The following is a 72089-nucleotide window of genomic DNA, read 5'->3' as shown; positions in this document are numbered from 1 at the left end:
TAATGTAAATACATTTTTGTATACACTGTTTTTACAAATTGAGGTATAAATTGAAATTACTATTATTTATATGCTGTTAATAGAGATTGTATTTAACCTGGAATATTACTTAAAGGATTGCTTTAGAAACTAAATTAGTGGTGACTGTATTTTCTTTGAAATCCCTCAAACACAATAAGCAAAGGCTGGGTTTGCCATAGTCAGAAAAGTCTTCTTAATTAACTTAAGACAACAAGAGACATCATGAACCTAATTTGTTTGAAGAGTCACCAGTCACAGTCGTCACAGACTTCTTTCAGTAAGTATCATCACAGGAAAGAAAAAAAAGAAACTTGTTAACAAAAATTTAATCTGAACTCAACAACCGTTTATCATCATGCATTTTTTTGTATGATAAAGCTTTGATAGTTTAGTAAATATATCAAATATTTAGCTCACAAATGTATATATATATATGTATACACTGCTGCTCAAAAGTGTGGGATTAGTAAGATTTTTAATGGTTTTAAAAGTCGTTTCTTATGCACATCAATGCATTTAATATTGTGAAATATTATTTTAATTTAAAATAACTGTTTTCTATGTGAATATATTATTTTAAAATGTAATTTATTCCTGTGATACAAAGCTGAATTCTCATCATAATTACTTAGTCTTCAGTGTCACAAGATTCTTCAGAAATGATTCTAATATGTTGATTTATTATCAGTGTTGAAAACAGGTGTGCTGCCTAATATTTTGTTGGAAGATATATATATATATACACATACATATATATATACATACATATATATACATATATATACAGTTGCAATCAAAATTAAAGCTGCGAGCAGCGATGAACGGGCCCTCGCACCCGGGCTCACCGCCGACCGGTGGCTTCATGAAAACAGCAAACGGTGGGCAGTATGCTTTTAATACAGTAAATGTAGGAGAAATATGTCAAAGTCACTTAAATGTGCCAAACTTGCCGCTGCCAGCTGGTGGCGCTATGCCTATAACTGATTATTGGCATGTAGATGTGTTCAGGCCAGCACTATTATCAAACATATGAAGTTTGGTGCAGATTGACCTTGGTATGTTTGAGTTAGTGAAATATATGAGATATCCTGCTGCCAACAGGTGGCGCTATGATAATATCTGAATATTGGTCTTTAGGTGTCTTCAGGCCAGGACTCTTACCAAACCTGTGAATTTTGTGGCAGATCAGACATTTTCAGGCTAAGTTATAACCACTTCTATGTCTATGCAGAAACATCAAACTTTGTCAGGCCACCACGGACATGCCCTTTAATGAAAACTCAAGATCTTCTCAATTTAACATCTCTAAGGCTTCAAGATCAGACTGACCAAATATAATGTTGATTTAACTAAATGCAATCAATGCAAGGACTTCAGATAAATGCCAACTGTGAACCAGTATGCTACAAATGATGATAAGAACATGATTCATGATGATAGCAAAATGTTATTATTGCTTCCTTTACATCCACCACTTCTGCTTAAATGTCATTGTTACCTATCTGTACAATTTTTGTGTGGATATTGCTTTGCTGGTGACTCCTGTTATAAGACATCACTCTTAAGTGCTACATAACTAATAATCAATAAGGAAGATGGTGCCCAGTTGGCACATGCATTCACAGTAATCCTCTGCTAGTTTGGATTTTAAGTTTACAGAATTGAAAGGGTTACACTTTAAAATCAACACACAGACACATACACACAAAATATAAAATGTTGCCATCCAGTTTCATTTGTTAAAATTAACTATATTAGTTAACATGACCAATAAATAAATAGCATTTATTAATGTTAATTAATATTAAGCTAAAAAAAGTATTCATATAAAGTTTATGTACTGTGAATTAACATGAACATGAACACAGTTCATGTGGGTGTACAGCAATACACAATAAAGTGCTCTATAAACTCTTCATTCTTTCAAAATATCTTTAAAAATCAAGTTGAGTATTTTAACGGGGTAATATATATATATTTATAACTGATCTTAAAATTATGGTTTTCAGATGTTTTGAAGAGATAACAATAACGTTTGTTTTGTTGTCAAAGTTTGTCATATTTTTTTATTATTATTATTTTATATTCAATAAATAACACTATGTAAATATTGTCTATCAATGAAGATAAATTGATCATGCTAAAAAGTTGTATTTTTTTAAATCTTTTGCTATGTGACTGAATAGGACAAGTTCATGGTACAGTTAAGTAAAAAATAAATAAAAAACAACAACTGCAAAATACGAACAATGAAAGACAAAGTGACCTTTTATATTTTCTCAAAATATCAGACTCAAAGATCAGACATATTTATGTAATTAAAATACATATGTGCATTTTTTGTTCAAAGATGGTCTGTAGGATGGCTCTCTACTCTGTCACCCTCTCTGCCTCTCACCCCTCCCCCTGCAATAATGAGCTTCTCTGTGCCTGACTGAACGCACACACATACTGTAGAGACATTCACCAGAGTGACAGCAGGATTCTGAGTTATTTTTTTAATTTTCTTTAATTCATTGAAGCTTGTATAAAATTAATATTTCCAGCACTTGCTCAGAATGATTAGATCTCTGTGTGAAAAAAGTTTTAAAGAGTTTGGATGCTGCACTTTAAAGATATAAAAAATTAGGGTTATGTTTTTTACTATATCTTTAAAAAATCACCACGTCAACACCGTTCGAGATATCCAAAATCCGCTCGCAATTTAACATCTTCAGAATCTTCTCTTCATATTAAAAAAGTTTGGTGTGAACAGCTGGTTGTTCTTAGGAGTAGTGTGAATTTGTTTACTACCTGATTTTTCAAAAAATCCACCTTCAAATCAAAATAGCCGGCTTTCTGTTGGTCTTAGCTAATGAGTTTGATTTAGAAAGTTGTCCAGATTGATGAGAACAATATATGTACAGAGTTTGGTGACTGTAGGAAAAACTAACCCCCCAACTTTTGTCAAAAGATGGCGCTATAGAGTGCCTGCTCCACGCCCATTTATGACCTTTTGCCAGTGTCTAACTATCATTAATATTGATGTGTGTGTTGAGTTTCATGAAATTCTAAGCATGTTATCTGCCTCGAAAAGACAGGAATGTAATTTTAAAGTTTGACACGTTGCCATGGCAACAGCATTTGATTTATCATCGACCCCTTTACATATTCTTATCGGCCGTGTTTTGACATGATTTTGATGAAGTTTAAAGAAAATCGAGTAAAATTAAGAGGCTGATTTCAAAGCATTTTGAAAATGACACGTTTCCTGCTGCCAGTTGGTGGCGCTATAACTTTGACTCATAATAGTCACATTTATGGAATCGGCATCATACAAGGAACAAACTGGTGAAGTTTCATCAGAATCAGGCAATGTGTGCAACAGTTATTAGACACTTCCTGTTTCTCATTTCTCGCCATAACTTTGTCGCCTTGCCACGGCCAAACCGTTCGAGATATCAAAAATCTCCTCGCAATTTAGCGTCCCCAATGCCTTGAGATCATGCTGACCGAGTTTGGTGACAATCCCATGGAATTCCTGGGAGGAGTACGTTAAATTCCAGAGCATGCGCTTTTTAAACAGCCCTAAATATCTCACTTCCTGTTGCGTGGAGCCCATGACATAAAAGTGACAATGTCAATATATAATGTAATGTGTTTGAGTTATAGGATTTTTTAATAACACAGCTATGTCAGAATTATTCAACCCCTATTCAACATTGCCATTTTAAGTCATTTATTTTTGTGGTAGGGAACAAAATTATCCTAAAACACAACACAAAGGCTTTATAAACTATTAAAAAAACTGAATCAGCTTGAGATGTTACACATCTATACATTTATCCCATGCATGTGCTGAAGTTGAGCAGCAAAATATGGTAAAGTCAACAGAGCTTTCACAAAAGCTATAGAGAAGAAATAGTTTTATTGTATTAGAAAGTCTAAGGCTACGTGAAGATTTCTAAGACATTAAAAGCCTTATTCCTTAGTTTAAAGTGTGTTGTACCAGAAAACCTTTGAGGGTGTTGAACCAAAAATGCACAATTTCATAAAATGTTCTATCAGAGCAACTGAGAAAAACCTGCAATGTACAGCCAAAGACTTGCGAGATGACCAGACTAAAGGAGGAAAAATATTTAATTCCAGAGTAGAAGATGGACATTTAAGACAAGCATGGCTTCATGTTGGGGCAACTTGGCGAATACCATTCTTGATCAAGAAGAACAAAAAGGTCAGCTTGAATATGCTAAAATTAATTTGGATAGACCTGTGGAGTTCTGGAAGAATGTTTAATGGAGTGATGTGGCCAAACTAGAACTTTTTGAACGTATAGATTAGCGGTATGTCTGGTGCAAAAAAGGGAAAACTAATGAGCAGAAGAACACTATCTCCATGATCAAACATGGAGGTGGGCTGATCCAATTATGGGGTTGTTTTACTGTAGCATGAAGTGGAAAACATGAGCGTATGAAGGAAACCATGGATTCTTTGAAGTATCAGGCTATTTTGCCAAGAATTGTGATGCCTTTGGTGCAAAGACCGAAGATGATGATCAATGGACTTTCCTGCAGGACAATCATCCCAAAGTAAACATCCAAATCTACTTATGCTTGGTTCAGGGATCAGTCACAGAATGTTCTTGAGTTGCCTGTTCAGTCTCCAGATTAATTCTCATTGAAAATATTTGGTCGAATTTGAAGAAAGCAGTGGCAAAGTGAAAACCAAAGATTGTCCATGATCTAAAACAGGGGTGCCCACACTTTTTTGGCTTGTGAGCTACTTATAAAATGACGAAGTCAAAATGATCTACCTACTATAAAAAAACATATATTTATTTATGAATATATTGTGAATTCTTTATATGTTGGTGTAGCTTGCTTAACTACATGAATCCATTTTGCACAATACAACTACATACAAGCACATTTTTTTGTAATTACTTTACTCTGATGACTTGCACTGAATGGAATCAGCCACTTGGCGCCGCTGTATGCACGTTCATGCGCGGTGATTCGTGTCATAAAAGGACAGATGTCAGACTGGCTGCCTTGTACGTCAATCAAGTGACAAAATTAATAGTGAGGACGGATGATTGGCTGACTACATTGGCTGATCGTCTACTTTATTTGACGTCTAATTAATGCCGTGCGATCTACCCACACCACCTTTGCGATCGACCGGTAGATCGCGATCGACGTATTGGGCACCCCTGATCTAAAAGCTTTTTCAGCTGAGGTCCAAGATTGCAGTAGAGAGGTGATCAACGCTTCTAAAAACTTTCAAACAGTGTTTATAGGTGGTTTTAAATGATAAAAGATTCTGCACCAAATTTTACTTTTGGGGGTTGAATAATTTTGAACATGAACGTTTAGAGCCAATTTGTTTTTTTCCCCATTATTTATCAATTTATGTTCTCAGAATAACTCAAATGTGTATTAAAATACTTTATCTAATAGTGTACTAATGGCTTTGCAGATTTGTTTTTAGAAAAACAAATTATCTGGAACAAAATGTCTTGCATGTCAAGGGGGTTGAATAATTTCGATTGCAATTGTATGTATGTATATATATATATATATATATATATTGTGACGAGTGTCTCCGGACTCATCAGCGTCGCCCTGGCAGCAAACGATCTACACCTGCACGTCCTCATCACCGCTGATCGGTCACCGCTGCTTCCTAATCAGCAGCCTGGCTTTATAAGCCACCGTCTCGCTCTCTCTCACTTTCTAAAGTATTTTTTCTGTTAATAAATCCACCCTCTGGGGTTGTTCACTCAGCTAACCTTGTCGTGTGATTCTTCACCCGTGACACCTGGTGGAGAATGCGGGCATTGCATGAAGAATCACCGGCAAGCGTTTTTTTTACAACACCCCACTAAAATCGTTTTTTTTCTGTCTTCACCTATACAGCAAAAATCGGCCGGCGCTCTTCTCCCATGGAGGTGCACGATCTGCTTCAGCGCCTCACCGAGGTAAGCGTCCGTCAGCAACAGATAGTTAGACAGATAGACAGATAGACATCTGGCCACCCGGCAGGGCAGAGCTGAAGAAGAGCTCGCTGCCATCCGGATTCGCACTGCCCAGCGTGTTCCATTACCTGACGCTCGAGAACAAGCCACCCGCCTCCTACCCAAGATGACCGCGTACGATGACGTAGAAGCTTTCCTCCGAGTCTTTGAAACTACCGCCACTCGTGAAGGATGGGCCGTAGAAGACTGGGCGCAGGCACTGGCACCCCTCCTAACTGGTAAAGCGCAACGCGCTTATTTTTCCCTGCCACCGGCCGCCGCAGAAAACTATACTGAAGTGAAGCGTGAAATTTTAGCCCGGCTGGGTTTATCGCCTATTTGTGCTGCCCAACAGTTTCATGACTGGGAGTATAAAGCTCGGGTGCCTGCCCGCGCCCAGGCGGCTGAACTCGCACGCCTTGCACAACATTGGTTGCTCGAAGGAGAGCCCACCGTCGCTCAGGTAGTGGAACGGGTGGTCATCGATCATCTCCTCCGCGCCCTCCCACGGTCCCACCGACAGGCGGTGGGTATGCGGAACCCTGCAACCATTCTGGAGCTTGTGGAGACAATCGAGCTGGCGGACGCCGTCCAACACTGGGAGGCTGGGGATAGAGCGCCGCCGTTTCCCCGGAGGGTGGTCCAGGAGCGACGCGCGCCGGAGGGCACCCAGCGCACAGTCAGCAGGCCGGCGGTTCCCTCGCCACAGGATGAGCTGATGCCCACCGCGGATCTCTCAACCCCTCCACGGACCTGGCTGGCGGGCTGCATCGTACATCAGAGCCCTCCACCGGCGGCCCCCGAAGCAGATATCATTCTCAACGGAAAGCCAATGAGAGCGGTACTCGATTCCGGCAGTGCGGTCACGCTCATCCAGTCTCGGCTGTGTCCGCCCCATCCCGGACAGAAAAGCCTGCTTCCCATCACATGTGTTCACGGGGACACCCGACAAGTCCCAGCACGCCGAGTAACCATTTCCACCGCCCATGGCGCCTGGCCCGTCGAGGCTGGATTAGTAAAGTACCTCCCTGTGGCCGTACTGCTGGGCAGGGATTGGCCTGGCTTCGACCGCCTGCTGGCCACCGCCACTCAGCCCGCCAGCCCGCGGGGGAACCGTCGACGCCGCAAGCGGCCCCAAGGACCTCGCCGCCGGCCGGCCCTGCTAGCCTCGGACAGCGGGAGAGATGGTGAGTCCCCTCCTCAAAATTCTAACCTTTTTTTTGATGTGTTCCAGCAGGCCTCCGGAGGGGGCTCATTTGCCAAGGAACAACGGGAGGATAACTGTCTTAAGCACTGTTGGACCCAGGTCAGAGTTATCGACGATAAAGATGTCCTCCCACAGCCCCATCCTCTCCCGCACTTCATTGTCCGAAAGGGCCTGCTGTACTGCGTCGCCCACCGAAGGGGGGGAGGAGAAAGAGCTTCTAGTTGTTCCCCGGAGCAAGACAGAGACCATCCTGGAGCTGGCCCACTCCCATCCCATGGCAGGTCATTTGGGAGTCACGAACACCATCCAACGAATCTGCGACCGATTTCATTGGCCTGGATTGGACACTGATGTCAAGGCCTTCTGCCAAGCCTGCCCGACTTGCCAGATCACGGCGCCCAGGACTCCTCCCCCCAGCCCTCTTATTCCCCTACCCATTATTGAGGTGCCCTTCGAGCGCATCGGATTGGATCTGGTGGGGCCGTTGCCTAAGTCTGCCCGGGGACATGAGCACATCCTGGTCATCGTGGACTACGCCACCCGCTACCCAGAAGCAGTCCCCCTGAGGAAAGCCACAGCGAAATCCATCGCCCAGGAACTGTTTCTGTTGGCTAGCCGCGTTGGAATACCAACAGAAATCCTGACCGACCAGGGAACACCGTTCATGTCCCGGCTAATGGCTGATCTCTGCAGGCTGCTGCGGGTGAAGCAGCTCAAGACCACGGTCTACCATCCGCAAACCGACGGGCTTGTGGAATGCTTCAACCAGACCCTGAAGCAAATGCTCCGGAGGGTAGCAGCGGAGGATAAACAGGACTGGGACCTCATGATCCCCTACGTGTTATTCGGCATCAGGGAAGTTCCACAAGCCTCGACCGGCTTCACCCCCTTCGAGCTTCTCTTTGGCCGTCAACCTCGGGGCCTCCTGGACGTCGCCAGAGAAGCTTGGGAGCAGCAGCCTGCCCCCCACCGCACGGTCGTGGAGCACGTAAAGCAGATGAGGGAGCGAATAGACCGGGTCATGCCATTAGTCCGGGAACACCTCAGCAAAGCTCAACAGGCCCAACAACGCCACTACAACAGGGCAGCCCAACCATGGGAATTTCAGCCGGGAGACCGCGTCATGGTCCTGGTCCCCACATCGGCCTGTAAGTTTCTTGCTTCGTGGCAGGGCCCCTACACTGTGGTTGAAAAGGTCGGGCCGGTAACGTACCGTCTACGCCAGCCCGGTAGAAGACGAAATGAACAATTATACCACATCAACTTGCTGAAAAAGTGGAGTGGGACCAGGACCCAGGTGGCCGCCCTCAGTCTCACCGACCCCGTGGTTGTTGACATCAACCCCCATCTGTCGGCTGCCCAGAAAGCTGAACTGCAACACCTGGTCGGTCAGTTCCCGGATGTGTTTTCCTCCCAGCCCGGGCAGACCAACGTCATCCAGCACGACATCAGGACGCCCCCTGGAGTGATCATCAGGCAACGGCCCTACCGAGTCCCGGAAGCTTGTCGGCAGGCCATTGAGGAAGAAGTCCAAGAAATGCTGAAGTTAGGGGTAATCGAACCATCACGCAGCCCTTGGTCCAGCCCCATCATGATGTCCCGAAGCCGGATGGCACCCTCCGCTTCTGCAACGACTTCCGCCGCCTGAATGAGGTCTCCTAATTCGACGGCTACCCCATGCCTCGGGTGGATGAGCTATTAGATCGCTTGGGGAGAGCCCGGTACATTTCCACGCTAGACCTCACCAAAGGATATTGGCAAGTTCCTCTTACCCCGGCTGCCAAAGAGAAGACCACCTTCTCCACCCCCGGTGGACACTGGCAGTACCGGATGCTCCTCTTCAGCCTGCATGGCGCCCCCGCAACGTTCCAGAGAATGATGGACATCCTACTGCGGCCGCATCAAGCGTACGCGGCCGCCTACCTGGACGATGTGGTGGTGCACTCCGAGGCATGGGAGGACCATCTGGATCGTCTGCGGAGGGTGCTCTCCGAACTCCGACGGGCTGGACTAACCGCCAACCCCCGTAAGTGTCATCTGGCCCTCTCCGAAGCCAAGTACCTGGGTTTTCAAGTCGGTCGGGGTCTAATCCGGCCCCAAGAAAAAAAGGTGGAAGCTGTCCTCACCGCTCCTAAACCGAAAACCAAAACCCAGGTACGAGCCTTTTTGGGGTTGGCGGGGTACTATCGCTGCTTTATCCCTAACTTCTCCTCCTTAGCCGCCCCCCCTGACAGACCTGACCAGGAAGGGGCAGCCTGAGAAGATATGCTGGACTACAGCCGCGGAAGAAGCCCTGGCCAAAATCAAGACCGCCCTCACATCTTCGCCTGTCCTGCGGGCCCCGGACTTCAGCTGCCCCTTCCTGCTGCAGACGGATGCCTCCGACACCGGATTGGGAGCAGTTCTTTCACAAGTTCAAGAAGGTGAGGAGCATCCGATCATTTATATCAGCAGGAAGCTGTCTCCCGCCGAGAGAAACTACGCCACCGTCGAAAGGGAAGCCCTGGCCATCAAGTGGGCAGTCCTGGAGCTGCGGTACTACCTCTTGGGCCGCAAGTTCACCCTGGTAACCGACCACGCTCCCCTACAGTGGATGGCCCGAGCTAAGGACACCAACGCCAGGGTGACTCGCTGGTTCCTCGCGCTCCAGGACTTCCACTTTGAAGTCCGTCATCGCGCCGGGGTCACCAACACCAACGCGGATGGACTGTCTCGGATCTGGACAGCTTTTGCAGGTCTGTCAGGGGTCATTCCCCACCCACCCCTTATTTCACCCCTACTGTCTTCCTTCGTTTCCAGGACCAGAACGACGCTTGGGGGGGTAAAGTCTAGAAGGGATACAGCTATGGCTACTGGGCATGCGCACATCAGTCTAACGTTATTTTTGTCACACTGTACAACAATAATACTTTTTTTGTATTATAGTAAGGGCTAAGTTTAGGGTTGGGGTAGGTGTAGACGTTAATAAAACACAATCTAATTGGTAGAACAATTAATTTCATTGTTAGTTTCCGGTCTGAGCTGTATACCCTCTAGCCACAACCGCTTGGGGGGGGGGATGTGACGAGTGTCTCCGGACTCATCAGCGTCGCCCTGGCAGCAAAAGATCTACACCTGCACGTCCTGATCACCGTTGATCAGTCACCGCTGCTTCCTAATCAGCAGCCTGGCTTTATAAGCCACCGTCTCGCTCAGTCAGACAGACTTGAGTCTCAAGCTGGATCAAACGGCGACTAATCTATGTTCTCTTTCATAATTTCACTTCTAGCGAGTGACCGGCAGCCCTCACTGGAGCACCCCCTGGCCACCCACTTTCAACAAAGAGCACATCACAGTCAAGCCGCACCAGCCTCACGTCACGCCGCACCTGCACTTTCTGAAGTATTTTTTCTGTTAATAAATCCACCCTCCGGGGTTGTTCACTCAGCTAACCTTGTCGTGTGATTCTTCACCCGTGACAATATATATATATATATATACACACACACACAAATAAATACATATTATCCGTAATCCGAGGGGCATATGCCTTCCATTTGTATGGTCATGATGCTTCTGAACACGACGGTCTTAACGTCTGTTCACACCTGAATGAAACCAAACACTGAGGCTTGGGCACAGAAGAACACTTTATTCCCTTCATGTGCCATAGAACAGCGGAGGTCTGTAAAGTTCAGGAAGAACATTGGGCTTTTACTTGAAAATCTATAAATTGTGAAAATGAATGCCTCTGTGTTTATTTATGCATGGGGTTCCAGGCTCTGAGAGACTGCGGCCCAGTTGCCAGCTGTGCTCTTATTAGTGTCTCTCCGTCCACTCCACATGGTTGTGTCAGCACCTCATTCAAATGGGTTCCTGAGGTCTGTTTATAGATTGAGAGAAAAGAGGCGCAGGTAGAGTAATCAATCTCACCTGGAGACTGCAGTTCTCTGTTCTCTTCAGTTCTTTTTCTTAATCAAATTTTTTTACCTCTTAAATTCTCTTAAAATTCTTCTTCTCTTAAAAATGTCACAATTACATGAAACAAAGTCACAGTTTTAAAAAGCAAATCTGTAATTTTGAGATATAAAGTCAGATTGTGAGATATAAATTCACAATTTTGAGAAATAATATGAAGACAAATTTATTTAAAAAGCAAATTGCATAAGATATTAAGTGATAAATATAAACTTTTTACATGTTATTACCTTTCTCTAACTATCGTCCAACTTGCGCACAAGTTTACACTTGGAACTTGGCATTGTGTAATTTGGCACTTGCAAATGTTGTTACCTCCTATGATAAATTGTTTACATTATCAAACTGTACTCTCTGGAGTATATAAAAATGAGTTATTATTATAGTTCAATAGTGCATTTAAAAGTGGATTTCACAGATTATTTAGACATTTTAAGTGAGATTTCAAATTGTCGGAGGTGCTACAGGAAGTAGGCTTAAATAAACAATGAAAAGAAGTTGGAGAACTTTCTATGCTGTTGTTCTCAGATAAAATGCAATTATCATAACCACGTAAGCTGTCATGTAACAAGCTGAACAGCTGAACAAGACACTTAAAATATAACCAAATCCTATTTATTTTCATATTACAGGTTTTTTATTCACTTTGGTACTATTTTCACAAGTAAGGTGTATATTTTCAAAACTCTTAGTACAAAAATCCAAACTGATCACACTTGTAACACCACTAGTCATTCTTTCAAAATCTGATCTTATGCTTTCATTACAATTAAGCATATTTTTATCCACTCAATCATTGTTTCAAAACATAGGATTATTGTAATATATATTGAAAACATTTGATTTAATCACCGAAACACAACAGTATGATCTTCTTTCAGTTTACACTTAAAAATAAAGGTGGTTCAAAAGGTTCTTCAAGCAATGCCACAGAAAAACCATTTTTAGTTCCACAAAGAGCCATTCAGTCAAAGGTTTTTTTAAAGAACCATCTTGCTTACCTTTTTGTAATCTGAAGAACCTTATTTGCCACAAAGAACCTTTTGTGAAACAGAAAGGTTCTTCAGATGTTAAAGGGTCTTTATGGAACCATATAGACAAAAAGCTTCTTCAGTGGCATCGTGAAGCACCTTTATTTTTAAGTGTGATACTTTTAACAATCAGTTCATTCAAGAGCGAAAATGCAAGATACATGTTTCAAACCTTACTTGCTGAAATAATTACAGTAATACAGGCAATAATTGTCATATTAGAAAATACACTAACGTTACCTACAATGCATATCTCACATAAAATCCATAATGTTTGTGCTTATCAAAAGGTGTGATGACGGCATGACATGACCATATGTTTTGTGCTAGAACAGTTTACTGTCAATGCAGTAAATGTCCTCACTGTATCATGTGACTAAATCTATACTCTAGATGAACTTTTCAGATGAAGGGTGAGTTATAGTAATGTGCAGTCTTTATGCCATGTGATACAGTATATAGAAGCATTACCATGGTAATGTAAAATCCTGTATTTGATGCCATCTGTCGCCCTTCTTCTGATACATCTCTGATCTGAACATTCCTCTTTCTTGTGTCCTGTATGTTCAAAAATAGCAAAACACACGGTTTTACAAATGAGGACATCCTCAAAGAGAGGTTTTATGTTCAGTTGCAATCAAGTTGTATATAAACTACATATCTATTAAATCTATATCTATAGATGCACCAAATGATTCACTGATTAACTATTAAGATGAGTTAGATTAAATAATAGACACATGTATTAAACTGAATGATAAGTCATGCAGTTGAAAAGTTTGATAGCTTTATGAAAGGCAGTTACTGTGAATGAAACATTTATATAGATAAAACAATTATTTTGTGTAGTGAAAAAGATATTTTGTGATTGTGTGTATTGCACTAAAACAAAAATAGCACCAAACCAATTTAAAAAACTGTACATTGCAACAGACTGTATTATTAAATTTAGAACTCTTGAGTATAAAAAATTATATTAGTCAAAACATATAATAATAATATTTATACAACTGGGCTCTTCTCTTGAATGCTTGATTCTGATTGGTTGACGGAAGTTCCAAGGGTGTGCAATTTTTTTTTTTCAATAAACATACAACTATATAGTACTTCTAGGTCTGTCGACTGCATTGCAGATCCACATCACTTGAGCAAATAATTTCAGTTATTTTGAAGTCCTTACACCAGCAAATGAACCATTGCAAGAAAAAAAATATGACTAACAATAGGATAAAAATGTTTACCGTTTATTTCTCTCCAGTATGCATTAGTCTGCATATCAGTGACTCAGACCTCCATTATTCACTCTAGAATTATGTTATTTGCAGAATTAGCAAGGGAGGCTTGGGAGACAAGAGCATTTTAAGGACAAAAACTAGACAAATATCTTGAAATAAAAATAAAACATCATATAATCAATGGTTTTGAGGTGTGGCAATTGTGCTATCAGCCACACTTTATGGCCACAACACCAGCTCAAGTATGCATTACTTTTCAGCACAAAACAGATAATTCCGGCCCTTGACTGATTGAGCCGTGTTCAAAGCCGTTCTGCCATCAGAATTACACTACTTGGCAGAAGAATAATATATATATATTTTTTGCTGTGTGCCTACTTTATAAATGAAATAAACATTTTTTACTAATTTAAACATTTTTATAAAAACAAAAAGCCCTGCAAAGCTGTGGTTTACAATTAATTTAGAACAGCTAAAGGAGCTTTATCCTAATGACTCCCCTTTGCTGTTATAAATTTCCCATAACCCATGGTTTTGGGTTATTGCTTTATTGATTGAACGTCCCATCATCAGTTTTTCCTTTCATATATATATTTTTTAATCACAGGTCAAAGGGTCAGGATAGGACCTGAGCCAGATTCAAACACGGGCCAGACTCATCAGCTCATAAATGCTATTATATGTACATGATGGAGTGTGCACATTAACTGCCAGGCCTTGTGTGACAAAATTGATCAGTTTTATATAGTTTATTCTGTATCCTTGTTTTATGATGGCAAAGGTTAAGGATTTGGTTAGTTCCTTTGCAAAAATGTTGATCCAGGACCAACAAGAAAGAAACATTTCGCATTTGGCAATATTACTATCCATTGTTATATAAGTCTATTTTGGGCATTAATAATGATAAAGATCTGATTTTCAGGGATTTCAGGGTCAAATGAATTTGTAAAGCAGAGTGCTTGTGTGCATTTCCTTTATATGATACATTTTGCTTTGGGAACGTTTGTGACAGTGTAATGCAGACAAACAATGGTGTACAATAAAACATCCATTTTCGTGGTGGAGCTAAATTGTTGAACTGCTGCCCTATGGCTCTTCTTTTCACGAGGAATCTGTCTTGTAAACTGATCTCACTGGCCAGTCATGACCTCAGCGTGCAAGTATGAGTTCTCAGCCCAGACCTGCATTTACCAGCGCAGCCTGCCAGAGAAACTGAGACTCATTATCACCGGTCCCTGAGGAGCACAACCGCAAAGGGTGGAGCAAAGGAGATAAACCCTTCCTTCTTAAAGAGCGAAGCCTTCATAGTCAATATGGGAAGCAGCAGCTGTGTGCACATCCTAGTGCCCGAATAGGGGAGATTTTGATGAGGTGCCATATGGTCACAAGTAATATTGTATCTCAGTACATATGTGGTTTTAAGCCAAAAATCCAAGTCAACTACATAAAGAAGGCATATTTTATTTGAAATTTTTTGGAACAAGGGTATTTTTCAGAGCAATTTTTACAACAATTGATTTATTACAATATCTATTGGTCAAATTAATGGTTAGATTTATTTTGTCACATTTTTGCAGCTGGCAACTAGCAATAGCCTTTCCTATAGGTTTGGTAAAAAGTTATTATATCAGTAAAATGGTCAGTGGCATCAAAATGAAGAGATTTTTTTTGTGCTAGCCCTACTTGCCAAAATGTTTAGATGTTTTCACCATGGCAGAATATTTGTCATATACAAATATACATAAACTTATATATTGACACTAACTGCTTACTATACTATACACGAATGGCATTTTTTGTGTAGTGTACTGCTGTGTACCACACTGAGATTTAAATACAGTTTTCAACAGTAATCTTCAATGTTTACTAGGAAAATTCGACACTGTTCAACAGAAAAACGAATATGCATATTTGTATGTAGTACATGTGAAGGTTATAGAGAACAGAAATTGTTTGGTTGGTGAGACTGTGATTGCTATTTTATTACTATTGCAGATCATTCTCCAGTTAACAGACATCACAAACATTTCATAAATGTCACAGATATTTATGGAATATATTTGTATGCCTGACAGATTTTGACAAAAGAATGAATCATTTTGCATGCGATGACACAATGAAAGAATGTTTAGAAGTTGTGAACAGTTTGACAGTTTCAATAGGAATCAACTCATCAGTTTTGATCAGCAGGCCACGTGCGTGTATTGTGCAAATTGTAGACAGTTGTACCTTTTGTACACATTTGCCAAAACGCATGCAATTTACTTAAGTGAGTCATTCAAATCTGAAGTGATCAAATTTGTTGTTCAGAAATTTTAATGTAACGTTTACGGGACAAAAAGCTAATGTGAGAATTGAGCCAACTATAAATAATGGTTAAGCTGTTGGAAATATAGCCAGCTCAGAGAGATAGTCACCTTAAACCCTACAATTCATTCATATTTACTGTGATGTTCTTTTAAGGTCTTGGATTAAACGGCTCCATACCACAGTAAGCATCTTAGGGCTTCCAATAAATGAATTGATCTTGGAATAAAATGTGTCCTTCAGGCTGACGCTGAATATATTCAGTGCGGGGCGTATCATATCGCCCATACAGCACTCCACCTACAACCGTTTGAGGGGCAATCGGTGTTGTCACAATGTGTGGGTTGAATTAAATAATTTTTTAAATAACAAAAATAAACAGTAAGGGGACTTGAGTATAAGAAAGACCTATAGGCAATAACATTAAAAAGCAACCGTTATATCAAAGGGTTCACTCAGTCATACATAAAATTGCCGAAAAGTCCCTTATTTACGTCTGCGAAACGCATCTCACATGATTAAAAGTGAACGATCACCGCCTACAGGGCAATAAATGCACTACATTTCACCGAAGAGCTCCGCTTTAGCGGTTAAAGTCGAAATCCAATAGTTTTGTTTTAAAACATTTTATTCTTGCCGAGCACCTTTTCATTTTCAAGAAACATCCTTTGCCTTGAGCACTTCGGTTAATTAACATTAACGTAAAAGAAACTACCCGAAAACGACGTTTGCATTAACTGCATTTCACTTCTTACAATAAATTGTATTGTTGCATTCCTCATTTGCAAAAGCCTAAATCAAATGCAAATTTGTCTGCGCCAGAAACTGCATGTTGTTACGAAATTACTATAGCCAGCCCAGCTTGCTTTCTATGCACTTATGAAATTTGTACCTCCAAGTCTGCAGTTGGCATTGTGCTTATCGACCCTAACAAGCTGTTGAATTTGGCTAGTTGAAAAGCATGGCCCCAACAAGAGTCAACAAAAACAAGGACTATAAAATTCTAAGGGAGGAAATCCAATGTGTAACAAAAGACATGCAGGCTAACAAAAGTGAAAGACATAGAAAAGTGAAATAGACTAGGGGTTCTGAACTCTGGCCCACAAGATCCATTTACCTTCAACTTTGACCAAACTGGACTAGGGAATATGGTGAAGCATCAAAATAGAAAAAGCAGTTTGCCTGTACAAAGCGAGATCAGTGTTGGTGACAAGATCCACAAAAAAAAAAAAAAAAAAAAACTAAAGAGGAAGTCAGAGTGGATGAAATAAGTTTGCACAAGACAAAAAAAAAAACCTTGTCTGGTAGCAACTAAAGCAAACTTCCCTACATTCATTTGTATGAGCGTTTAAAGTGCAGTGTTACACTTTCAATACTGTGTGGTGGCTGTTAAAGTAATAGCAGTCTTAATCAATAAAGTTAAGATTTTCAGGACAAAAGGATCTTGCAGCAAGAACACAAATGCCACTCAAGTAGAGTCTGATTTGGTTCCCTTGAAAAAGCAAACAAAAACACCATGACTGCCTATAAACGACACACTGCTTAAGTATTAAAATGTTAAAATGTTTATTTGAATTAAGTACAAGATTTGCATAAACAATTTGAAAAGTCACCCATCAACAATAAAAGATGACCTTTACTCAGGACATGGCAGTGTAGATGAAAAAAATCTGTAAAACATCTCAAACAATAAAAGTTGCAACAGTAAAAGCATGCATAAGTTACAATTTTTACAAGGCAGCACACAGTGCTTGAGTCTCTTCAACAATCCCACACTATGAGATTTGCTTGGCCAGGTCCTTGATCAAGGATGACTTGAGCTGAGAAATTGAGGCAATTCTCATCTGCTTCTGACTGGAGTACTTGTTCTTCACAGCCTGGAGAAGAAAGAGCAGAAGCTTTTCAGTGGATCACATTAACAAACCCTCATTCTAGAGGCCAAACAGCTACTTGAATCAAAGAGACCAGCTTTGTGTCAGGCTGAATATACTCACCAGATGCTTTGAAAGCCCCTCATTGACTCTCACAACATTTTTGGCAATATGCTGCATAACAGGAACTAGTGAATCTTCTGTGTAGCCCATATAGTGTTGAAGAGTAGGGGTCTGTAAGAGTTTAAATGGAAAGTTCAGAATTACACAACCTCAAAGCCATAAGAAAAAAAAAAAAAAAAAACCCACACAGCCCAATAACTCACCCAGTCACCACAGCTGAAGACCTTCAGAGTTAGGGCATAAGCTGCACTAGCCACCTGGGAGGGAGGAAAGTGGACCATATCGTAATCAACCATGGTGAGCTCCAGGAAGTACTTGGCCAATGTGTGATGCTCTGCTGTAACCTGCAAAACAAAACTAGTTATTAATATGCTAGGAGAACATGCATTTTGCAGAAGACAGGTAAACAAGCTTACATCTCCAATCTTGGAGGCTCTCCTAAGGAACTGTAGTGGCAGAGGCCTCCCAAAACCAAAGTTGAGGACTCTGAGGATTTTCATCTCCATCTCCCGGATCTGACCAGTAGTATAGGCACGGTCAGTCACAAAGGCAAAGTCTGCAATCTCTGGTGGGTACATCTCTTCATACTTTGAGGCAATGAACATGGCCGTTACACCAACAAGCTGCAGCTGCTTCTTTGGAACTGGATGATCCTGATTGAGGGACAAGTGGAAGGCATTGAAACATGCTCAACATGTCACAATGAACCAAAACTTAGAAGGCGACCAACCTGAAGGAAGCGGTCGATGATTGCAACAGTCATGTACATGGTCTCCTGAAGCAGCCTAAACTTAATTTGGACTTGCACAAGCCAGTCAATAAGAATTGCACGCATATTTCCAGTAACCTCCTTTCCTTCCAGATATTTAGGCCTAACAGCTTGCTCAGTCTACAAGAGAAGTGGAAAAACTTAACACCGAGCCAAACACAAGATTAATATATTCTAAAGCAGCAGCACATGCTTTGCAAACCTCAAGCTGACGGAGATACAAATAGATGTCCTTGACGTATTCACTGCAAAGCATGGGATTATCATAGTCATCTGCATCCACATCCTTGATATTAAGCAGAACATCAGAGAACGCCTGACACAGATCATCTGAAGCACAGCCAGAGGTCTCCATGGGAACAGGAGAGGGGGGCTCAGACAAGATCTGCAATGGAAAACTCAGATGAATTTGTGCATCAAGGTAGCAGAAATGGGGAAAGGACACTAAGAATTCAGAACATAGACAAACATGAACACCTCAGGGCCAGAAGCAGTGGGCATTGACCCCTGCTGGTTGACACTAGAAATACACAGGAGCATTACAGCCACACAGATAATGTTTTCACCAATAACAAGCCGCAAATTGCAATCTGGAGTATTTACCAGTGAACATTTACTTTTAGATTGACATTTCGCATTTTAAAATATGGCAGCTGGTCTCATGTACATCAAGGGTGTCCAGAACTTAAATAGTGAATGGAAGTGCAAATGGCAAAATTTAAAAATACAATCTTTAAACCAAAAGGTGCACTAGCCCCATCCTTTAAGATAAGCTAGATAGAAAACTGATACGCCATTTAGAAACATCCAAGACACCCTTGTCTATACAAAATGGAGTCACAAAGTGGATATTACAGAAGCTCCAGTGGATCTCACTTTGGTGTTATTTAGTTGCTTACTCCCATACTGATTTTATCTACTGCTCACCTGAACGTCATGCTGAACTTTAGGAGACTCCTTTTTGGGCTGTTGAACCACAGGTGCCTTCTCAGTCACAACCTCCACCTTAGGTGCAACCTTCACCTCCTGTTTTAAATTGTACAACATGGATTAGACAAATACAGATATATAACAACAAAAAAAAAAAAAACCTAAAGACGGAAGGTAGTTACCCTCTTTCTCAAAGCCTGTCGTGTCTGCGGATTGTTGCCAATCTCCCCCAGCGCGGCCCTGGGTCTCAGTCCGGGCTTGTTCGCTACAGCTGCTTTTCCGGGCAGAGCGCTCTGATTCTCGCTGCTGGCCAGGCGAGTGTTCTACAAGAAGTCACAAATCAGTCTACCATAAAGAGTGGATTGGTCTTTAAATTCGAATTCTAAGGAGTGCTGAACAAATTTGAACTCGCACGTACTGGTTACACGAGGATGGGAAGTACACTAGCACAAACCAAATTACAAGGGCACCAACCTAAGCCAAACATGCCCTTTAAAAACGTAACCCGTTCAAATATTACGTCTACGAAGAGCTTGTAGAGGAAGACTTTTCGAATATCATACACTGAACTATTACCACAAGAACTCATAGATTAACGTGCGAAATGGGAGACACATTTCCGGGATTATCACACCAACTCGAAAACAACAAAAAAGGATGAACTTTATCGTCACGCATTAAATGAATAGTGATTTAAAAACAACAAAAAAAAAAACATTTCAAATACAACTTACCCTTGTGACACGGACAGCCATTGTTATTTTGTAGAAGCTAGTTGCTGCAACTCGATAACCAAACTGATTGCATGTACTCAAGCGAGCTCGATATAACACTGCTTCTCCACTGTGGTTTAAATCGTCGCTCTTTCGAATGTGATTCGCTGGGTTCGAAAATCATTGAGATGTGATTGGCTCAGTCGCAGCTGCTTTCAATGCGTTACCAGGACAACTAATAACCACGTGACGCCCAGGGGCGGGGATACCAGTCGAGCATGTTCTTCTTGTAGTGTGTACTGGAGTTTTGTGTGCTGTCCACTGCCATCTTTTGATCTGGAGCGCGTCGATGCAACTGCGTTAACTAAATACACGCTGCCCCCCACAAACTTTCTTTTTAAATAACCTGAATTTCTACACTATTGCTCAAACGGAGAACATTGAGAACACAACTAATGCTCCTCTTCTGTTTATATCTACTTAATACTTATTACTACTAACTCTTTTATATTACAATTTGCATGCAACTAAACAACTGCACATACCACTCTAATGTATTTAGAGTCTTAGACTGAAACTTTAATTGACAATTAAATGTGTTGTTGCAGATGTGTGTAATATATTTGTACTGGTGGTTTGATACATGTATTCAATGTTTGAGCTTCCCTCATGCTGTTAGAAAAATGTGATAAATAAGGATTAACGATTTCATATTCCCAGACAATTTACATATCAGGGGCCGTATGTATAAAGCTTCTCAGAGTCAAATTTTAGTCTTAAGTGTTTCAAAATTCTAAGAGTGACGTAATTTTACTCTTATTTCTGGACTTAAGATTTAAGAGTGATTCATAAAAGTTCTTAAGTGTTAAGACTAGGTCTCAGCTCCTAAATTATTTAAGAGAGTTGGAGAGGTCTCCTAACCTAGTTAGGAGTAACACAATGGCAGCAAAAAGGAGGAAACACACACTTTACAATACACATATGACATATTGGAGTTATATGATGATATGGAGTTGATAAAATGATACAATCGTGACCATCAAGCATTCTTTAATGTATTTATTTTTGTAATTGACCAAGTAATAAGCATAATAACTTAATCCACTCTACAAATCAATGCTCTAGCTGCAATAATATGTTTGTTTGTTTATTTATTTTCACTGGAAAATTTGAAAGATTGTAAAAATGCAGCAAAGCACTGGTGATGACACAGTAAGCAGGGTCTTAAATATTGTGACACTAACCTCACCAAACACATCAGTGGCCAGAAGTGATGTGTGGAGGGTTTTAATGACCTCACATTTCACTTAAACCATCAAAATATGAAAAAACACCGATCAATGTTGCTAACTGCTTTCAATTGACAAACAGTGACAAACAGTCACACAATGTAGCTGATGAGGATGAGGACATAATGGTGAGTTCACTGATCTATATAATATAAATATATCAGTGGGAGAGTGTTGTAATCTAAATAAGGTTTAGTCTCAAAGTCTCAAAAGGGGAAAGGACGTCAACAAATCTAGTGACAAAATCACTAAACTGTCAACATTGACATTGAATACAACATAATCAGTTATTAATTTTGTGTTGGTCCTCTCTTGTTTTTGCATGTGTTCATAATTTCTTTGTAGGACAGCAATGCCAAAAAATATGACACATTTTACTGCATTATTATCAAAAAAATAAAAGTAAAACAATTGACTCCAAGCAAATATGCATTGTGCTTACAAAATCAGTAACACTTTTTTCTCTCTCTTGGCCACAACTTAAAGGCAGTTTATTGACTTTCCAACTGACCGTCAAACCATGCTGCAAAACAAGAAACTTTTAAGTTTGTGGGCTTTCTTTGAGTTCTTGGAGCTGTTCACATCATTGCTCCAACTGTAAATGAGGAGACATGGATTTCAAAGCATCAATAATAATTTGTGATAATTTTCCACAATGCAAAGCATTTGTTTAAATACACTGAAATATTAAATAGTGTCTTAATTAAATGTTTGTACTGTAGTTCCATCAAATAATTGGTGTTGTGCTGCTGTGACTCACAGGAGCAGGCTCACTATTGGCTGATTCAGAGGTCAAGGGCGGCCATTTTGTGTTTCAATCATTGTAGTCCGTAATTTACAACGCTTAAGTCAGAACTTAAGAATCAGTCTCAAACTTTACTGAAAGTTGCTTTTAGATTCTTTATAAAAGTCTCCTACTCTTAAAAAAGTCATACTTCTTACTAAGAATTTTTTGACACTTAAGTCAAAGTTTAAGACTACTCCTAAGAGCATTTCTTAGAAGTTTTATACATACAGCCCCTGGACTAATTCCTTAACAATTAAACATAAATACGTTTTTTTTGTCTCTATATTGAAGTTTTTAATTTAATTTTATGTTTATACACTGCTGTTCAAAATTTGGGGATCAGTAAGATTTTAAATGTTTTTTTTTTTTTTAAATAAGTTTCTTACGCTCATCAAGGGTGCATTTATTTGATCAAAAGTACAGAAAAATAACAGTAATATTGCAAAATACTGTTGCAATTTAAAATAACAGTTTTCTATTTTAATATACTTATAATATATAAAAATTGGAACCTGTAATACTTTTTTGTCAGGATTCTTTGATTCAGCATTTATTTGAAATCTTTAAATAAAAAAACTTTTGTAACAACGTACAATACCATTCTAAAGTTTGGGGTCTGTACATTTTCGATTTCTTTTTCTGAAAGAAAAAGCTGTTGTAATTTGTTACATTTCTATTTTGAATACATGTTGTTCTTTTTCACTTTCTAATTATCAAAGAATCCTGATAAAAGTATCACAAGTTACAAAAAATATTAAGAAAATACAGTTTCCAACATTGATTAATCAGTATATCAGAAATTTCTGAAGGATCATGTGACACTGAAGACTGGAGAAGTGACTACTGAAAATTCAGCTTTGCATCACAGGAATAAATTACATTTTAAAGTATATTAAAATAGAAAACAATTATTTAAATTGTAAAATTTTAATTCACAATATTAAATTTTTTTCTCTATTTTTGATATGCTGCCAATAAGAGACTTGGTGAGCATAAGAGACTTATTTTAAAACATCAAAAATCTTACTGATCCCAATTTTTTAAACAGCAGTATACGTGCAAAAAATAAGTGACTGTCAACAGAAATGACTGGAATGTGACAAGAATGCAATCTAAAATATTTTAACACAAAAAGATTTTATTCAAAAAAAAGAAAAAGCAAATTTGTGGTATATAATAGCATATTTTATTGTGTTTATAACAGTTAGGAACAAGACAGTCTGTCGTAGACATTATAAAATAAATTCATTTTTTATAAAAAAAAAAAAAAAAAAGGAAGGAAGGAGGAGAGTAAAATTACAGCTTAAATCCCTTTATTTCTTAATATTTATGTGTTAAAACAGCAGTTTACATGATACATGTGCCATCTTTATAATATTTCATGGACTCCATCTGTTGTGTCATGGTCAGAACTTCATGGAATCCAGTGCTTAGGCCAGACATGTGCTGGAAGTAGGCTTCTTTTTCCAACTGAATACTCAGATTATTAACACCGGCATCTTTCAACACAGCAGACACCTGAGAACAATTTCAGTTGAAACAACACAAATTGGTCAGTTAGTTACACAGTTATGTTTGTCCACAACAATAAAAAAACAAGACAAAATATTAGAAACAACCAAAATTAATTAATTAAATAAATAAAATCAAATGAAGTCATTAATTTTAAGCAATAAATAAATAAAAATAAAGAGAAAAATCACATCTAATTAAATGTCTAAGCCTTTGGTAAAATGGTAATACAAGCTCAAACAAAATGCTGTCAATTTGTAAACAAGTACCTGTTGAATAACTCGCTGTTCCACTACATCAGACATGAGTTGGAGATGGATGGTTCCAGCAATGACACTAGCGGAATGTCTCCAGAAGTGTGGATCACGGTATGATAAAACACCTTCAATTTTCTGAATCTGTGACAAACAAGCAATCATTAAATAATATGTAATGTAAAGCATTCAATTTGATAATTCAAAATTTTAAGATGCATTACTGGTAAAAAATGTGGAATAATCACAATTTTTTTTGTCTCGTATGCTCACTAAGGCTAATTTATTTTATCAAAATACAGTAGAAAAATTGTGAAATATTATTACAATTTAAAATAATGTTTTTGTTTTATTTTTGCGAAACTTTCCAATATCACATAAGGCTTGAGAAATCATTCCAACTCATTAGTTGTTTAACATTTTTGTGAAAACCATGATACACTAGTACCACTTAAAATTTGTGGTTAGTAATGCTGTTCTTTTGAACTACTTTGGGAAAAACAAGAAGAATCCTGAATACACATTTATCATGGTATCCACAAAAATATTAAGCAGCAAAAAATTTCCAAAAATGATAAGAAACAGTATTAATAATTGCGCACCAATAATAATTGATTGGATTATGTAGTTTTTCAGCATTCTGAAAATTAAGCTTTGCCATCGCAGAAATAAATGATGTTTATATATATTAAAATCGAAAACTGTATCTTACAATGTATGAAATGTATTTTACAACAATACTGTTTTTACAGTATTTTCACTTAATTATTCCAGAATTTTGACAGGTGGTGTATTTTCTTTTCATTCAAACCTTTTCAAGTGCAAAGTTAAGCTCCTTTTCCTGCTGAGGTGGCATTCTCAGGAGAAGAACCTCACAGGCGTCCTTTATTAAAGGAATGACACTGAGAAAAATCAGTGTGGCAATAAAGAGCGAACAAATGGGATCTGCGATCAGCCATCCAAACTGTCTGATGAGAATAGTGGATATAATCACACCGACACTGCCCAGCGTGTCAGCAAGCACATGCAGAAACACTCCTGCAAATAGAAAACGGGAAACGTCATTCTCAAAAGTCAGACAATCATCAGAATTGATAAATGATTATAGACTAACCTTATCATGTATGCAATAAAGTCGTACACAGACTCAAAACAGACCCACCTCGCATATTAGCATTCATTCCCCCTCCAGAAGACCCGTGGGAATGCCCGTGGCTGTGAGAGTGACCGTGTCCCCCATGACTATGCCCATGTCCTCCATGGCTGTGTTCTGCACTTCCATGTCCGTGCCCGTGGTGCGAGTGGCCGTGGTCATGCCCAGAGCAGCTACCTTTGGAGGCCCCATGAGAATGTGCATGACTGAATGCACAGATGCCCACCAGATTAACGAGGAGTCCACCAACTGACACCGGCTTTAAGGAACAAATGGATTGAGGACACGCATAAGCATGGGGTGACAGCATTCACATGACTTTATGTTATATTTGTTTGTTCAACTTAGAGCAAAACCCATATACGGACAACAACTTAGCAATATCTTTGTCAATCCTGACAACAATGTCTTGGTTAGCTGTACATACCGTTAACATGTCTGTGTTGATGTTTGGTGGATCGATGAGTCTGGTGACTGACTCCACAAACACAAAAAAAGCTATGACCATGAGAAACAAGCCATTGATAAACCCAGAGAGGATCTCCACACGACCGTACCTGAAATGAGACAAGTCATATTTTATTAACAGGACAGAACACAACTGCATTATGTTCAGCAATAAGGGTTCCTGACCCAATGAGTTTCCATGGCTTTTCCATCAGTCATGATTAGTGGATCATTTTCAAAAATAATTTCTGAATTAGACCAGAGATGTTCACAAGTCTTTAACTTGGAGTCCGAGTCAAGTCTGAAGTCTTTAACCTGGAGTCCAAGTCAAGTCTGAAGTCTTTGTCGCTGGAGTCTGAGTCAAATCTTGAGTCTTTGGTCACAAGTCCAAGTCGAATCTCAAGTCATTTAATGGCTCGCTAAAAAAAATCCCATTCAGAATCCTCATGTATTGAAATCCTCCATTTTTAAAAAAAAGAGGTGTTAAGATGTAAGTTTAATGTACATTCAGCCTGTTACTTATGTTTTAAGTAACAGAGCTGAATGGGCTCGAATTATGCGTGTTTGGCTTTAGATAAAAATACACACACACACACACACACACACACACACACACACACACACACACACACACACACACACACACACACACACACACACACACACACATATACATATCCCCTTTTGAATATCAGTTATATAACTATTTAAGGATAAAAGACTCAAGTTGCTTTAAAAATATTCACGAGTCCTCGAATCAAGTCTGGAGTCATTTCAGGTCAAGTCTGAAGTCTATAAAAATACGACTCGAGTCCATGTCACTAACTTGAGTGCCCATCTCTGATCCATCTCTGATGTGTTAATGAATCATTCCAACCGTTATGTGAACCAGTTTGATACATTCATTGTAAAGAACAATTACATTTTCAGAAGTGATGATTTTGCACAGATCTCACAGAATATCAGGTAGTCTAGATTCCATCTAGTCAGTGGTTAACAAAGCTGTTTGACATTTTGAGCCAATTTAAAATTGTTGTCACGTCTTCTAACAACGAGGTGTAAGTTTCAGTTTGGAACAACTTGAAAGTCTGACAGTGTGTACTCCCCAGTCATTCATTTTTTCTCTGTAACCATTTACTTTCAAACCAAGCAGCTTTCTGTTGGTCAGGGTGACTGACTTGAAAATGAGTGAAATTTGTAAATTGTAGATTCCTATTTGAATGACTGGATTCTGTCTGCGAAATTTCACAGAGCAATTTGTCAAAAGTCTATGGTATTATTATTGTTTACAAATGTATAACAAGTAAGTGCTAATATGGAAATTTTTCTTTAAATTGGCACATTCTTACCCATAGGAATATATCCTGGTTGCTTTCCATCTGGTCATGAGGGCAGCAAATAAGCCCAGAACCAAAGCCGAGCAGTCAAACAGCATGTGGAAGCCATCAGAAATCAGCCCCAAACTATTGGTCCACACACCGTAGAAGAGCTCCACAAATGTGAAGGCCTAAACCAAGATAAACATAATTGTTATTAAAGCTGCAAGCAGCGATGAACGGGTCCTCGCCATCTGCGCAGTTGCCATCCAGGTATTATCAGGAAAACGGTGGCCAGTGGGCACATGCATTCACAGTAACCTTTAAACCACCCTCCCCTCTCCCTCCTTCTCTCTCTCTCTCTCTCTCTCTCTGTCTCTCTGTCTCCCCCTCTCCCTGCACTCACTCTAACACACACACACACACACACACACACACACACACACACACACACACACACACACACACACACACACACACACACACACACAAATAAAGGCAGAGTGAAAAAAGATGTCTGATAGTTTTTAAATTTTCTTTTATTCAGAGAGTTTTGTATATCTGTGAAAATGAACTTTCCTTAGAATGACTAGTTCTCTGTATGAAACAAGTTTTAAAGAGTTTGGATGCTGCACTTTAAAGATATAAAATTACTGAAAATGGAAAATGAAATTCTAAGCATGTTATCTACCTCAAAAACACAGAAAACAAATATTTTAATGTATGTTTTTTAAATGTGCCATGGCAATAGTATTTGATGCATTAGGGACACCTTTACAGATTCTCATCGGCCGTGTTTTGACATTATTCTGATGAAGTTTGAAGAAAATCGAGTGAAAATATATTGTTTATTGTTTGTTCATGTTTGTTAATGCATTAACTAATGTTAACAAAAGAGATCCTATTTTAAATAGTTACCAACATGTTTTATGATCTACAACCATTTTTAAATATTATTTTAATGATCTATAAGCATCTGTGAAATAATTATAAACAAATATATTAAAATAAATACATATTAACTTAGTTGATGTATTTGTTTCTGATTCTAATTAAGTGAACTGAGCAGTATAGTGTCATACTTATAAGTTTTTTATCCTATCAGTGAGAGTGTATATATGTATATAAATCATATAATTTTTCCTTTAAAGATTAAAAAAAGATTTTAATGCTCTTTAAGCATTTATACAAAATAATTATGTAAAAGTACACTGACAGTACAGTACATATCAACTGATTCTATGCATTATTGTCATTCTTATACACTGAGAATGAGCTAAATAGCGTTACAGGTCAAACGATTCCTTATCTTATGAGGACCTCTAGTGTTCATCCCTGGTATTAGAGCTTTAATCTGACAAACATATATGCCACTTTTAATGTTTTTGGGGCCTCTGAGCATAACATTTTGAAACTACACGTATTTCCTAAGAATTTCTTGTTCTTTATATGTAAAAAGTTTTGATAAGTTAGAATAATGCAATTTAAAGATATATGGAAGTAACTCTTCATCTTTTTTACTGTTACTTTCATAAATCGCCACATCAATACCGTTCAAGATATCCCAAAGCCGTTCACAATTTAGCATCTTTAGTATCTTGGCATCATGTTGGCAAAGTTTGGTGTGAACTGTCTGATTCTGCTATGAGTGATATGAGTCACAGCTATATTTTTCCAAAAATTCACATTCAAATCAAAATAGCCGACTTCCTGTTGGTCGTAGCTAATGGGTGTAAATTAGAAAGTTGTCCGGCTTGATGAGACCAATATACCAACTGAGTTTGATGTCTGTAGCTACAACTAACCCTCCAACTTTTGTCAAAAGGTGGCGTTATAGAGTGCCTCCTCCACGCCCATTTATGAGCTGTTACCAGTGTTTTACTATCATTATCATACAGATTCTCATCGGCTGTGTTTTGATATTATTCTGATGAAGTTTGAAACAAATTGAGTAAAATTAAGAGGCTGATTTAAAAGCGTTTTGCGAACAACACACTTCCTGCTGCCAGTTGGTGGCACTATAACTTTGACTCATAAAAGTCACATCTCTGTGATCGGCATCAGATGACAAACAAACTGCTGAAGTTTGGTCAAAATCAGGCAAAGTGTGTCAAAGTTATTAGACACTTCCTGTTTCTCATTTCTCGCCATAATTTGTCGCCCCGCCATGGCCAAAAATCAAAATCCCCTGGCAATTTTGCATCCCGAATGTCTTGAGATCATGCTGACCGAGTTTGGTGGCCATCAGTGGAAAGGCCTAGGAGGAGTATTTCAAATTTCACAGTCTGATTTTTCCAAAAATCCACATTTAAATAAAAATAGCCAACTTCCTGTTGGTCGTAGCTAATGGGTGTAAATTAGAAAGTTGTCTGGCTTGATGAGTCCAATATATGTACCGAGTTTGGTGACTGTAGGACAAACTAACCCCCCAACTTTTGTCAAAAGGTGGCGCTATGGAGTGCCTGCTCCACGCCCATTTATGGGCTTTTATCAGTGTTTAACTGTCATTAATACAGATGTGTGTATTGAGTTTCATGAAATTCTACGCATTTTAAGTGGCTCAAAAACAAAAAACTAAAGTTAAAGTTTGACACGTTGCCATGGTAACATGATAAAAGTTATCGATAAAGCCCTTCACAGATTCTCATCGGCTGTGTTTTGACATTATTGTGATGAAGTTTGAAGCAAATTGAGTAAAATAAAGAGGCTGAGTTTAAAGCATTTCGAAAACGTCACGCTTTCTGCTGCCAGTTGGTGGCGCTATAACTTTGACTCATAACTTTGGCTCAGTGAGATCTATATGTGTACCGAGTTTCATATTAATACATGTAAGTATGTGTGCGCAATACATCAAGTTTTCTGACTGTGTTCCAGGGGGCGCTGTAGAGGCTCTGAACCACGCCCAGGTCCCAGCCTCTGTGGCGTCCTGATGGCCGCAGATTCCAATGTGTGTGCAAATTTTCAAGAGTTTTTGAGCATGTTAAGGCCCCCAAAAGTGCCCGGAAGGTTGAAAAAAAAAAAATAAATAAAAAATAAGAATCCTTAGAAGAACAATAGGGCCTTCGCCCATTCTGGGCTCGGGCCCTAAATATACTGTTGAAGTAGGTAATTGATTAAAATCTAGGAAAGTGACGTGTGACGTGACAACGTGCTCTAGCAATGTAGTCGGTGAAACGTCAACACTCCTGGATGAGTTTGCACAAGGAAACGTAATCTTTTAGTTTTTAATCGGTTGCCAGAATCAGGATAAGCACATTACCATTTTGAGTAGCCGCTACGCACTGTGTAAACAATGAGTGACGTATACGCGCGACAGATCGTTTCTACACGTGCATCTACTATGGCAGATCACGTTGACCCGTCACGTGCTGGCTGTTGTGAACGTGCTTAGGACAGTTGAACGTTGCGGTGGATCAGTGGTAAATGATATAAACACTGTTCAGTTTCTTGCACAGACTGATTGTTTTGTGTCTTATCACCTCAATGTATCGTCACGAGCCACTGGGTTTAATTTGGTTTTGTCTGTGTATGTTTTTTTTTTTTACTCTCAAAGATTTTGTGCCCATTGACTGCCATTATATGACTGACAGACTGCAACGGTTTGAGTTAAAAATCTTTGTTTGTGTTCTACTGAAGAAACAAAGTCACCGACATCTTGGATGCCCTGGCTGTAAGCAGATAAACATCAAATTTTCCTTTTTTGGAGAACTATCCCTTTAAGTAGAAGCTCATGGGGTTTCAAATTTCAAGGAAAGGAGGGGTTAAAATTTCATTTCAATGCCACAATGGTCTGTAGACTATAATCTAGAACATTTAAACTACATACAATCATTTCCTGTAATATGACAATAATTACACACTAAAAATTGAATAAAACCATGAGCTAACATACCAGGTTGAGACATAGAAAGTAGAAGATCTGTCGTGAATCATATTCCTCCAGGATCTGTTTGAGCGAGTCTTTGATGAAGCGAGGCAGAGACTGAGACGTGTGCTGAAGCGCATCTCCCATGAAGTTGTAAAGAGGAGTTCCTTCAGGGGAATAACCCACCAATGTTCCCTTCTGACCCTTTGAAGTTGGGGCTGACAGAATGCTATCAGCTGAAAACATCAAATGTTTCACTCAGTTAGGAAAAAGTCAAATGTACTGTTTAAATACAGTAAATGTAGATGGTTTAACATTTAACACTATTATAAGAATTTTTACCTAATTTATTTTATTATTTTTTACCACAAACTGATATTAGTCCTATGATGGGAGAAAATATAACTATTTTAAAAACATTATTTACATTAAATCTTCTTTTAGAGATATTAACTTACCCATGATGAAAAAGCAGGCGCTGACGAGCACTCCACCAGATAGCACATGTTCAGTGCTACTCTGCTGGCCTGGCTTACTTATGGCTCTGAGCTGGTCAGTTAGCGGGTGGGTCCAGAAGTTTGCCAGCAGCAGGCCACTGAGGAACAGGAAAATGGAGCCATACTGAGCGCAGCGTGAGGTTTCCAGCTTTGACGTGCAGATGGACTCCACGTAAAAGTCCAGTATCATCACAGAGAAGATGATCATGGCGAATGGCAAGATGAGGCCAGACCAGGATTCCACCTTACTCTGAGGATTTTAAATTTTAAAAAGGTCAAGAATATACAGAAATGTCTGTATCATTCAAAATGTATTTAATAATTTTACACTCTCAACTAATTGATTCCCGTTGAAATCAGAATTGAATTGGCTTTTAGTCCATGTAGTTTTGAGGTCATCTAAAATATCTAAATATCTATAAAACATAATGTTGTTTAAATAAACTTAAAACGTAAAATAACAAATAAACGCACTTAAAGACTGCAGTCTCTCATGCGGTAAACAGAAGAAAAAAAAATCCCTTTCAAAAACTGTACAATGTTAATTATTTTACTAAAATACGTGGGATCATACATATTGTTAATTTAGTACTTACCTGAATAAGATATTTCACATAAAAGATGTTTACATATAGTCCTCAAGAGAAAATAATAGTTGAATTTATAAAAATGACCCCGTTCAAAAGTTTACATCCCCATGATTCTTAATACTGTGTTGTTACCTGAATGATTCACAGCTCTATTTTTTGTTTAGTGATAGTTGTTCATGAGTCCCTTGTTTGTCCTGAACAGTTAAACTGCCTGCTGTTCTTCAGAGAAATCCTTCAGGTCCCACTAAGCTTTTTTTTCCCAGCATTTTTGTGTATTTGAACCCTTTCCAACAATGACTGTATGATTTTGAGATCCATCTTTTCACACTGAGGACAACTGAGGGACTTTTAAGCAACTATTACAGAAGGTTCAAACGCTCAATTATGCTTCAGAAGGAAACACGATGCATTAAGAGCTGGGGGTGAAAACGTACTCGGTTACTGACGTAACCTCGGTTCTCTCTAGAGAGGGAACGAGTACTGCGTAAGAAGTATCTTACGCTAGGGGAAAATCCTTTTCTGCGAGATATTGAAGCCAAAAATTATCCTTAATTTTGAAATAATGTAAAGCGCGTTGCAGCAGCATACAGGCATAGGCGAAACAGCTTGCGCGCCTATTGGCTGCTCTGCGGCAACTGCAGCAGCCTATTAGAGCGAGGCCTGACGCGATGCCAGATCCAATGGGGGCATTTCGCGCCCTTTGCGTCGCTTCGCGCCCTTTTCGTAGCTTCCCGCCTAAAAGGGCGTGGTCTAGACCTATAAATATCGCTCATAGGCAGCTATTATCTGGTTTTTCATCATCAAAGCAACCAGAGCGTGCGCATGCACGGCAAGATACGCAGTACTCGTTCCCTCTCTAGAGAGAACCGAGGTTACGTCAGTAACCGAGTACGTTCTCTTACGAGAGGTCTCTCGTACTGCGTAAGAAGTATCTTACGCTAGGGGACCCAGTGTAAAACGCCGTGCATGCTGAGATCTGACACCAAAGACCCAAGGGCGAAAGCCCGGGGTTCATACAGTTCATAATCACCTATAGAACTCACAGGGAGTCCGGGGAAGAGGGAGGGGCAACGCCGCACTCTTCCACATAGTGCAGCGTCACTCAGACGCTAAGTAAACGTACATACAGGGCGGGGTTACGGCCTGAGCTGACGTAAGAATAAGGGTCTTCACACAGTTTGCCCAGACACATCTTGTGCTATCACTTTCACTGTCGACCCTAGAGCTGTGCTCAGTAGACGCAGCATTCCGAGCTGATAACATCAGGTCAGACAACACTGAACATCTAGACTGACAACAATCTGGCCTGTAAGGCGGGAAGCTCCAGGTTGTAAAACCTTATAAATGTAGACGGAGAGGCCCAGCCCGCCGCCGTACAAATATCTTGCAAGGCAATCCCACTCGACCACGCCCACGATGAGGCCACGCCCCTCGTGGAATGTGCTCTGACACCTAGCGGGCACTGCATGCCCTTGGAAGCATATGCCAACGCAATAGCATCAACTATCCATCTGGATAAGCTCTGTTTTGACGCGGCCAGTCCCTTGGGACGCCCGTAAAACGAAACAAAAAGCTGCTCTGTCTGTCTAAAAGCAGACGAGCGAGACACGTAAGCTCGTAATGCCCTGACTGGGCATAGGAGGCTCGCGTCCGTTTCCTCATCATTGACGGGTAGGGCTGACAGCGCGATGACCTGTGCCCTAAACGGTGTGTTGAGTGATTTTGGAACGTAACCATGTTTGGGTTTGAGTATGACTTTAGAGTCATTAGGTCCAAATTCCATGCACGTCGCGCTCACAGAGAGTGCGTGCAAATCCCCTATGCGCTTCACTGAAGCGAGAGCCAGCAGAAACACGGTCTTAAGAGACAGGTATTTCAAATCAATCGTCTGCAGAGGCTCGAATGGTCCATCTTTCATGGCCTCTAGTACCACAGAAAGGTCCCATACGGGGACTGTGGGAGGTCTGGGGGGATTTAGTCTTATAGCTCCCCTCAGGAAGCGAATAACTAAATCGTTCCTTCCTATTGACTGACCTAGCGTTGTGCTCGAGAACGCTGTTATGGCCGCCACATAGACTTTGAGCGTGGACGGGGTTCTGCCCTTGTCCACCAGCTCTTGTAGAAAGGAAAGCACCTCCATCACACCACAGTTAGTGGGTGACGAGCCGCGAGCTGCGCACCAGCCCGAAAACACTGACCATTTTGAGGAATAGAGCCGTCTCGTAGACGGGGCTCTAGCCTGCGTGATCGTGTTTAATACTCCTTTAGGGAGTTCATCATATATTCGCTGGTGGCCCAGACATGAAGGGACCACAGCTCTGGGTGAGGATGCCAAATCGAGCCGCTGGCCTGAGAGAGAAGGTCTCTCCTCACTGGTATCGGCCACGGGACAGTGCTCGTCAGCTGCATCAGCGCTGGGAACCAGGGCTGGTTTTCCCAAAACGGCGCTATCAGCAGTATTGAACATCCTTTTCCCTGACCCTCTCTATCACCTGAGGTAGGAGAGAGACGGGGGGAAAAGCATAGAGATGACGGCGGGGCCATTCGTGGGCCAGCGCGTCTCTGCTTTTTGAGTAAAATTCCAGACAGTGAGCGTTGTTCGGAGACGCAAACAGGTCTACTTCCGCTCTGCCAAATTTTTTCCACAGTAGTTGTACTGTCTGTGGGTGTAGAGACCATTCGCCTGCTGGAACATTGTTCCTGGACAGTCTGTCTGGCCCTATGTTTAGAAGCCCCGGCACATGCGCTGCTTTCAGCGAGCGCAGGTTGCGCTGAGCCCATACCAGGAAGCGTTCTGCAAGTCTGTATAGGTTTTTGGACCTGAGACCGCCCTGGCGATTTATATAGGAAACCACTGACATGTTGTCCGAGCGGACTAATACATGGTTTCCTTTTATTTGGGGACAGAAGCGCATCAGCGCGTTCTGTACTGCCAGCATTTCGAGGCAGTTGATATGCAGGAGCTTTTCCCGTTCTGACCACTGGCCAAAAGACGGTCTGCCCTCGAGCAGAGCCCCCCATCCCGAGGTGGACGCGTCCGTAGACACCACTTTTATTCTCGAGGATGTCCCCAGGCTTACACCTAACTGGTACCAGTCGATTGCTCTCCACGGATTCAGGGCTGTGAAACATTTCTGATTGACCGTGATACGAAGCCGACCGGGCGCCCACGCTTGACGCGGGACGCGCGCTTTCAGCCAGAACTGCAGTGGGCGCATACATAGCAGACCCAGCTGCAGAACTGATGACGCTGAGGCCATGAGACCCAGCATTTTCTGAAATTTTTTGAGCGAGACAGACGCGCCGCAGCGGAACGAGCCCGCTGTGCGCTGAATGTCTGCTGCGCGCTGTGGTGACAGCCGCGCTATCATTGACAGCGAGTCCAATTCTGTGCCCAGGAAGGAAGTTTTCTGACTGGGGGACAGTGAGCTCTTCGCCCAATTGACTCTGAGACCCAAATTCTCGAGGTGATCGAGTAACATGGTCGTAACATGCTGTACAAGCACTGAGCGAGACTGCGCTAGAATCAGCCAATCGTCCAAATAGTTCAGTATGCGCACGCCTTTCAGTCTGAGAGGAACGAGCGCTGCGTCCATGCACTTTGTAAATGTACGGGGTGCCTGGGACAAACCGAACGGCAGGACTGTGTACTGATATGCCTGGCCCTCGAAGGCGAATCTCAAAAATCGCCTGTGACGTGACGCTATCTGTATTTGAAAATACGCGTCTTTCAGATCCACTGACACGAACCAGTCTCCTTGGCGAACTTGCGCGAGGATTTTTCTGGTCGTGAGCATCCTGAACCGACGCTTCACCAGCGCTTTGTTCAGTTGCCTTAGATCTAATATGGGTCTGTGACCCCCGTCTTTTTTCGGTACCAGGAAATATCTGCTGCACAGCCCCCCTTCGCTTTGAGCTTGAGAAAGGGGCTCTATGACCCCTTTGCTCAATAGTTTCGCCACTTCGGCTCGAAGCAGGTGTGCTGCTTCTGTCTGCATTGTGGTCTCGACGCGCGCTGTATAGCGGCGCGGGCGTCGGTGAAACTGTAGCGAATAGCCTCCTTTTATAATGTCCAGCACCCATTTCGAGACCCCTGGAAGCTTTTCCCATGCGTTTGCATGAATAGCTAGAGGCTGAATACGAAGCGCGCTCCGTTCTTTCATTAACGGAGTGGTTTCGGTATGCTGTGGCACCAGAGACGTGCTCGTGACATTCGGGGCGTGGGGCACGCTGATAGCGGGAACTATTATGTCTGTGTGTGGATGTGGTTGTGTGGCAACAGGCACATTTAACACACTGCAAACACCGTTCGCCTGCATACACGTTAGTTTCGTTTTACAGAAACCTTTTGACGTGCATAATGTGATGTCTGTGGGCACTGTTAAGTGGACACGCTTACCACATGTGAAGCGCAATCGATCTGAGCCGATTTTATGTGCGCAGGGTCTGTATGACAGGTTGTGCTTGTGTGTAGAAATGGGCACTGGAGGAGTGGGCATTTTGACTACACGTGAAACACCATCGGCCGTGGCCGGGACTCCAGAAAATACACTCTATTGGGGGTTTATCTGGGTAGCCGTGAAAACAACCTTTGTGTGCAGGCAAGCGGGCGACAGAACCGGCTTGTTGGCTGCAGCAAACACTGGAACAGTCACATTTAACACACTCCAAACATCGTTCGCTTGCATGGAGCGAATGCACGCTGATTTCATGCAAAACGTGCTCGTGATATTTGAGGCATGGGGCACGCTGATAGCGGGAACTATTATGTCTGTGTGTGGATGTGGCTGTGGGGCAGCGGGCACATTTAACACACTCCAAACAACGTTCGCCTGTGGGCATTCTTACACGTGAAACACCATCGGCCGTGGCCGGTTGTGAAGCGCAATCGATCTGTGTCGATTTTATATGCGCTGTGCTTGTGTGTAGAGATGAGCACTGGTTAGTGGGCATTCTTACACGTGAAACACCATCGGCCGTGGCCGGTTGTGAAGCGCAATCGATCTGTGTCGATTTTATGTGCGCTGTGCTTGTGTGTAGAGATGAGCACTGGTTAGTGGGCATTCTTACGACACATGAAACACCATCGGCCTTGGCCGGGACACCAGACAATACACTTTATTGGGGGTTTATCTGTGTAGCCGTGGGAACGACTTTTGTGTGCAGGCAAACGGGCGACGGAGCCGGTTTGTTGGCTGCAGAAAACACTGGAACAGTCACATTTCCTGGAACTGGACGAGCGAATAACTTTGGTGGGGGTCCGGCAACCGCGGGACTCGTACACCGTCGTTTTTCCAGTTGTGCTAGGACGATTTCGGAGGCTCAGGTTTCAACTCAATCCTGGGCCGCGGGCCGCGTCTGGCGGGGCGGCGGCCAGACGAGAAAAACGTCAGAAAGCGTTAACCACGGGTGCCTCTCAGCAACGGTGAGAGACCATGTTACGCAGCGCTGACGCGGCTAGGCGGCGGCGAAAGCGCGGCGAAGCAGGTTTGACGTCTGACGGCAAGCTTTAGAGGGGAGCACGCCGTCCAGCGGAGGGCAGACATAAGTGGGCTGCTATCGCCTCTTCTGAGCAGCATGCGCGTTCCCGCTTTGGCGGGAAACGGAAATCCTCTTCCTCCTTCATGGCCCCCCTCGTCAGCGGCGTCGATGGAAGCGGTGGCATACAGCGGCCGCTTTACGTCCGGAACAGAGGCTGACGAGGTCGATGAAGCAGGCGGGCGAACCGGCGAGCTTTGTCGGCTGGGGGATGTGTCCGGGGCCCGCTGGGCACGGCGCTTTTTACGGCGCTACACCGGGGGAGCAGTCTCAGTGAAGAAGGCAAGGCAAGTCCTCAGAGTCACCATTGGCATCTGCACGAGCCGTATGAAGGCATCTTTAAAAAGACGCTTTGCTCTTTTTAGAGAAACAGTGTGTATCGCAGCGGCGACACACACTGTAGATTATAAAGGATATAGGCGCCGGAAAGCGCAGCAGGAAGGCACGGAAGGCGGCGTGGCCAGCAGCTTCAGTGGCTCGTCCCGCTGAGATGCTTGCAGTCAAACGGCGGCTTCTTATCCGGCTCCAGCGATGCGTGTGCTTCGCTTGAAGGATGAAAAATCAGATAATAGCTGCCTATGAGCGATATTTATAGGTCTAGACCACGCCCTTTTAGGCGGGAAGCTACGGACAGGGCGCGAAGCGACGCAAAGGGCGCGAAATGCCCCCATTGGATCTGGCGTCGCGTCAGGCCTCGCTCTAATAGGCTGCTGCAGTTGCCGCAGAGCAGCCAATAGGCGCGCAAGCTGTTTCGCCTATGCCTGTATGCTGCTGCAACGCGCTTTACATTATTTCAAAATTAAGGATAATTTTTGGCTTCAATATCTCGCAGAAAAGGATTTTCCCCTAGCGTAAGATACTTCTTACGCAGTACGAGAGACCTCTCGTAAGAGAACCCCCTGGGGTCCAAACACGCGTATACGCGTTTTGTGGCAGTTTCCCAAAAGGAACTTCAATTACTCGGTCATTTCTGATTGTACAGATAAAAGCAGTACATCAATCGAATCTGTAAAGGGTCTACTTTTATTTGTATATACTCACAAAACCAAAAAAAATATTGTGATTTTACAAAATAAAGAAAACAAAAAGGGTGTGCTGTCTGCCGCGTTGATCTCCGTGATCTTCATTCAGAAACGCGTCATTAAAATAGACTATAACTCAGCCAATACACAACACAGAAACATGAGCAATATATCTAGAGAAAGCTTGATATATATACTTTCAAATGAAGTAATGTTTATCGAAATCAAATATTCTGTGATAAAGTAATCCGTATGAAACCAACACAATGTCCAGTCTCTCTTGTCTGCTTCATTAGTTTTAATTAGATCACGCCCAAGAGCGATTCTATCTTTTCATATTCAAATCGTCCACGTGAGGGCGCCGCGCCAAAAGTAGACGCCCACATCACAGTAAACAAAGGAGAAAGCAGTTTCTTTTCTTTCAAGTTAGTCCTTTCTGGAAGAAGACGGGCTGTCAGGAATAAAACTTACTTCAGAAGATGAACATTAAATGAGACATGGCGTGAACCAGCAGAGGAGATATTTACACAAGTAAGTTTTTTTTCTTTTATATGTGTAAGTTGTTACTGTGACAGAATGTGCACACATTTTACCAGTTAAGACTTTTTGCCAACTGTATTTCCTGACTACAGCAAGTGAAACATTATAAAGTATGTTTCATTTCACTGCATCTAAATGTCTCATGATGACAGGATGTTTCAACTTTGGTCGAAAAACGTGCCGGCGCGTTCGAGGCACGCTTTTGTAATAACGCCGAAAAGAATGTAAAATTCTCCGTCAGTTTTGATCGTACAAATACAACCAATACATCATTCGAAACTGTAGAGGGTATATTTTTATTTGTATACACTGCGCTTTTATGAAAATAAGAAAACAGACAGGGCACGCGCTCTGCCTTCACTGTCTCTGTTATATCTTTTCACAGACACATAAATAAAACAACCTAAATCTCAGTGATTACGTGCCTCACAGACATAATACATATACGTGTAGAAAGCTTGAAATGTTTACTTTTACATAAACCAATTCAAATAAAAAACTAATATTCTCTTTTTAAGTAATCTGTATGAAAGGTAGAAGATGTATGGTTTATCCTGTATCACTTCATTACAAACCTTACACCTGTATTTATCTCGCACTGTTTTTATTTGCACCTAACTGTTATACGCCTATGCTATACACTACCAGTCAAAGGTACTTTTTTAAAGAAAAATAATTATCTAATTTTGTAAAATAGGTTTACTATGTAAAAAAACTGCTCACTTAAAAAAAAAAAACTTTTAATAATAAAAAAGTTTGGCTGGTAGTGTATGTGTTTTCTCCATGTTAGCTCTGTCTTTGTCAGATCATTGTGTTGCTCACATCTACTTGTTTTCTTTGCAGTTTCTGCTGTTCCCCGTTTTCCTGTGTTCAAGTTTCCTACGAGTGATTTGGATAGTGCACCCACGACATCTTGACTTCTGTGTTGTTTATCACTTTTGTTCCTAATAAAAAGTTTAACTGCACTCACAAGTGAATCTCAAGTTATTTTGTGTGATAGTTAAATATATTCAAAATATGCTTCAAACTAAATATATATTTATTTTGTCCTTTCATTTTTCCTTTATTCTTTCTGTTGTTTCCTCTCAGTCAACATCTGACTGAATGGCTCATTATGCGGCTCATTATGCAGGTCTTTGTCTTCTCAGGTGTAAATCACAGCATTATTCATGATGATTCACGCCTCCTCGCATATAGCCATTCTAAACAAAAAGTGTCTTCAAAAATTTAAATCTATATACTGTTTTGTGAAAACAAGTGAACTAGATGATTTTCACATCATTTGGTAGAAAAAAAACCTAGCCTACCACATCCAATTCTCGAAAGTCCCGAGAACAAATATTCTGTATGTGTTAGATGACCTTATTTCAGTGACTTCAAAAATTTAGTTTTTCAATATGCACGCATAAACGTTGTTTTCTCAAAAACTTAAAAATGTACATTCATGTTGCTTACATATTTTTGTAGTCCAATTTGTGCTAAATACAATGTATTTAGATTTAGGATATTAATATGTTTTTAAGATACTGAAAAAAGCACAAATGTCAGGGCATGTCAAAACTTCTCCAGGGCCCCAAAACACCCTCAGGCCCCAGAGGGTTAAATTTGAAGATCAGGGTAAATTTAACTTATTTTGTCTTCTGTGAAACATGTAACTATCTTCTGTAGCCCCTGAAGGGCAGTACTAAATAAAAAATATAGAACATTTAGGTTAAAAAAAGGCTATTAATGCATCATTTTCCTTCTGGACCTTCGGTTAGCGTTTGAACCCTTTGTCCTCAGTGTGAAAAGATGGATCTTAAAATCATATAGTCATTGCTGCAAAGGGTTCAAATACACAAAAATGCTGGAAAAAAAAATTGTGGGACCTGAGGGATTTTTCTGAAGAGCCGCAGGCAGTTTAACTGTTCAGGACAAACAAGGGACTCATGAACAACTATCACTAAACAAAACAAAACAAACAAAAAAAAAACACAGCTGTGGATCATTCACTATATGTACAACACAATGTAAACTTGATAGGGGTCATTATTTTTTCTTGTGGACTATATGTAAACATCTGTTATGTGAAGTATCTTATTCTGGTCAGTACTAAATAAGCAATAACATGCGTTTGTATGATCCCTCTTATTTTGGTAAAATAACATTTTACAGATTCTGAAATGGGGATGTAAACTTTTGACCTCAACTGTATGTTGCATCCCAATGTCATTTTTCAGGTCTAAATATCACACAGTTTGGAAGTTTGCCGAGCACCCCTGCATTATAAAGAAAGCTTCTGCTGGTACTTACCTCAGTGGTTGCAGATAGCACTATGACCCAGGGCAGTAGAACTACAGCGGACACCAGATTGGATAAAGCATATAGGCGTTTTGCACCCCCAATCTCCACTGATAATTTTCTAGATGCTGTGTTGAAGGCCACCTTCAGGCACAGAGCTAGAACCAGAAGAACCACTCCACCCTGCTCAGAAAACGAAAGTTAATCACCATGATCTCACTGATCCTTCATCTGAGCACAAGATCAGTGAGTAAATGAGTTTGCACTGCAGTAAACAATGACACAACACTCAGGAGCAGCATTAAAGGTTTTTAAAAAAGTGATCAAAAACACACCTTGTGGTCAGCCACACCTAAAAATGCAATTCCTGTGTACAGCGCATGGGTAAGAGCACTGTCATGGTGTCCCTCGGCTATAAGAAACAGAGTTAAGGACTATACAGTTGTAAATAACAACACAAAATAAAAATTGCCACATACTAGGGGTGTAACAGTATATTAATAATATGTACTGTGAAGAGAAGATGACACTCTTCTCTTATATTATATTGTATTGTGTATAGTATAGCAAAATTAAAGTTTAGACAGATTGAAATTTTTTTTACATGGTAAATAAGTCAATTAAAACAAAATAAATGATTTAATAAAAAAAAAAAAAAAACGTTTTGTTTTTAGTTAGAGACAGAAAGCATATGTGTATATAATTCTGTATTTTTCGCTAAGCAGTATCATTGGTTTTGTTTTCGAAAAGTATTGTGAGACCAAATTATGACTTGAGTGGATTGTTACAGCCCTGCTAAATACACACTCACAATAGTTTTGTGAACAATTCAACTGTAAATGTAATTCCAAATAATAAAATGCTTACGAAAATGTAATAACTTGTTCCACCTCTGAAAAGACTTTCATTTTCTGGAAACATTATTTTTAACATCTTGCCTGCACGGTGTCATAAAATTACATATTTCACCTTGATGTAATAACAGCAAACACATTACTGGTCCTTAAAGGATACGGTGCTCTGCCATCTTTGCCATGAGATCATCATTATCAAAGAGCAAAAGGCAGATCACAGCAATTATGAAGAAAGCAGCACCCCTTGTCTATAAAAAAATAAAGCACAGGGAAATGTGTCAGCTGGTATACATGCCTCATTTACATTTATTAATTCATTCAGCAGATGCTTTTATATGAAACGACTTACAACTGACAAATACAAGATTCATCATAAAGATGCAATAAACGAGAAGTGCTATAAATACGCAGTTTCACAATTGCTTAAAAAAAGCATAAGATAGAACAAAAAAGGAATTGAAAAATAGTAAATGGGAAGAGGTGAATTTTTAGCTGCTTCTTCTAAGATACAATTTTGATTTCTCTAAAGTTCTGACCTTAGAGGGTCCCCCTCCAGAGCTGGTGAAGAGAACGCTGAGGAGAGAGATCGCCACCAAATCACTGTGCTCAAACAGCAAAAGGGTCCTAAAAGAAATCACATCTGTTTAGGCCAAATACTTGTCAAATAACAAGACAGAAGGAGAAAGATGTTTTAAATGTATAGGTTTTTAGATTGATATATTTTAGATTTAGCCCAAAGACATACCTGAGTGGTCCACAAAGTGTCAACCCAAAGAAACCCAAGAGGGAGATGACACAGCTCATGACAGCATGCTTGAGGATTTTAATCCACTGAAATCAGAAGTTAAACAGATGAAATTCCATGTTCAAAATGAACACAAAATCCATGTGAAATCACATTTTCAAATCAACATTTAATTCCATAACATTTTGAACCAGCAGAATGCCATTTTTACTTTTATTTGTAATGCCAAGAAAGAATTAATCTCTCATGTATGCTAAGAGCGCATTGCAGTGTAGCAGCCATTAAATGTGTGGGACTCCTTGTTTTCCATCCTTTTAATTTCATAGATTTAAAGAGTTATCCGGGTCAAAGCATTACAGGTCGAGCAAGATATTTCACACCTACGCTTTTTTTTTTTCTTTGGAACAACGTTCACTGATGAATCGAACAAAATTAGACCAGGAAACATTGTCTAATTGCCTCTAAAGGATTAGTTCCTTCCTTTCAAACAATCACAACTTTGACACTTCAAAATGTTTAAAAACATTTAAAAAGTAATACATTGCATTTCAACTACTTAATATGGACTCTTATAATGTTTTTTGTACTTTTTAATGTGTAAAAGTTTGGGTTTTGTGGACATTCAATGGATGGACTGAAAGGATTGAGGGTGAGTAAATGATAACAGCAATTTACTTTTAACTGATCTAACCCTTTAAGCAGTAAGAACTTCAAATTTGAGGAATTTAACAATTAAGATAGAACAAGAAGAACATTCTACCTGTCTCTTGGGGATATTTTTTCCAGAAGAAAATGGCTTTTGAAAGAAAACCAGTATCACCGCACACCTATGCAGAAAAGGGGATATTTATGTTACCAATAATGTAAACAATCACAACATTTATATTCTTTAATATATGTGATGTCATTCCTTACCCAATTTTCAAAATAAAGAGAAACTGTACAATGTGCACAACTTTGAGTAGGTCATATGACTCAAATATCCCAAAAGCCTTCAGCAGCTTGGTAAAATAGAGTAATACTATGTACCGGGTCAGCCTGAAAATAAAAAACAAAACATTCAGTTAATAGTAGAAAAGTAAAAACTGACAAAAACAAGTTGTACTAAAAACTACAATGTTACTACAATAAAAATACCACAAAGCCCATTGCAATACCATGGGTTCTTCTGGACACTACCACAGTATTTTCTAAATGTAGTAATAAACAAGCAAGGCAATGAATATACCTTATAATAAAATAATGTGGCCTCCATGGTATACTGTCAGTAATGTGTCACATAGTAATATTAAGGTACTTTGAAATCATACAATGCTGTATAAAGTAACTGGCACTCCAAGGTACTTCCAAGAATACTATAGTATTTTCAGTAAGCCATCCATTTTGCTAGAAAGACTTACAAACAAGTAATTTTTAATACATGACAGTATGGTAAAACCAGCATAGTTTCTGAAACAGCCTGTCAAACAAAGTCATTTTTTAAGCAATTGATAATCTCTCATTACTAAGGTACATATATCACAAAAATATCACAGTATTACCACGTTACCACCACCACTATACCATAAAAACGTACACTGTTTTGGATAGACTCAGTACTTACAAAAAGTACTGTAAACGTTATCAAGGCAATGCCATAACTTTACTATGTACATTAACATGATGAAAAATTCACCTTATTCTTTGATGTACCATGCATGGCTTATAAATACAGTGACATACAGGTCGATGCTATAATACATATCAAAGTAACTTGGTATCACATGATATTTACATTCACTCTTGTCTTACCTGGCATTGGGAGCCTCAACTCGCCCCAGCTTCCCACCTGAGATGACATTACTACTGTATTTTTCATCCATGCTTCTGCTGTGTGCGTTTACTTCTTAGATGGTTCACTGTTCATCTATTTGAGAGCTCATCATTGAGAAACAAAATCTGTTGTTTTACTGTGTTAGCCTGTTTAGACAGCTAAAACCGATAATAACCGTACAATTGAAGGCTTCTTGGTGGTACTGAAATCGCTCATGTGCTGCTGACCCACAGCGCCGAAGCCTGAAATAAAAACCGTTGATTTTCGAAATACATACTTAATAAAAATAATATGTTTTCACTAGGTAGCAGCTACATTATGAAGTGATGTGGTAGTTGAAGTGACGTGAACATTTCCCCATGGCTTCCTTCTGTGACGCGTTTTTCAAAATAAAAGTCAACTTCCTTGTACTGCTCAGTATTATCTACATACATTTACATAATATATTCTATTATAATATATTGTGTTTATAAAAAAACTGTTTCTAATTGTGTTTTATGTAAAGTGAACCTTAATAAGGTCATTGTATATGTCTTCTAAATTATACCTTTTGTGTTGACTTTTCAATTGCGTTGCAATTCAGTGTTGTGATGTTATTGCCAAAATATTCTATTAATATTTTTTTGTCTAAGTAAAATAAATGTAAATGAGTGGCTCTTGATTTTTATTTAAATATTTTTGTTTAAGTTTATATAACTCCAAGTGTGCAATATAAAGGCTAAAACTTTTTAATGTTTGTATCATTCCGCTTATCTGTGTTCTCGCGTGGTGGTTCTTTCTGTAGGTTACACAGTATGGCGGCATGTAACTGACTGAGTGAGTGAGTCACTGAATAATTTATTCAAGTAATTCACGCTCAATAACGTTGCTCTGAGACGCACAATGGTTGATTCTGCTTTGGCTTTGACTGGAACTATTTTATTTGGCGGAGCAAAATACTCAAAGTAACAGGCGATGCTGTGTGTAAATGTAAGTTACTTAACTTTTATTGAACTGTTAATTAAAAGCACACTCACAGTCCATCTGTTGGCCTGAATATCAGAACTGATGTAATTACCTTGTAAGATGTAGTATGATATGCCTATTAACATTTTAGTATGAATTATCTCAATAGGCTAATTTATGCATTTTTGTCAATCAGGTTGCAGATCATGGTTGATTGAAAGCAAGATCATGGATATTAGCTGGTGTCTAATAAAATTAAAAGGTAGGCCTACATAAACCTTCTGCTCACAATCTCACTGCCAAATCATCTGGTGCATAAAACAACATTTAACATGTTTATTTTTATTCCTACAAGGTGAATCATGTGTTGAATGTGTTATTGGTTAAGTACAGGCCCCAGATGGAAGCCATGACGTCAGAGGTACGTAAATTGCCATGACCTTCGCATTGCCGTTGCCTCACTCATATATCTTCATAATGTTATCCACAGAAAAGGTCAAGTGAATAGACTGTACCCTTAATGTCTGCAATTGTCACTTGATTTTGTTGCTATGAGCAGTGACCTCTTAGATATGGCTAGAGGTCCTAGTAAAGAGTCTGCTGCACAGGAAGTAATGTTCAATTTTCTTGGAGGTATCCAAAGCGACTTACGAATGAGGACAATGGAAGCAATCAAAATCAACAAAGAAGAGCAGTGAATTTATACTAAAATAAAATAAAGGCCTTGCACTACAAAATAAAATAAAGTTTAAACTATCAAATACGTAATAATTCACATAAATTGTTGTCTAATATGATTTTTCATTTATTATTTATTGATGTATTTCTCTATATTTTGTGAATATAATTTATATTTTAGTGATTTTTTTTATATATGATTTTTTATATATATATATATACATATTATATTTTAGATGCATTTTTAGTAAATAATAAATATAGTTTTATATTTATTATCATGAATATTTTCCTTGTCTACTCAAATTGGGCTTATATAATCATTTTCAAAATACAACCTCTAGGTGGCAATATAGTGCTTATTATTTTTCAGATCCAAAACTAGGCTTCAAAACCCTCTCAGGAGAGCCACGTGTCAATCTTTGAAGTACTGGAGGCATAGTCTTACAGTCAAAATATATTCTAAAGATTATAATACCAGGAATTGCTCAGATACATCACGTTAACTAATCAACTGCAATATTTGCTTAGCACACAAAAGATGATTTCATTTTGTGAAATGAACGTGGTGCTGCTTTTATTTATTCAGGGTGTATTCAGAGGCTGTTGAATGTTGTACCATCATTAGTTCATGTCCCCATTCAGCCCTTTTTGAGCATTCTTGAATGATGTGACCACAGAATTATATAAGATTGCAGTAAAACCGGTTTCTCATGCCAGAAAGGGACGCTGGGTGGAGCAGCAATGACATCACCGAGTCGCTCAGCGTTCAGCATGCATGTAGAGGAACAGAAAGGCAAAGCACACTAGAGTTTGTCAGAGGAAATTAGTCGCTTGTGGGTAGAACAGCTATATTAAGTGCACGGCAAGACTCTGCACTGAGTGTGACCGTTCATGCTTCACACACATTAGCTGTGTTTGGCAAGAGCCACAGCTTTCAGTGCCAAGATGGAAATGGAAAGGAAGAAAGGAGGGGAAAAGAAGCAGGGGTTGAATATGTAGTAATTAAGTTTTTCTTCCTCCCTTACCCACTTTTTCCCAGTGCTCTGCTTCTTGATTGACTTTTGGCCACTTGGAACAAACTGTTCAAGGAACAGGCGAGGCCTTTGAAGGCTGGAGGCCGCTAAGACAGAGCAACTGTATCAACACATTTCTCCTGCTTAGAACAACACAGAACACATGACAGTCAACTATGTTTGCTTTCTCTGGCTAGGTAAACATTTTCCAGTGTACCAGTCTTGCAGAGATCAAACCAGATAACTGTTCAAAAAACATGCTGGTTTCGAAAGAAGGCATGGATCATTATTACTATTGCTCGTACTCGATTTTCTAAATACTACTAACTAAACTTTGGGAATAAACTTGATGAGCAATTTGTTTATTAATTGCAATTTGTAATTGTAATCATACTGCATAAGAACACCCAGGTAACTACCCATAGCACGCTAGCAACACCTTAGCAACCATGTAACAACACACTAAAAACGTGACCTCAAATTATCTTGTTGTGAAGGGTTATACTGTTAGTTTTGTTCAAATAATTCGTTCAAATAAATAATAAATAAATAGATAACTACAGAAATTATTCTGGTCACACTTTGGATTAGGGTCCATTTCCCACTATTAACTAACTATGACTTTTACCTTTTAGTATACTCCTAATTACTGCCTATTAATACTTAGTAAAGTAGTTGTTAAGTTTAAGAATTGGGTAGGATTAAAGATTTAAAATAAGGTCTTGCAGAAAAAGACGTTAATATGTGCTTTGTCAGTAATAATAAACAGCCAATATCCCAGTAATAATTATGCTAAAAACCAACTAGTTAATAGTGAGAATTGAGCACTAAAGTGTTACCAATATACTTATTAACTCACCAAAGTATTTAAAGTGAGAAGGGTACATGAAAGCTTGCATTTTATGGTTAGACTTTAAATTTTGATGTCAAAGCCACTGTTGTATTGTATAATAATAATGTTCTACAGGCTATACACAGTATTAAGTTCAATGACATAAGAAGTAACTGTAATTAAATTAATGAAAAAATAAGGGTAATTCCTTACTTTACTTTACTGTATTTTAAAAGTAATTAAAATACTTAGTAACTAGTTACACCCAACACTGGTTTTGACAAGTTTTTGGGCTTCTAATTGGAATAAAACCACTCAAAACACATTAGCAATGCCCTAAACACCCTATCCACAGCTAAGCAATGCGCATAAAATCGAAATGGTGGACAATGAAACAAAACACACAATTTCTAGGGGGAAACTGAATATTTGAGTTTAGAATGGACTCTTTTGACTGACCAATAAGCATCCATCTAAGACACCATAGCAACTACCCAGAATGCTAAGTAACTGCAAAGCAACACACCACAAAGCCACTCTTAGCAACTGCATAACAATGCCCAGCAACCACTCACAACACCTTGCATAGTGGCAGTGGCTTCTGCATGGGTAAGCATAAATCTAGATAAAGCTGATATTATGTCACACTGCACAGCTACGTTTTGACTGCATAGACAGTGACTGTCACATGGCTTTTACTTTCCTTGAGTTATATTATTTGCTCTGTTTACACAGATGTGTTGCAGTGCTGCATAATGCTGGATTATGACCTGATGTTTTCCATGGAAAGAGGTGTGAGGCAGATAGGTGGGGGACTGTGGTCTGATTTCAGCTCTGTGACAGTTTAAGTATGTGACTATGTAAAGATGGCCTTAATCTGGATCTTGCTTTTACTGGTCTTCAGTGAACTACTCTGCAGAAAGAGACAGCTGACTTAAAGGATTACTCCACTTCCAGAATGAAAATTTTGATAATTTACTCACCCCTATATGTCATTCAAGATATTCATGTCTTTTTTTTCTTCAGTCGCAAAGAAATTAATTTTTTGAGGAAGATATTCCAGGATTGTTTTTCCTATAGTGGACTTCAATAGTGCTCAACGGATTTAAGGTTAAAGTTGCAGTTTCAATGCAGCTTCAAAGGGTTTTACACGATCCCAGCTGAAGAATAATTGTCTTATCTAGCAAAATGACTAGTTATTTTCTAATAAAAAAAAAAAATGTTTATACTTTTTAACCTCAAATGCTCATCTTGTATGGGTGTACTCTGTGCACTCCAGATCAAGACAGTTATAAGGGTAGGGTGAAAATGTCCCATCTCGTTTTCTCCTACAACTTCCGTCATCACTATTTTACCCTTTTTTTGTAAAGGGCATTTGACCTTCTTTGCACGTTCACTTTGTAAACACTGGGTCGGTACTTCTGCAGCGATGTAGGATAATTTTGAAGTTAGAGGAGAAAATGAGATGGGAGTTTTTCGACATAGCCTAACTGTCTTGAACCGGAATGCAAAGAGTAGCCTACTCATGCGCAACATGCAAGCTAGACAAGAGCTAGACAAGATGAGCATTTGACGTTTAAATGTACAGTAAATTTATTCATTCCCTTGGCAAATTCTGACTTAAAGTTACTTTTATTCAACCAGCAAGTTTTTTTTTTTTTTTTACCGGAAATGACACAGGCTTCTCCCAAAAGATAATAAGACAATATACAAGAGGCAAGAGGGAAAAAAAATTCTCAGCTTTTATTTACATTTGAACAAAAACTGACATCTCCAAAAATTATTCATACCCTTTGCAAACTGTCACAGTCTATGGGAAAATCCAAAGTTCTATACCATTCCAAATAGTCCAAGCTGCTCTAAAGCATCCTAATTACCCTGTTTCATTGGGAACAGCTGTTTTAATCAACTCAACAGGTGAAAAACAGAAGCTCTCTGCTGTTGGCTTGTGGACAGTCATGGCTAAGACAAAGGATCTCACTGAGGACCTGCGGCTGCGCATTGTGGTTGCTCACAAGTCAGGAAAGGGCTATAAGACCATATCTAAATGTTTTGAAGTTCCAGTGGCTACAGTGCAAAGTATTATTAAAAAATACAAGTTGTTCCGCACTGTAATAAATTTTTAGAGGACGTGGTCGGAAGCCAAAAGTGACAGCTGTGCTGGCCAGGAGGATAGTGAGAGATGTAGAAAAGAATCACCACCAAGGCCATCCTGATGAATCTGGGCTCTGCTAGTGGCAACATCTCAAGGCAGACAGTCCAACGGACACTGTACACCACTGGGTTCCATGGACACAGACCAAGAAGGACACCACTTCTCCAGATAAGGCCTTTGCAAATACTCATCTGGACAAAAAAGAAGACTTCTGGTCTTCTGTTTTATGGTCAGATGAAACAAAAATTTAATTGTTTGGCCACAATGATGTAGCCTTCATTTGGCATAAAAAAGGAGAAGGCTTCGACCCTAAGAACACCATCCCCACTGTCAAACATAGTGGTGGGAACCTAATGTTTTGGGGGTGTTTTTCAGGTGGTGGACCAGGGAACCTAATCACAGTAAACAGCACCATAAAAAAGGAGCAATACATCTAAATTCTCAACAGCAACATCAGGCAGTCTGCAGAGAAACTTGGCCTTGGGCACCAGTGGACATTTCAGCATGAAGAAATGGTTAGCAGACAAAAACATTAACGTTTTACAGTGGCCCAGCCAGAGTCCTGATTTAAATCCATTTGAGAATCTGTGGAGGGAGCTAAAGATCAGGGTGATGGCAAGGAGACCCTCCAACCTGAAAGAGTTGGAGCTCATCGCTAAAGATGAATGGGCAAAAATAGAAGTGGAGACATGCAAAATCAGCAATTATAGGAAGCGTTTGATTGCTGTAATAGCCAATAAAGGCTTTTCTATTGATTTTTAAGAAGGGTATGAATAATTTTGGACATGCCACTTTTTGTTCAAATGTAAATAAAAGATGAGTAATAATTTTTTCCACAATGATGCCTCTTGCACATCATCTTATTATCTTCTGGGAGACGTCTGTGTCATTTCTAATCATAAAACAATTTTTTTTTTCCAGAAAATAATAGACCGTTTCGCTAGATAAGACTTAGTCTGGTGTCAAATCTTTTGTAGCTGCATTGAAACTGCATTTTTTACATTCAGTCTGTTTAGCTCAACTGAAGTTCACCATATGGAGAAAAATCCTGAAATGTTTTCCTCAAAAAACATAATTTCTTTGTGACCGAAGAAAGAAAGACATGAACATCTTGGATGACATTGGGGTGAGTAAATTATCAGGAAATTTTTATTTTGAAGTGGAGTAAAAAATCGAACAGATCTATACAAGATAATTTCTTAAAGAAGCTTAGTTTCAAAACTGAAGCATCATGGAAAAAAAATATGAATAAAAAAGAACCTTGATAAAAAAAAAAAAGATAAAATGCTCATTAACCTTAATCAAATAAAATTTTTTCTTTGCTTAAAATATAGTCTTTTGTAGTTAAAGAGACTGAAAAATATGATTGTTTATTAAAAATAGGAATTGTTTAAACACTGAGCTCTAAAATGAGGAATCTGATGAGAAAAGTTCAATCCAATCTTATGATGATTTATCATCGTCCGACATCACTATTTTACCTTTTTTTGTAAAGTGCGTTTGACCTTCTTTGCACGTTCACTTTATAAACACTGAGTCGGTACTTCTGGAGTGATGATTTTGAAGTTGGAGGAGAAAATGAGATGGGAGTTTTTCGACTTACCCTAACTGTCTTGAACCGGAGTGCACAGAGTACACATGCGCATCGTAGAACTACAGTCGTGGTCAAAAGTTTTGAGAATTACATAAATATTGGAAATTGGAAAAGTTGCTGCTTAAGTTTTTATAATAGCAATTTGCATATACTCCAGAATGTTATGAAGAGTGATCAGATGAATTGCATAGTCCTTCTTTGCCATTAAAAAAATTAACTTAATCCCGAAAAAAATGTTCCACTGCATTTCATTGCTGTCATTAAAGGACCTGCTGAGATCATTTCAGTAATCGTCTTGTTAACTCAGGTGAGAATGTTGACGAGCACAAGGCTGGAGATCATTATGTCAGGCTGATTGGGTTAGAATGGCAGACTTGACATGTTAAAAGGAGGGTGATGCTTGAAATCATTGTTCTTCCATTGTTAACCATGGTGACCTGTAAAGAAACGCGTGCAGCCATCATTGCGTTGCATAAAAATGGCTTCACAGGCAAGGATATTGTGGCTACTAAGATTGCACCTAAATCAACAATTTATAGGATCATCAAGAACTTCAAGGTTCAATTCTTGTTAAGAAGGCTTCAGGGCGTCCAAGAAAGTCCAGCAAGCGCCAGGATCGTCTCCTAAAGAGGATTCAGCTGCGGGATCGGAGTGCCACCAGTGCAGAGCTTGCTCAGGAATGGCAGCAGGCAGGTGTGAGCGCATCTGCATGCACAGTGAGGCGAAGACTTTTGGAAGATGGCCTGGTGTCAAGAAGGGCAGCAAAGAAGCCACTTCTCTCCAAATAAAACATCAGGGACAGATTGATCTTTTGCAAAAAGTATGGCGAATGGACTGCTGAGGACTGGGGCAAAGTCATTATTTCCAGATGAAGCCTCTTTCCGATTGTTTGGGGCATCTGGAAAAAGGCTTGTCCGGAGAAGAAAAGGTGAACGCTACCATCAGTCCTGTGTCATGCCAACAGTAAAGCATCCTGAGACCATTCATGTGTGGGGTTGCTTCTCATCCAAGGGAGTGGGCTCACTCACAATTTTGCTCAAAAACACAGCCATAAATAAAGAATGGTACCAAAACACCCTCCAACAGCAACTTCTTCCAACAAACAACAACAGTTTGGTGAAGAACAATGCATTTTCCAGCACGATGGAGCACCGTGCCATAAGGCAAAAGTGATAACTAAGTGGCTCGGGGACCAAAACGTTGAAATTTTTGGTCCATGGCCTGGAAACTCCCCAGATCTTCATCCCATTGAGAACTTGTGGTCAATCCTCAAGAGGCAGGTGGACAAACAAAAACCCACTAATTCTGACAAACGCCAAGAAGTGATTATGAAAGAATGGGTTGCTATCAGTCAGGATTTGGCCCAGAAGTTGATTGAGAGCATGCCCAGTCGAATTGCAGAGGTCCTGAACAAGAAGGGCCAACACTGCAAATACTGACTCTTTGCATAAATGTCATGTAATTGTCGATAAAAGCCTTTGAAACGTTTGAAGTGCTTGTAATTATATTTCAGTACATCACAGAAACAACTGAAACAAAGATCTAAAAGCAGTTTAGCAGCAAACTTTGTGAAAACTAATATTTGTGTCATTCTCAAAACTTTTGGCCACGACTGTAGACAAGATGAGCATTTGAGGTTAAGAAGTATATACATTTTAATTTTTCAGAAAATGGCCGATTGTTTCACAAGTTAAAACCTGCATTCCTTGGCTGAGATAGTTAAGAGTCCTTTTTTTGCTGCACTGAAACATTTAGTTAAATGTGAGCCAAAATCATCACAGTTAAAAGAACCAAAGACTTAAACTACTTCAGTGTGGGTGCACTGAATTTATTTAATACATGAGTTTCACAATTTGAGTTGAATTACTGAAATAAATGAACTTTTCCATGACATTCTAATTTATTGAGATGCACCTGTATATACAATATATATATATATATATATATATATATATATATATATATATATATATATATATATATATATATATATATATATATATATATATATATATATATATATATATATATATATATATATATATATATATATATATATATATATATATATGTATGTATATATATATGTATGTATATATATATATATATATATATATATATATATATATATATATATATATATTATACATAAATACATATCTAATTATTATTAATTAATAAAGATAACAATACAAATAAAAAATAAGCATGCAAATCTACCCCTAAACCTACCCTTAATTGAGACCAAATGTAAAATATATGAAATGTAGTTCATACATAAAATATTATGAATTACCCTGAGAGTCTGTTTGAAAATCTATGATTGCAAACGTTAGTATCTTGCATGTAACTTAACAGTGTGAGACAAAGTAATAGAAGACAAATCGTTACAAGAGTAACAGGCAGAAGACTTCAGTAAAGTCTCCCTTTGTTTTTATCATGTTGCAAAATACCCAAAGACATTGTAAGAAGCTAAAAATGTGTGTCACTAGAAGAGTCAAAGTTCACTTTTTAAGAACTATTGGGATAAGAGTTGAGGGCAAAGTCAAGTCAAGTCAAGTAAAAAAAAAATCTATGTGCCAAGTGTCATGCTGTTGAAGTAATGATTATAATAAAGTAATGATTATTTACAAATCAACAGCTTTTTGTTATGTGCCACAAAGTAAATATTACAACTAATGCACTCCTTAGTCCACCAAAGCACAGAATGATGTCAGAATAATTTTAGGAAACAAAATAAAGCTAAAAATGAGTGACGCCCATATGTGCAAGCCTTGCTAGAGCATTGACATGGTGTTTAGTGAGGTTGCTTCTATATGTGACTATCCCTCGGTTTCACAGACATGGTTTAAGCTTTGTCCTAGACTATAATGTAAGTCTAAGCTGTTTCAACTGAACTTGCACTGACTGATCTTAAAATATATCAGTGCCTTTGTTTTATCTCAAGATGCTTTTTTTCTAAGGCACGTTTATAAAAAAGTATTTAAATGTCTTAATTGAGCTATGGCCTAATCCTGGTTTAGGCTAAGCTCTGTGTATGAAACCTGGGCCTTGGTGAATTAAATGAGCCCACTGGTTCTCAAATATGGCTTTCTATAGTTATTTTTTGGTCATTTTATCATTCACAAGGTGAAACTTGTGAGTAAATCATAAATGCACACTCTGCTCAACAAGCCACATGATTTCAGGTATCATTCATGTCTGTACCACAAACAGTGTAGGACAAGGTTTGTTCGAATGTCTAGCCGAAAGTATGAGTTACAGCCATAGCAATGCGTGCCTTAGCAAGCACCACTAATTAAATGTTATTCTGGAATGGTGGTAATGTTGGGCTGTCCAATGTCAGTTTGTAAACAATAATTTTAATTTAAAATAGGTGTGTTTTTATAATATTTGGATTAAGTGTTTGAAATACTCAATCCAATAATATCTTGTTGACAATAGCTACAGATTTGAGGATTAGTGTTAATACAGATATATCTTATAACTATAATTTTTGTTCTTTTTTTGCAACAAAACCAGTTGAATCTTGCCAAGATTTTATTTGAAAAAAAGCTTTGGTAACTACCACACAATATAGTGCCTGGGACATAAGGTGATTTCCAACTTGATGCTATAAAAAGTAAAATAGCTACAAACACATCTGTTATTTGTTGTTTTGATCGCTTTGCATGGAAATGCACATGTTACTTGCATGTTTAAACTTGTTTCTAACAATCTAGATGAATTCTGTACACGTAAAATTACAAATCACTATTCAGGTTTTACATACAAAGGTTCGTAGATAGGTCAGTGAAAGATTGCTGTCAAAGATAAGATAAAAGAAAAATCTTGTTTAAAATGGTTTAAAACAGCTGTGCAGTTCTTCGCAGTTTTTAGAAATGTACTCTTTTTATGTTGGTTTTATACTGTTTAAAAAAGTTAAAAAAAAAACCTTATTGTTAAATTTAGTGGCATGAAGGTATATGTCATAAGGTCTTACCATCAGGTAAAAAATAATGACATGAATTTCTTATTTCTTATTATCTTGAATACAGTTTATTCTTAGTAGTCTTTTATATAATATAATATTAATTATATTTTATTGTATTATGAATTACATATAGGTATATAGGTTATAAATATATTTGTCAATGTGAAAAGTTTTTTATTTTCTTTTTGTTTTTTACAAATACGAATTATTAACATTAATAATAACATAATATTATATATTAAAATTATCACGATTTTGGGGAGTTGCACCATGTTTGAAAGAAATAAAAAAATTAGTTCAGTGTCATGTCATTGACCCACATGTCTTATTCTGTCAGCTGATTTAAAGACTTAGTGGAAAGTCATGATCAATTTCTTCCCAGAATTTATAGGGTTTAAAAGAAACTCCTAACTTTACATGATAAATGATAACAGATATGCTTGCTTAGCATGCATCACTAAATAAATTGATAAGTTCCACCTTTCCACCATTTGTCCAGATTAGCAGATGATTCATGGAGCCATCAGCACACCACATTACAGCTGTCAGTGTTTGCCGTCAAATGTTATGTAATTATTTGCTCATTGACTTTCATCCACTTTCAACAATTTGCCCTCCCGTAATGTTAACACCAGCGTGGTCGCCATGAAGAGTTGTGCTCTTAAGTGGCTGATGATCAGAATCAGTCTTGCCTGTGGGACTGAGAACACTAGGAATTGTTTGCTCACCAATCAAGATTCCAGTTGCGTTGACAAATGAGAAATTAAGAGCAAATGCAAATCAATTCGGAAAGGTTTTCATATGTCAAGGTTTACTGATTATGTAACCTCATATTGGTACATTTCTGACTGGATCAAACTATTTCACCACACAAATGTACTCATGTACAAAGGTTGTGCAGTTTTTCCCCACTGATAACTAATGCCAGTCTGCCAGTGAATTGGCATCTATTATGGTATAATCTCCACATAAAAGCCGGTTCACAACAAGATTGATAACTATAGTAATAATTAGCGCCCATAACAATGCACAGTAACATTCAGCTTTAACACTTGCTGCTGCTTTAAATCCTGAAGTTCTTTAAAGTTGTTTGAATTCTAATTGCAATGTTTTGTTTTAACATTCATTTAGATTCCAATGAAAGTGATATCGCTAAAAGTGATTGCAATGATATCTTTCCTGTGTTCTTATTGTTGTTGCTGTGGTTTGGACTTCCCTATTCTCATAAAATTAGAACAGTTATCAAAAGTTTATAGTTATACTTCATAGTTAATGTCCTTGTTGAGTCTTCTGATCATTTTATTTTGCAGATGAAATAAAATAAACTAAGAATCAGACTGAATATTATATAACTGTGGTTGAAGTTCAGAGGACTTTTCTTTTCTAGTGCATTTGCTGTCAGCTGTGGTGGGCTAAACAAAGTCTGAATGTATTTTCGTTAACCATTTGCTGTTTAGAAGGAAAGCAAAAGCCATGCGGTTCAAAATGCATCTGGCCCCAATTAAATATAGAATATATTTTTTGTATTTGACTTATTATTTTTTAAGGTTTGCATGGGCTAGCATCCTTCTATATTACTAAATTACAACAAGGACTTTACTATTATCCAACCAGAATCTACTAATCATCCCCAGGTCTAAATCGGGAGATAGAGCATCTGCTGTGCATTGGCTGTTTCGGTGTGCATACTTTGGAATGACCTTCGTCTGAATCTGACATCAGTACTTTTTGATATTTTTAGAAATCTCATTTGTATTAGTTGTCTTTTATCTAGCCTTTGATGATGTGCTGGTCGTATGGGGTCATGTCATGTTTTATGGTTGGGAGTAGTGTAAAATATGTTCTTGTCCTTTTTATGTTTTTAGTGCTAAAGTGAACACTATGTGATAGTGATCTAGAATAGTGCTATATAAACACAAGCTTATACCAAGAAAAACTATTTGGACTAGGTATGTGCAAGACTAGTTGAGTAAATAATACTGCTGCTGCTAGTCAACATTGGAAATTGGAGTCATGTACATTATTTTATTATTTTTTCCTGTTTTATTCTATGTCAAACTGGTGTATAACAATTAAGCTTGTTTATAGGCTTGTTAAGGCGTGTTTACACCAAGGACGATAACTATAAAGATAACGACAAAGATATAGTTCTAAAAATCATTTTCAGTATTAAAGAATAGCATAGTCCACACCACAGCTATAACCTGGCACAGAGAAATAGTATCATTGGAATCACATTTAAATTTTTTTTTTTCAGCTGATGAATGATAAAAACATTTACACTCAATTTCGAATCAATCCTGCTGTCACAAGCTTGAGAATTTAAAGCGGCAGACTAGTACGCGCTTAGAATAAACCAGCCCATAAACAAACAATAATCTTCAACATTGTCTCAACAACAGGTCCTATGTAGTTGCTGGTGCACAGCAAGCTTTTCTCATGATATTGCCCACTGTCATTTGTACTTTTACAAGAGAAGCCTGGACGCACAAAGGAACAAAACCTTGACCTGGTGACTTATGTTAACTAACCTTTATTTGAGAAATTGTGGTTTATAATAGGCTGTTGAGTTTGTACTCATTGCTCACAAGTTTAAGTTTGAATCTACAGAATTTGTAGACTTTGATCAAAACTTGACAATCACATGAGAAAATTGCGTCTTGACCTACTATACAGTCCAACTTCCCATGCATCGCATTTGAGCATAAAAGCTTAAGGTATGCCAACCTTGACAAAGCTGACGACGGTGGTAAGGCAAAAAGGTGATAAGAAAAGAGGTGGACAGAGTCTGGGTCTAAAGTAAAGATTATACCAGACCATAGTGGCTTGATCAAAGATAGCCAAGCAGGTTTTTCTAATGTAGTATTTGGTTTGATTCTTGTCTATTTTCTGGCACCAGCTCTAACCAGTTTGACAAAGGTCTACCAGGCTTACAGTCCAGTAGATAAATCATCAAGATATCTAAATCAGTCCAGGAGATAAGAAAAGAAGTAGACGGTGAATCTAGGACAAATGCCAAAAGTCATTATAGCCCATACTAGTTTAATACTAGGATACATTACACATTATTCATTGGTCAAAAATGGTTCTTATTTTCTGGTTCTTATTTTTCTAAATTCTAATCTCCGCTGAGCAGCAGCAAGATCTGTATCCAAATGAAGAACTAAATCGTATCATCAGAGCTCTAAAAGTGGTAAGCAATTACCAAGGCACCTTAATTCAATGTGTGGTCCAAATGTGATATCATGTGTTTGCTCATGCATTACCTAATTAAATACTTCCAAGACCTACATCTATGTACTACGATTTAAGACTTCTAGCTCTAATTAATAAAAATGGGCTATAAACTACATGCCATTCAAAACACTTCCAATTAGTAGTGTTGATTTTAAATGACGTCATGGGGAGACACTTTAAACTCTTAAGAGAAGTGTATATGAGCTTCTGCGCTAATTACATGAAATGCGCAAAGTCGTTTTTCAGGACAATGAATAATATCAAAATGATCTCGCACATGTTTTTTCTATGTTATGGTGTTATAACCTATAGATATTTTGATTTATACCCCTTAATAGCTTTCATGGAGTCACCGCAGAGTTATGGAGCTGCTTATTTAGTTAATTGCTCTCGTCATATGGATTCTACTTCTGTTGTTTCTCACTCCAGGAAGCGATGCAAATTGCACACCCTGTTAATAGGTTTTATTAAGGGGTATGCTCGCGAGAGTAAGAACATCCAGATAAAGGTAAATAACTTCATGCAATTTGAAGTCATTAATTTTGTCTAAGGGTCGCTAGAACAAACACAATTTGATTTCTCTATTTTGCAGTTAGGCTTTTTTTTCTCCATGCTTTCAATACTAGGCTAGTGATTTCAGGCATATGCCTTTTTTGGAGCCCCTCTAATAAAGGCTAATGAGCTTCGGTTCATTACAATATACATTTTACAGACTTTGTGTTAATAATGTATATTATAGTATATGACAGGTTTATCCTTTATAATTTAACACTAGAGATGAGATAAATGAAGATCACACATGATTTTCTTCTGATGTATGGACTGCTGAATGGTTAACCAAAAACTGTGAATTTCAGCTCTTTTCTAATCTGACATAAGTGCTGTGACATTGTGCTGTGACATCATCCAGTGGGCCAGTCTGGGTAGTGGGGCACTTGGATTAAAACTCATTGCATAGTGAGTTTATTTTGGGACTACCAATGGATAAAAAAAGGATTAGAGCTCAATAAATCCCCCAGAACTCTTAGTGCTAAGGTCCTCAAAGGCTGCTGCTGCGACATCTCATATTCTCAAATCTCCATCTGGGAATGATAGTCTTCTTCTAAACATAGATTTGACATCCTATCTGATGAGAAGATTTGCTGTTTTAGGTGTGATTGACAACTATACTGGCATGCTATGTGGAAATCTTTAAGAACAGAGTGTTCTGCCTGGTGAAGTGCTTTAGATGTTTGATGGGGAGAAGGAGGTTACTAAAAATAAGCTGATAGGCGATGACTGTAAACGATGATCTTCAAGTTACATCCCATTAACTCGAATGCACACACTGAATTTGGACTACATAAACAATGTTCCAGGCAAAGTGATTTTAAATGTAGCATTTATACATGACTTGAAGTAACAAAAGGGATCAGGTGACCTTGGTCATCTTCATGATTGACTAAAGACCCTTCTCAGTGCTTAAAAGTTCATATTAAGAAGCTTATATTAAGATTTATATAGTGATACTTATAATATAAAGGTTTACAATTATCTTTGTACTTTCAATGTTTTAGGGCTTTGGTGGTTCAAGTGTGTGCCTTACATGTTAAGCTGTGGTGCAGAGGACAAAAGTTTGACCTTCAACCCTTTCCAATCATTTTCCCTCTTTCGTTTTTGTACTCTTTATTATTTATTTTATGAAAATGTAAAAAGAACTAGGCAAAAGTTCAAAGGACATCTTATTTCCTTGAGCACTCAAACTCGATATTCAGATGGTACAGATGTCCTTGTGACAACATCCACTCAATTATTCATAGCTTATAGTGATCTCTGATAGGCTGCGCTTTTTCAATTAGGCAAAATAGCCTAGTGCTCTGAGTATTTTTTTCTGTTTAAGTGAATTATAGGAGCCCTACAACCTCATCTCCAGGGATATTAATCTCATAATCTCTGGAGAGCATTAAACTCGATGTACATGTTCTGAGTTTGCTTGTCCATGTAATAAACATAGATTGTTTAGATTAGCTCTGAAACGATTGACCTGATTTGACTTTATTTCCATATTGCCACAGTGTCTTGAAAATCTCTAATTATTACTTAGGATTTCACTTACAGCAACAATTCCAGACACAAAGCCAAACTCATTTTTCAAATATTTTGTAACAACAAAAGTATTATTCTGTATTTTATTTTACTGATTGTACCACCGTGCAAAAAATGATGTTTTATTAACAAGGTTCGGGAGGAGCACGATCAGATAATCAATCTATTCGGCACAGGTGTAACTCGTTTAGCCAATCAAAGAATTAGCGCATCATATATATAGCCAGCCGTCTTACCTCCATCCAGCGACAGTTTCTTGGCATCCCTCCTCCACCCCTACTCCCCACTTCTAATCTGTTTCTATCCCAAACTAGCGAGGGGGGGTTCTCTGGGTCCGGCCTGTATTCCGGGCCCGGAACCCTTCCCCAGGACAGCACGCCAAAATATGCTTATTACTTGCTCAAGCAGATTAGATGTAAGGGCGAACTCGTGAAACAATAGTTAATGATGTGCAAAGATTGTCACATCATACCCCAAAAGACCTGAGGCTGTAAGTACTGAGTTAAGGGTATGAATACTTATGCAATGTACTTTTTTTTGTGTTTTTTTTTTCTTTATGAATTTGCTAAGTTGTCACAAATCTGTTTTTTTTTTTTTTTGCTTGGTCATTATCGTGTATAGAGTGAAAACTGATGTGAGAAACAAGTAATTTAAAGCAGTTTAACATAAGGCTGCAACATAAAATGTGAAAAAAAAAAAGAATACTTATGAATAGGGGTATGAATATTTTCGCAAGGCACAGTAGTTTATTTGTATTAAAAATCACAATACACTGAATATCAGAAAAACTTACAGCTTGCAAGTAACACAGCATTTATGTAGCTGCAGGGATGACATACATTTGACTTTTGTAGGCCAAAACCCGGAAATGATTTAGCACTTCTGGTTTCGTCATCGAAAAGTTTTTTGAAATGTGTTTTTGGTTTAATGCCTGAAATTAGGTCAGTGGTTAACACGAGCGATTCTGGCAACATATATACTGAAGGCTTCTTATAGTTGATTTTTCAGCCCCACACATTAAGTCTAACTCTAGTCACAAATCACTTGGAATGCTGTATCAAAATTGTGTCATTGTAATTGCACATTACAAACTGTTAATTAATGCAATATGTATTCATAACAGCATTGCTTTAAATGAAGGTTGTGTTTTATGTTATCATTTCACAGACAGCCAAGGCACATTGCCAAAGACAAGATGAATAATTAATCTTGAAGGGAATTACCATTTCAGATAGCAGTAGGGTTACTGAAGAGTATGATTAATAGAAAAAGGAAAGAGAAAGAGCACTTTCTTTTTCTGTTCAGGGTTCTTGGTACTAGCACTGAGGTTTTTGCATCTGTATTATATTTGGAAGTGCATAACCTCACAGGCTAAGCAAGATTAGTGTCTTGCTCAAGCAGAAAACAGCGTCAAGCTAAATCCTTTTCCTAGAAGCTAACTTCAGCGGCTGCACTGGTGTAATGACACACATAGAGCAGGCCATGGAATGATAATCACGGCTTATTATATGAGCTGTTGGAAATGCTTGACATTAGTTTATAACCTGCGTAACCTACGCACAACTGTCAATCTGTTGAAACAGAATAAGAAGATATATTAAGATGACAATAAGGGTGTAATGTATAGGTTCAAATAGTATGTTATTTATTAATTCATGTGTGTATTGCATTGATGACTTTTGGTTAGTTCACACAGAATTTTTGTAACACAAGAAAATGGAGACTATGGGTGTGAGATCCAAAACAATATCATAGATGTTTTTTTTTTTGTTTCTTGTTTTTTCAAATCTTTCAAATTCATGTTATAGCTTTTTCTCACACAAAAATATCATATGTCTTTAGAACACTTGGAATATACTACTAAATATTCACCTTTTTTTTGCCACACTTCAATCACTATCATACGTTATATGGAGATGCAGCAAGAATTAAATATAGTTTTAAAAATCATACTGTTTTTGGAATTACTATGAGAGTGACCATGTTATTTAACTATTCCTTTAAGGTATTTTTTACTTATTATCCCATAAATATACATAAATCCACAAATTTAGTGATTCATCATTTCCACAAGGGATCATTTAGATCACTCTTACAGATACAATGAAGGAGCAACACTTCAATATCATAGATATGTCTGGCAAACCATTAACAGCTTATTGCATAAGAGTAAACTAATGGTCTGAGCTCTTTCAGGTGTGCACTTTAAACCTTTATCTTATCTTCATAGCACACATAGGAACCTCAGGACCCTCGAGTCAAAAGCACCCAATCCATTCAATGCCAGTAAGAGTCGATATTATAAAATAGATAGAAAAAAGTAAAAAAAAAATGCATCTTAGTAGATGCAACAAAACTATTAATTATTTGACATTAGATGCTAAAATTATGTTGGAAAAAAGTGACAAGCAGTTCCAGAGGTTGGCAGTAATTGAGGCAAGCATAATTTTTAAACTGTGAATTGATTTTTAATTGAAACATTGTTATAAACGCAGCATTCTATTCAGATTTTTTTATTTTAACAAAGCGTATTACTTGTGAACCGGTGGTAGGGTTATTGCCATGTAGAAGATTAGCAATGTATCTAGGCCAACAGGTGGACCAGCCAGGGCTGGCTTGTCCTACAGGCGAAATGTGTGGTTGCCTGGGGCCCCAAAGTGCCTGGGGGCCCTGTAGGGAGATGTAAATGTAGCTGTTTTAGTATAGTTACTGCCAAGTAAATATTCTGTGTTCTCTATTTTAAAAATGAGTTTGGCCCAACGACCACACACTAAATTTGCATATACAAACAGATGCACATGGACCTTATTCTATAACAACCACCACCACCACAAAAAACAAAACAAAAAAAAAACACCAAAAACACAAAACAAAGTAAAAGATACACTTTTAGTTACTAAATAACTGACAAATAAGACAAGTGTCAATAATTACAGCAACAGTAAAATAATAAAAAACAAACAAACAGTGAAACAAAAAAAAAAACTGCATCACCAGTGGGTGTATTATTTACAATTTCAACCAATTCCCTCATCAAAAGTGCTCAAGTTGTTGAAAATGTACAAAATAGGTCACAGAAACAATTGCAGATGCTTTCTGTGTCAGCACTTCTGTTGTCAAAGACTTAATGTTCTCTCAAGAATATTCCGGGCAACAATTTCAAAAACTGTCAACATAAAAATGTGAAAGAAATCAGATAATTCATCTATAAAACTAGTCTATTAAAATATCTGCTATGGTAAGACATATGTATATATAGTCATTACATATTTATTAATTTAATATATGCATTCTCCAAACCGCATGTCCTAGTTCTGACCAATTTTTGTGTAAACACTTTTCACTTACATTCATTTTGCTGCACTACATTTACGAGTGGGACGTGTCAAACATGTCCCCACAACTTTTTGCCATGGTCGATATTATCCCCATCATTTTTTTGAAACATCTCACAGCAAGGACGTAAACCTGAACCAGATGAAACATGACATTCGTTCTGTTCGTTCTTAAGCTGCGAACTGGTGCTGGAATCTGTTGTTTTTAAAATCATGCTGAATGTTTACTGCAATGTTTTTAGCAACAGAATGTTCTCTTGTGGCTCTTGCACAGTCTCACACACCAGCGCTTCAATATCGCTTAAACCTTGTGGAGACTACCTATTAATTTCAGTTAAATCACAAAAAAAAAAAAAAAAAAAACACACAAATTGTGTTTTTGCTCTGCATATATGATTACTGATTAACATCTCTGATTTTAAAAAAGGGGAAAAAATTAGACCTGGTTGGATTAGAACCCAAAACTTCCTACACGCCTAACGCAAATTATGAGTATGAATGTTTATTCCATATCTATGCTATGCATTTGTTCACTGACGTAAAGAATTTCGGGCCTAATAATGTCCTATAATAATACAGTAACAATAACACTGTGTCAAATTTCACATCACATTAATCTCTGCATGATTTATATTGTACTTTCAGTAATTATTTGTGACACCACTACTGCTAAAAGCTGAAATTATACATTTACATAAAGTCAAGCCTGAACTTATTCACATCCCTGGCAAATTTTGACTTAAAGTTACTTTTACTGAACCAGCAAGTCTTTTTTTTTATTGAAAATGATGCAGGCTTCTTCCAAAAGATAATAAGACGATGTACAAGAGGCATCATTGTGGAAAAAAAATATTTCTCAGCTTTTGTTTACATTCAAACAAAAAGTGGCATGTCACAGTCAATGGAAAAATCCAAAGTTCTATACCATTCCAAATAGTCCAAGCTGTTCTAAAGCATCCTAATTACCCTGATTCATTGGGAACAGCTGTTTTAATCAACTCAACAGGTGAAAAACAGAAGCTCTCTGTTGTTGGTTTGTGGACAGTCATGGCTAAGACAAAGGAGCTCACTGAGGACCTGCGGCTGCGCATTGTGGCTGCTCACAAGCCAGGAAAGGACTATAAGACCATATCTAAATGTTTTGAAGTTCCAGTGGCTACAGTGCAAAGTATTATTAAAAAATAGACGTTCCGCACTGTGAAAAATCTCAGAGGACGTGGTCGGACGCCAAAAGTGACACCTGTGCAGGAGAAGGCCATCCTGATGTATCTGGGCTCTGCTGGTGGCAACATCTCAAGGCAGACAGTCCAACAGACACTGCACACCGCTGGGTTCCAAGGACGCAGACGAAGGAGGAGGAGACAACTTCTCCAGATAAGGCACACAAATGCCCGCTTGACCTTTGCAAATGCTCATCTGGACAAAGAAGAAGACTCTGTGGAGGGAGCTAAAGATCAGGGTGATGGCAAGGAGACCCTACAATCTGAAAGAGTTGGAGCTCATCGCTAAAGAAGAATGGGCAAAAATACCAGTGGGGACATGCAAAAAGCTGGTCAGCAATTATAGGAAGCGTTTGATTGCTGTAATAGCCAATAAAGGCTTCTCTATTGATTATTGAGAAGGTTATGAATAATTTTGGACATGCCACTTTTTGTTCAAATGTAAATAAAAGATGAGTAATAATTTTTTCCACAATGATGCCACTTGTACATCATCTTTTTATCTTCTGGGAGATGTCTGTGTCATTTCTAATAAAAAAAAAAAAAAACTTGCTTGCTTGAATATTGTATAGTATAGAATATGTACTGTAATTTTAATATCGATAGTGCCCATAAGCCCATGGGCCGGCCTTGCAAACGGCAAAGCACTCACATGTTGTACATGACAGGTGTAACAAAAACATGAATTATATAACGCATAGTTCCAGTCCTGGATGCTGATTGGTCAATAAAGCATTTCAGCTGTGCTAAGACACATTGTATAGTAACATCTAATACAACTCTGACATCTGATCAATTGCAACTGTGTTTATTTAAAGCATGCACATCACACATTAGTAACCGCATTAGTTTCAGGCTGTGCTATGTTGTGAATAAAGTCACAGATGTGCTCAACTAAGAATGAATTCTTCTGTTTGACGCTCTCTCTGCTGTCATTCCCACAGTCCCCTGTGCAAGCCTACCTGCCAATAAGCTGCCATAGAGAAAGAATTGGAAAAGGTTGTTAGGTTTTTATCACTGCACTCTAGTGTACATATATAATCAGAAAAACCAGTAGTTACTGTATCAGTGCAATGTTTTCTATTGAAAGTTGACATTAAATTTTATCAAGGAACACAAAATTAACACCCATGGCTCCTAACAATATACTGCGGTCTTATGAAGTGAAACTATCAGTCTGTGCAAGAACCTGAACATTATTTACCTGTAATACATAGCTTTAGGCAATGGGAAGGTCCAGTACTTTTAAGCAAACTGAACATTTAGTTTCAGATTAACCAGTTTGTTTATGTAATCACACAATGACGTAACACACACACACACACACACACACACACACACACACACACACACACACATATAATATATATATATATATATATATATATATATATATATATATATATAATTAAAGCAAACAATAATGATGTATAATGTGGATGTTTTACATCTAAATCATATAGAGTGAATACACTGGACTTCATTAGCTCAGTTTTTTACAGAAACAATAAGAAGCCATAAAACTTTAATTTCACTCCTTTATTCAAGTGCTCAGTTCACAAATTCAATTATCACCAGTTCTTAGATCCAAATCTGTACTGTTTCCTCAGTTAAGTGTACTGTTGGACAGTTTCATTATAGGATCATTTATGCCAGTATATTGGTCGGGTATGTTCGAAAGTGAGTTTTGATTGAGTAACTTGTAAATCTGTGCTGGCTTAAACAAAACTGTTTCAAATGGTTCAGTCCAGTTTGGTGAACTGGTTCGTTTAATATTCAGTTTAAAAGAATGATTTATTTGCAAACAACTCTATACCATTTGCTTAAAGCTATGGGTTACAGGTAATAATGTTGTAAATAATGTTCGGTTTCTTGCACAGACCAATTGTTTTGCTTCATAAGACCTCAATATAGTGGTATTAAACTTGTGTTACTTCATATGCCTTTTTTTAATTTTCAGAAACCTATAGCCACTGACTTGCAGTTTATGAAGGACCACAGTTTCAGCTAAAATTCTTCATTACTGTTGTACTGAAGAAAAAAGTGAGCTACATTTTGGATAGCCCGGGGGTGAGTAAATTTACAGGAAATTTTCATTTTTATGTGAACTATCCTTTAAAAGCCCTTGGTGACATCAGCTGAAAAATAGATTTGTTTCAGAGTTGGATATACATTTTGATAAAATATTTCAAAATACTTTGTAATAAATTAATAAGTACTTTGACTTTTTTTTATGTTGACTTAAAATATGTTTGCTGATACTCGATGGTGTGTTGCTAAATTAAATATTTGAGTTGGTATTAGAACCTTTTATATGCTTTGGATTGATCAGGTCATTTCAAGCTATATGTGAAGAGCCTGCCTTCTGAAAGTAGGTTGAGAGCTACCAGGAAGTGCAAAGTCTCTAATGAATATTTAACTTTGAGAGATTACAGCTCGACACTCTGACATTCACCGCACTCATGCAGATCTGAGCCTCTCAGCCTTACTAACATGTCAACAGCTTAGTATAAGATACATTACAGAAAACCAGCCCTGCAAATGAGATGTAGAATGAGCTCCAAATGCTGATCTATTTTAATTTCTTTTATTTTTTGTATTTTACTAATTTAGTACACTTTTTAATGACAGCTGCATTCAAGCTGCATGAGCAAGTTTGTGTACATCCTAATGAGCATTATTTGAGAATGATCCAAAGAACATCTTATGTTTCAGCAAGAACATTTGTACAAGAAGTTCACTTGGACAATGTCACAAATTAGCCAGTGTCATAAATTTCATCTAGAAAAATGCTGTAATTTGTTGTAAAAACTTTTCTTTATCTTTTAAGCTTAAAATGAAAAGTTATATAAAATTGATTTGCTCATTACTGTGTACTTTTCATGAACAAAAACTAGATCCTTCAGTCTAATTTATATATTAAACATATTCTGCAAAGATTTAACACCAATTAAATTAAACAAAGTTGTAGTCACATTTGTCCTTGCTCTGCGAAATTTAATCATTCTAGTAGAAATTTGCATGATTGAGAATTGACCAACAGAAAGCTACTTAGTTTGAAAATGACCCATGTGTGAGCAATGCTTTATACATCACTATTATTGACAATACAAAATGGACAATTTTTTTGTCTGTGAAATAAGTTTTGTGAATGTGACAGTACCTTTATGGGAAGTCCTTCGGCTAGATGTTGGAACATGGATGCAGCACTTTGTTCCCATTCAGACACGAGCATCATTGAGGTTAGTCATTGACATTGGACCTCAGTCGCTTAAGTCATATTAAAGGTGTTTAGGTCTAGGCTTTTGTTTAGGATAGTCTGGTTCTCAACAGACTCAACAAACTATTTTTATGTAGTTTTGTGCACAGGGCTATTGTCATGCTGGAACAAACGTACCCTTTTTGGTGCACACAAGTCTCTAGAATGTCATTGTATCATTAATATTTGTTTTCACTGGAAATAAGGCTCCTAGACAAACTCATCAATTAAATCATGTATATAGTATAGTGTAGTCTATATGCTAAGAATGTTGTTGCAAAGATATGATATAATGACTCCAGCCTGTTGCATCAGTGTGAAAAAGAAAAATGAGAGCCATATCCTGCTATACTGACGAACACAGTCAGACGGCATCTATGTACGTGTTGCACAAGTGATGCAATCTCATAGTCTGTCAGTCATACTCCAAATTATTTCTGCATGCCATTTTGAACCTGTGTTACAATCTGCATGCCATGGTGGCAAATGCATGGTATGCATCTATATCTGACGACTTTTTAGCTGTGGCCTGTTTTAATGATGTGAGAACATGGTTTTACACTCTTCCCTTTCCTGAGAATAGTGCATTCGATGCTGCTTATGACTGTGGTTTACTGTTTCCGTCTTACTTCTCTTGCTACAGAGTGGTTTGGTGAAGAACTGCATGGTCAAACAAATCCTATAGTACAACTTTTAAAGACACTTCTCAAGTCTTTCATTATCAACGTTATTCTTTTCTTAAGAAATTCAAAAGGTAACAATATTGTTTTGATGTCAGTCACATTTGATATCCGGTTTTTGAAGGTAAACGCTATTGTTAGAAAGGACACAAATGCAAATGCACAAGTATGTGTGTCTCTCTCAAAATAATATCTTTTTTTCAGCAGTACATTGATATGACTCCTGACTTCTGAGTACTTCAGTTACGCAAGAAGTTATGTGAGACTGTTTCTGCTCTCATGCACGTGGCATACATTTTTATTTTTATCTTTGAGAACAGTTTAAGTGAGGAGACAATATGTTTAACATCAAACAAGATGACATAAAGATGAAATAAGAGAATGCATACATGAGATATTTGATGTATTCTGTTGTTTATACACTCAATAAAAAATAAGAATCACTGTGCTTAACCTTAGTTTTGGGTGAGTAGATCAATAAGTAACTTTACTTTTAGATAAAGGATCTACACTCGCTGTATCTTCATAAAAAAATGTATTTTTTTAATCTGTTGCGAAATAAAAAGAAACTATTTATTAAGAGATACAGTGAGTGTGGATCCTTTAGCTGAAATTGTATTGTTTTTATAAATTTGTATTATATGTAGTATTAAATGTAGTATATATTTGTAAATAAATAAATAAACAATGGTGGGTCACTGTTTTGATAGGGTCATGGGCAGCAGGCGAAAAAAATATAAATACAAAGTTAAAGGGAGAGTTCATCCCGAATTGAACATTTTGTCATCATTTACTGATCCTTGTGTTGTTCCAAACCCATATGAATTTCTTTCTTCTGTTGAACACAAAGGAAAATATATTTTGGAAAATTTTGGTAACCAAACAGTTGCTGCAATCTCAGGGAAAAAAAGTACAAAAGCTGTCATTGGGGTGGTACCTTTTCAAAAGGTACTAGTATTTACCCTTTAGGTACAAAGATGTACCTTTTGAAAAGGTACCACCCCAGTGACAGCTTTTGTACCTTTTTTTTCTGAGAGTCTGAGTGTAGTAGCCATTTACTTCCATAGTATAGTATTTTTGCCTTCCATTAACAGAAGTCAGTGGCTACCAGACAGCAGACAAGTTTGTTTACTAATTTTCAAATTTACATTAAAGTGCAAAGATAAAAGTCTGTAAGTACCTGTAGCATTTACTTTTTTAGCTTCAGTTTTTAGCTTCTTTTTACATTTTTATTTGAAGCATTTTAATATTGGCCATATCAGCCCTGAAAATATTGGTGCATCTAAAGTCAGTTTAGTTGTGTGACTTTATTTTAGGTGTGTTAATTACTATGTACTTTAACTAAAAAAAAAAGATGTACAATAGTGTAATGTAGTTATAGTAGTTACATACTACTGAAAGCAGGGACTCACTTTAGGGACCCCCTGAAAATTCTTTCAGCAACTTTATTATACAGTGAGGAAAATAATTATTTGATCCCCTGCTGGTTTGGTACGTTCGCCCACTGACAAAGAAATGATCAGTCTATAATTTCAATGGTAGATTTATTTGAACAGTGAGAGACAGAATAACAACAACAAAAAATCATTTAAAAAAAGTTATAAATCGATTTGCATTTTAATGAGTGAAATAAGTATTTGATCCCTTATGAATCAGCAAGATTTCTGGCTCCCAGGTGTCTTTTATACAGGCAACGATCTGAGATTAGGAGCACTCTGTTAAAGGGAGTGGTCCTAATCTCAGTTTGTTACCTGTATAAAAGACGCAATCAAAAAGAAGCAATCAATCAATCAGATTCCAAACTCTCCACCATGGCCAAGGGATATCAGGGACAGGATTGTAGACTGTAGAATGGGCTACAAGATCATCTGCAAGCAACTTGGTGAGAAGGTGACAACAATTAGTGTGATTATTTGCAGATGGAAAAAACACAAAATAACTGTCAATCTCCCTCAGTCTGGGGCTCCATGCAAGGTTTTACCTCGTGGAGTTTCATTGATCATTAAAACGGTGAGGAATCAGCCCAGAATTACACGGGAGGATCTTGTCAATGATCTCATGGAAACTGGGACTATAGTCACCAGGAAAACAATTAGTAACACATTACAACGTGAAGGACGAATATCCTGCAGCACCCACAAGGTCCCCCTGCTCAAGAAAGCACATGTACAGGCCCGTCTGAAGTTTGCCAATGAACATCTATATGATTCAGAGGTGAACTGGGTGAAAGTGTTGTGGTCAGATGAGACCAAAATCAAGCTCTTTGGCATCAACTCAACTTGCTGTGTTTGGTGGAGGAGGAATGCTGCCTATGACCTTGAGAACACCAACCCACCGTCAAACATGGAGGTAGAAACATTATGTTTTTCTGCTAAGAGGACGGGACAACTGCACCACAACAAAGGGAAGATGGACGAGG

The 72089-nt window shown here is 38.4% G+C and overlaps 2 protein-coding genes across 2 annotated transcripts; both read right to left on the bottom strand.

The window, feature by feature from the left end:
• Nucleotides 1–17295: 17295 nt before the first annotated feature.
• On the bottom strand, nucleotides 17296–20216 carry ccnb1 (cyclin B1). The gene is made up of 9 exons (XM_073839391.1): nucleotides 20181–20216; nucleotides 19629–19769; nucleotides 19444–19542; nucleotides 18719–18901; nucleotides 18478–18636; nucleotides 18164–18400; nucleotides 17951–18091; nucleotides 17748–17858; nucleotides 17296–17630 (listed from the first exon to the last, which is right to left on the bottom strand). The coding sequence occupies exons 1-9, from the start codon at nucleotides 20199–20201 to the stop codon at nucleotides 17529–17531; spliced, it is 1194 nt and encodes a 397-aa protein (XP_073695492.1). The 5' UTR covers nucleotides 20202–20216; the 3' UTR covers nucleotides 17296–17528.
• Nucleotides 20217–23531: 3315 nt separating this feature from the next.
• slc30a5 (solute carrier family 30 member 5) lies at nucleotides 23532–45024 on the bottom strand. The gene is made up of 16 exons (XM_073839390.1): nucleotides 44640–45024; nucleotides 43764–43886; nucleotides 43609–43675; nucleotides 42849–42934; nucleotides 42640–42727; nucleotides 42264–42351; nucleotides 41585–41661; nucleotides 41262–41432; nucleotides 31241–31529; nucleotides 30810–31018; nucleotides 26951–27108; nucleotides 25582–25711; nucleotides 25164–25413; nucleotides 24813–25039; nucleotides 24017–24145; nucleotides 23532–23753 (listed from the first exon to the last, which is right to left on the bottom strand). The coding sequence occupies exons 1-16, from the start codon at nucleotides 44708–44710 to the stop codon at nucleotides 23583–23585; spliced, it is 2334 nt and encodes a 777-aa protein (XP_073695491.1). The 5' UTR covers nucleotides 44711–45024; the 3' UTR covers nucleotides 23532–23582.
• Between the last annotated feature and the right edge of the window lie 27065 nt (nucleotides 45025–72089).

Source organism: Garra rufa, chromosome 5, assembly GCF_049309525.1.
Source record: "Garra rufa chromosome 5, GarRuf1.0, whole genome shotgun sequence".
Taxonomy (NCBI): domain Eukaryota; kingdom Metazoa; phylum Chordata; class Actinopteri; order Cypriniformes; family Cyprinidae; genus Garra; species Garra rufa.
Note: the sequence above shows the minus strand (reverse complement) of the source record. Positions and strands in the feature narration are given on the sequence as shown.

Excerpts from the sequence above, each read along its gene's own strand:
- ccnb1 (XM_073839391.1), bottom strand. The coding sequence starts at position 20,201 with ATGGCTGTCCGTGTCACAAGG. Across the intron at positions 19,543-19,628 it reads GACAGGCTTTGAGAAAGAGG|GAGGTGAAGGTTGCACCTAA; the intron begins GTAACTACCTTC and ends AATTTAAAACAG. Across the intron at positions 18,902-19,443 it reads AAGTTCAGCATGACGTTCAG|ATCTTGTCTGAGCCCCCCTC; the intron begins GTGAGCAGTAGA and ends TTTCCATTGCAG.
- slc30a5 (XM_073839390.1), bottom strand. The coding sequence starts at position 44,710 with ATGGATGAAAAATACAGTAGTAATGTCATCTCAGGTGGGAAGCTGGGG. Across the intron at positions 41,433-41,584 it reads TAGGTGTGGCTGACCACAAG|GGTGGAGTGGTTCTTCTGGT; the intron begins GTGTGTTTTTGA and ends TTTTCTGAGCAG. Across the intron at positions 25,040-25,163 it reads AATGAATGCTAATATGCGAG|GAGTGTTTCTGCATGTGCTT; the intron begins GTGGGTCTGTTT and ends TTCTATTTGCAG.